This window comes from Hyla sarda, unplaced genomic scaffold (genome assembly GCF_029499605.1).
Source record: "Hyla sarda isolate aHylSar1 unplaced genomic scaffold, aHylSar1.hap1 scaffold_586, whole genome shotgun sequence".
Classification (NCBI taxonomy): domain Eukaryota; kingdom Metazoa; phylum Chordata; class Amphibia; order Anura; family Hylidae; genus Hyla; species Hyla sarda.
In genome coordinates, this window is record NW_026610599.1 from 72,146 (window position 1) to 144,234 (window position 72,089).

Below are 72,089 nucleotides of genomic sequence, written 5' to 3' on the forward strand. Positions count from 1 at the left end.
TCCTTTTTTGCAGCTGACGCGGGTATATGTCAAGTTCACCTTTTCACCGAGCATCAGTCACCTGTAAAAAGACACAGGAATGATAACATGTTCCTTATACATGCTACAGACGCTAATATATATAACACTCTAGGGCCAGAACTACTTATCTCAGGAATTATGAAACTGCATAAGAAAAAGGAACAAAAAAAAGATGGAACACATAGGAATCTAGATGATATTTTAACTTAAAATATAATGTATAGTTTTAATATTTTTTTTTATTAATTATTTTATCTAAATTTTATATATATATATATATATATATATATATATATATATATATATATATATATATATAACAGTTAATCATGTAATGGGAATGTATGCCTTTTAATTTTAAAAGGGTTGTTGAATTATTTTATGAAATGGTTTACCCCTCTGTCACCCCTCTTTTTCCCCCCTTGTTATTCTTGTCCACCCTCCTTTCACACCTGTTCACTTTCCTTGTCTCCCATGTACCCCCCCCCCCTGTCATCCACCTTGGCCACCTCTCTGTCTCCCGTCCTTCCCCCTGTCATCCATGTTCTCCATCTGATCACCCCCAGTTTATGCTTCTGTCACCTATGTACACCCCTCTACACCCATCAGTTACCCATGTACACTCCTCTACGCTCCACTATTACCCATGTACACTCTTCTACAACCTTCTGTCAACCATGTACACCCCTCTATACCCATCTCTCACCCCTACACCCCTATGTCACCCCCTATGACCCCCTGTCGCCTCTCTCCCCCATGTAAACCCCTCTATACCCCTCTGCCACCCATGTACTCTCTTCTACACCCCTCTTTCACCCATGAACATCCCTTTGTCACCAATGTACACTCATCTACCACTCATGTACACTCCTTTACACCCCTCTGCTACCTTCAGTTACCCATGTACACTCCTCTACTCTCCACTTTCAGCGATGCACACTCATCTACACCCATCTGTCACCCATGTACACCCCTCTACTCCCATCTCTTACCCCTACACCCCTCTGTCACCCATGAAAACCCCTCTACACCTCTCTGCCACCCATGTACTCTCTTCTACACCACTCTTTCACCCATGTACACCCCTCTGTCACCCACTACGCCCCCTGTCACCCATGTAAACTCTTCTACACTCCTCAGTTACCCATGTACACTCTTCTACGCTTCACTGTCACCCATGTACACTCCTCTACACCCCTCTGTCACCCATGTCACTCTTCTACACCCATCTGTCACCCCTCTACACCCATCTGTCACCCATGTACACCACTCTACTCCCATCTCTTACCCCTACACCCCTCTGTCACCCATGAAAACCCCTCTACACCTATCTGCCACCCATGTACTCTCTTCTACACCACTCTTTCACCCATGTAAACCCCTCTGTCACCCACTACGCCCCCTGTCACCCATGTAAACTCTTCTACACTCCTCAGTTACCCATGTACACTCTTCTACGCTCCACTGTCACCCATGTACATTCCTCTACACCCCTCTGTCACCCATGTACACTCTTCTACACCCATCTGTCTCCCCTCTACACCCCTCTGTCACCCATGTACACCTCTCTATGACCCCTTTCACCCCTCTGTCACCCATGTACACTCCTCTACACCCCTCTGTCACCCATGTACACTCTTCTACACCCATCTGTCACCCCTCTACACCCATCTGTCACCCATGTACACCACTCTACTCCCATCTCTTACCCCTACACCCCTCTGTCACCCATGAAAACCCCTCTACACCTATCTGCCACCCATGTACTCTCTTCTACACCACTCTTTCACCCATGTAAACCCCTCTGTCACCCACTACGCCCCCTGTCACCCATGTAAACTCTTCTACACTCCTCAGTTACCCATGTACACTCTTCTACGCTCCACTGTCACCCATGTACATTCCTCTACACCCCTCTGTCACCCATGTACACTCTTCTACACCCATCTGTCTCCCCTCTACACCCCTCTGTCACCCATGTACACCTCTCTATGACCCCTTTCACCCCTCTGTCACCCATGTACACTCTTCTACACCCCTACGTCACCCATGTACACTCATCTACCACTCATGTACACTTCTCCACACCCCTCTGCCACCCATGTACACTCCTATACACCCCTCTATCACCCATGTACACCCCTCTATAGCCCTCTGTTACTCATGTACACTCCTCTATGCTTCACTGTCACCCATGTACACTCCTCTACACCCCCTCTGTAACACATGAACATACCTCTACACCCCTCTGTTACCCGTGTGCACTCCTCTATGCTCCTGTCACCCATGTACACCCATTTACACCCCTCTGTTACCCAATTACACTCCTCTATGCTCCTCTGTTATCCATGTACACTCCTCTATGCAACTCTGTCACCCATGTACACCCCTCTGTGACCCATATACCCCCCTCTATCACTCCCTACACCGCCCTGTCACCCATGTACACTCTTCTACACCCCCTGCCACCCATGTACACTCCTCTACACATCCTGTGCCACCCATGTACACTCCTCTACATCCCTCTGTCACCCACGTACACTTCTGTACACCCCTCTGTCACCCATGAACACCACTCTACACCCCTCTTTTACCCATGTACACTCCTCTATGCTTCACTGTCACCCATGTACATTCCTCTACAACCCCTCTGTAACCCATGAACATCCCTCTACACCCCTGTTACCCATGCACAGTCCTCTACACTCCTCCGTCACCCATATACACTCCTTCACACACCTCTTTCACCCATGTACTCCCCTTTACAACCCTCTGTTACCCATGTACACTCCTCTGTGCTCCTCTGTTACCCATATACACTCCTCTACACCCCTCTGTCACCCATGTACACCACTCTAATACCCAGGTATACTCCACTACACCCCTCTGTTATCCATGTACACGCCTCTACGCTACTCTGTCACCCATGTACACTCCTCTACACCCCCAACACCCTCTGTGACCCATGTACCCCCCTCTATCACCCCCTATGCCCCCCTGTCACACATGCACACTCCTTTACACACCTTCTGCCCCCCATATACACTCCTCTACATCCCTCTGTCAGCCATGTACACTCCTGTACACCCCTGAGTCACCCATGAACACCTCTCTGTGACTCATGTACACCCCTCAAAACCCCTCTGTTACCCATGTAAACTCCTCTACGCTCTTCTGTCACCCATGTACACTTCTCTGCCCCCCTCTGTTTCCCATGTACACTCCTGTACACTCCTCTGTCACCCATAAACACCCCTCTGTTACCCATGTACACTCCTCTATGCTCCTCTGTCACCCATGTACACTCCTCTGCACCCCTCTGTCCCCATATACACTCCTCTACACCCCTCTGTTTTCCATGTACACTCTTCTACGCTCCTCTGTCACCCATGTACACTCCACTACACTCCCAACACCTCACTGTCACCCATGCACACCTCTCTGTTACCCCACGCCTTCCTGTCACCCATGTACACCCCTCTATCACCCATGTACAGTCCTCTCTCACCCATGCACTTTCTTGTACAGCCATCTGTCACCCCTCTACACCCCTCTGCCACCCATGTACACTCCTATACACCCCTCTATCACCCATGTACACCCCTCTATAGCCCTCTGTTACTCATGTACACTCCTCTATGCTTCACTGTCACCCATGTACACTCCTCTACACCCCCTCTGTAACACATGAACATACCTCTACACCCCTCTGTTACCCGTGTGCACTCCTCTATGCTCCTGTCACCCATGTACACCCATTTACACCCCTCTGTTACCCAATTACACTCCTCTATGCTCCTCTGTTATCCATGTACACTCCTCTATGCAACTCTGTCACCCATGTACACCCCTCTGTGACCCATATACCCCCCTCTATCACTCCCTACACCGCCCTGTCACCCATGTACACTCTTCTACACCCCCTGCCACCCATGTACACTCCTCTACACACCCTGTGCCACCCATGTACACTCCTCTACATCCCTCTGTCACCCACGTACACTTCTGTAAACCCCTCTGTCACCCATGAACACCACTCTACACCCCTCTTTTACCCATGTACACTCCTCTATGCTTCACTGTCACCCATGTACATTCCTCTACAACCCCTCTGTAACCCATGAACATCCCTTTACACCCCTGTTACCCATGCACAATCCTCTACGCTCCCCCGTCACCCATATACACTCCTTCACACACCTCTTTCACCCATGTACTCCCCTTTACAACCCTCTGTTACCCATGTACACTCCTCTGTGCTCCTCTGTTACCCATATACACTCCTCTACACCCCTCTGTCACCCATGTACACCCCTCTAATACCCAGGTATACTCCTCTACACCCCTCTGTTATCCATGTACACGCCTCTACGCTACTCTGTCACCCATGTACACTCCTCTACACCCCCAACACCCTCTGTGACCCATGTACCCCCCTCTATCACCCCCTATGCCCCCCTGTCACACATGCACACTCCTTTACACACCTTCTGCCACCCATATACACTCCTCTACATCCCTCTGTCAGCCATGTACACTCCTGTACACCCCTGAGTCACCCATGAACACCCCTCTGTGACTCATGTACACCCCTCAAAACCCCTCTGTTACCCATGTAAACTCCTCTACGCTCTTCTGTCACCCATGTACACTCCTCTGCACCCCTCTGATTCCCATGTACACTCCTGTACACTCCTCTGTCACCCATAAACACCCCTCTGTTACCCATGAACACTCCTCTATGCTCCTCTGTCACCCATGTACACTCCTCTGCACCCCTCTGCCCCCATATACACTCCTCTACACCACTGTTTTCCATGTACACTCTTCTACGCTCCTCTGTCACCCATGTACACTCCACTACACTCCCGACACCTCACTGTCACCCATGCACACCTCTCTGTTACCCCACGCCTTCCTGTCACCCATGTACACCCCTCTATCACCCATGTACACTCCTCTCTCACCCATGCACTTTCTTCTACAGCCATCTGTCACCCCTCTACACCCCTCTGTCACCCATGTACACCCCTATATTACCCCCCTACACCCCTCTGTCACCCCCTACATCCCCTGTCACCCATGTACACTTCTCTACACCCCTCTGTCACCCATGTACACTCTTCTACACACCTCTTTCACCCATCTACAACCCTCTGTGACCCATGTACACCTCTCTATCACCCCCTACACTCCTCTACACCCCTCTGCCACCCATATACACTTCTCTACACCCCTCTGCCACCCGTGTACACTCCTCTACACCCCATATTGTGAATTGCGGCTTTTTCCCTTTGTTTAATTTTTTTTGCTCGTCAACTTTGGTAGGGGTGCCAAGCAAAAAACATTTTTTCCAAGGGGTGTCTTGAGACGAAAAAGTTTGGGAAACACTGGTCTAAAGTAAACTTGTAAACTCTGCAGTCAGTTTAGTCTATTCTGTTAAATATTGAAAAAGGGTATTCCTACAAATAAAAAAACACAGAGAATAAGGATCAGAAATGTTCCTAATCACTGTACCTGAGATATCCGTTGTGTTATATAAGAAGCTGTCCATAGACGATATACTTATTAACAACACATATATCTTCTGTATAAGGGAGAGACTATAGCATCTCGGCAGGTCTAGATATTAAATCTAGCCTGATTGTTATCAGTAATTAATATAAATATTAATTACCTGTCTCATGGTTCCTTTTTTGCAGCTGACGCGGGTATATGTCAAGTTCACCTTTTCACCGAGCATCAGTCACCTGTAAAAAGACACAGGAATGATAACATGTTCCTTATACATGCTACAGACGCTAATATATATAACACTCTAGGGCCAGAACTACTTATCTCAGGAATTATGAAACTGCATAAGAAAAAGGAACAAAAAAAAGATGGAACACATAGGAATCTAGATGATATTTTAACTTAAAATATAATGTATAGTTTTAATATTTTTTTTTATTAATTATTTTATCTAAATTTTTTATAATATATATATATATATATATATATATATATATAACAGTTAATCATGTAATGGGAATGTATGCCTTTTAATTTTAAAAGGGTTGTTGAATTATTTTATGAAATGGTTTACCCCTCTGTCACCCCTCTTTTTCCCCCCTTGTTATTCTTGTCCACCCTCCTTTCACACCTGTTCACTTTCCTTGTCTCCCATGTACCCCCCCCCCTGTCATCCACCTTGGCCACCTCTCTGTCTCCCGTTCTTCCCCCTGTCATCCATGTTCTCCATCTGATCACCCCCAGTTTATGCTTCTGTCACCTATGTACACCCCTCTACACCCATCAGTTACCCATGTACACTCCTCTACGCTCCACTATTACCCATGTACACTCTTCTACAACCTTCTGTCAACCATGTACACCCCTCTATACCCATCTCTCACCCCTACACCCCTATGTCACCCCCTATGACCCCCTGTCGCCTCTCTCCCCCATGTAAACCCCTCTATACCCCTCTGCCACCCATGTACTCTCTTCTACACCCCTCTTTCACCCATGAACATCCCTTTGTCACCAATGTACACTCATCTACCACTCATGTACACTCCTTTACACCCCTCTGCTACCTTCAGTTACCCATGTACACTCCTCTACTCTCCACTTTCAGCGATGCACACTCATCTACACCCATCTGTCACCCATGTACACCCCTCTACTCCCATCTCTTACCCCTACACCCCTCTGTCACCCATGAAAACCCCTCTACACCTCTCTGCCACCCATGTACTCTCTTCTACACCACTCTTTCACCCATGTACACCCCTCTGTCACCCACTACGCCCCCTGTCACCCATGTAAACTCTTCTACACTCCTCAGTTACCCATGTACACTCTTCTACGCTTCACTGTCACCCATGTACACTCCTCTACACCCCTCTGTCACCCATGTACACTCTTCTACACCCATCTGTCACCCCTCTACACCCATCTGTCACCCATGTACACCACTCTACTCCCATCTCTTACCCCTACACCCCTCTGTCACCCATGAAAACCCCTCTACACCTATCTGCCACCCATGTACTCTCTTCTACACCACTCTTTCACCCATGTAAACCCCTCTGTCACCCACTACGCCCCCTGTCACCCATGTAAACTCTTCTACACTCCTCAGTTACCCATGTACACTCTTCTACGCTCCACTGTCACCCATGTACATTCCTCTACACCCCTCTGTCACCCATGTACACTCTTCTACACCCATCTGTCTCCCCTCTACACCCCTCTGTCACCCATGTACACCTCTCTATGACCCCTTTCACCCCTCTGTCACCCATGTACACTCTTCTACACCCCTACGTCACCCATGTACACTCATCTACCACTCATGTACACTTCTCCACACCCCTCTGCCACCCATGTACACTCCTATACACCCTTCTATCACCCATGTACACCCCTCTATAGCCCTCTGTTACTCATGTACACTCCTCTATGCTTCACTGTCACCCATGTACACTCCTCTACACCCCCTCTGTAACACATGAACATACCTCTACACCCCTCTGTTACCCGTGTGCACTCCTCTATGCTCCTGTCACCCATGTACACCCATTTACACCCCTCTGTTACCCAATTACACTCCTCTATGCTCCTCTGTTATCCATGTACACTCCTCTATGCAACTCTGTCACCCATGTACACCCCTCTGTGACCCATATACCCCCCTCTATCACTCCCTACACCGCCCTGTCACCCATGTACACTCTTCTACACCCCCTGCCACCCATGTACACTCCTCTACACATCCTGTGCCACCCATGTACACTCCTCTACATCCCTCTGTCACCCACGTACACTTCTGTACACCCCTCTGTCACCCATGAACACCACTCTACACCCCTCTTTTACCCATGTACACTCCTCTATGCTTCACTGTCACCCATGTACATTCCTCTACAACCCCTCTGTAACCCATGAACATCCTTCTACACCCCTGTTACCCATGCACAGTCCTCTACACTCCTCCGTCACCCATATACACTCCTTCACACACCTCTTTCACCCATGTACTCCCCTTTACAACCCTCTGTTACCCATGTACACTCCTCTGTGCTCCTCTGTTACCCATATACACTCCTCTACACCCCTCTGTCACCCATGTACACCACTCTAATACCCAGGTATACTCCTCTACACCCCTCTGTTATCCATGTACACGCCTCTACGCTACTCTGTCACCCATGTACACTCCTCTACACCCCCAACACCCTCTGTGACCCATGTACCCCCCTCTATCACCCCCTATGCCCCCCTGTCACACATGCACACTCCTTTACACACCTTCTGCCCCCCATATACACTCCTCTACATCCCTCTGTCAGCCATGTACACTCCTGTACACCCCTGAGTCACCCATGAACACCCCTCTGTGACTCATGTACACCCCTCAAAACCCCTCTGTTACCCATGTAAACTCCTCTACGCTCTTCTGTCACCCATGTACACTTCTCTGCCCCCCTCTGTTTCCCATGTACACTCCTGTACACTCCTCTGTCACCCATAAACACCCCTCTGTTACCCATGTACACTCCTCTATGCTCCTCTGTCACCCATGTACACTCCTCTGCACCCCTCTGTCCCCATATACACTCCTCTACACCCCTCTGTTTTCCATGTACACTCTTCTACGCTCCTCTGTCACCCATGTACACTCCACTACACTCCCAACACCTCACTGTCACCCATGCACACCTCTCTGTTACCCCACGCCTTCCTGTCACCCATGTACACCCCTCTATCACCCATGTACACTCCTCTCTCACCCATGCACTTTCTTCTACAGCCATCTGTCACCCCTCTACACCCCTCTGCCACCCATGTACACTCCTATACACCCCTCTATCACCCATGTACACCCCTCTATAGCCCTCTGTTACTCATGTACACTCCTCTATGCTTCACTGTCACCCATGTACACTCCTCTACACCCCCTCTGTAACACATGAACATACCTCTACACCCCTCTGTTACCCGTGTGCACTCCTCTATGCTCCTGTCACCCATGTACACCCATTTACACCCCTCTGTTACCCAATTACACTCCTCTATGCTCCTCTGTTATCCATGTACACTCCTCTATGCAACTCTGTCACCCATGTACACCCCTCTGTGACCCATATACCCCCCTCTATCACTCCCTACACCGCCCTGTCACCCATGTACACTCTTCTACACCCCCTGCCACCCATGTACACTCCTCTACACACCCTGTGCCACCCATGTACACTCCTCTACATCCCTCTGTCACCCACGTACACTTCTGTACACCCCTCTGTCACCCATGAACACCACTCTACACCCCTCTTTTACCCATGTACACTCCTCTATGCTTCACTGTCACCCATGTACATTCCTCTACAACCCCTCTGTAACCCATGAACATCCCTTTACACCCCTGTTACCCATGCACAATCCTCTACGCTCCCCCGTCACCCATATACACTCCTTCACACACCTCTTTCACCCATGTACTCCCCTTTACAACCCTCTGTTACCCATGTACACTCCTCTGTGCTCCTCTGTTACCCATATACACTCCTCTACACCCCTCTGTCACCCATGTACACCCCTCTAATACCCAGGTATACTCCTCTACACCCCTCTGTTATCCATGTACACGCCTCTACGCTACTCTGTCACCCATGTACACTCCTCTACACCCCCAACACCCTCTGTGACCCATGTACCCCCCTCTATCACCCCCTATGCCCCCCTGTCACACATGCACACTCCTTTACACACCTTCTGCCACCCATATACACTCCTCTACATCCCTCTGTCAGCCATGTACACTCCTGTACACCCCTGAGTCACCCATGAACACCCCTCTGTGACTCATGTACACCCCTCAAAACCCCTCTGTTACCCATGTAAACTCCTCTACGCTCTTCTGTCACCCATGTACACTCCTCTGCACCCCTCTGATTCCCATGTACACTCCTGTACACTCCTCTGTCACCCATAAACACCCCTCTGTTACCCATGAACACTCCTCTATGCTCCTCTGTCACCCATGTACACTCCTCTGCACCCCTCTGCCCCCATATACACTCCTCTACACCACTGTTTTCCATGTACACTCTTCTACGCTCCTCTGTCACCCATGTACACTCCACTACACTCCCGACACCTCACTGTCACCCATGCACACCTCTCTGTTACCCCACGCCTTCCAGTCACCCATGTACACCCCTCTATCACCCATGTACACTCCTCTCTCACCCATGCACTTTCTTCTACAGCCATCTGTCACCCCTCTACACCCCTCTGTCACCCATGTACACCCCTATATTACCCCCCTACACCCCTCTGTCACCCATGTACACTTCTCTACACCCCTCTGTCACCCATGTACACTCTTCTACACACCTCTATCACCCATCTACAACCCTCTGTGACCCATGTACACCTCTCTATCACCCCCTACACTCCTCTACACCCCTCTGCCACCCATATACACTTCTCTACACCCCTCTGCCACCCGTGTACACTCCTCTACACCCCATATTGTGAATTGCGGCTTTTTCCCTTTGTTTAATTTTTTTTGCTCGTCAACTTTGGTAGGGGTGCCAAGCAAAAAACATTTTTTCCAAGGGGTGCCTTGAGACGAAAAAGTTTGGGAAACACTGGTCTAAAGTAAACTTGTAAACTCTGCAGTCAGTTTAGTCTATTCTGTTAAATATTGAAAAAGGGTATTCCTACAAATAAAAAAACACAGAAAATAAGGATCAGAAATGTTCCTAATCACTGTACCTGAGATATCCGTTGTGTTATATAAGAAGCTGTCCATAGACGATATACTTATTAACAACACATATATCTTCTGTATAAGGGAGAGACTATAACATCTCGGCAGGTCTAGATATTACACCTAGCCTGATTGTTATCAGTAATTAATATAAATATTAATTACCTGTCTCATGGTTCCTTTTTTGCATCTGACGCGGGTATATGTCAAGTTCACCTTTTCACCGAGCATCAGTCACCTGTAAAAAGACACAGGAATGATAACATGTTCCTTATACATGCTACAGAGGCTAATATATATAACACTCTAGGGCCAGAACTACTTATCTCAGGAATTATGAAACTGCATAAGAAAATGGAACAAAAAAAGATGGAACACATAGGAATCTAGATGATATTTTAACTTAAAATATAATGTATAGTTTTAATATTATTTTTTATTAATTATTTTATCTAAATTTTTTATAATATAAATATATATATATATATATATATATAACAGTTAATCATGTAATGGGAATGTATTGCTTTTAATTTTAAAAGGGTTGTTGAATTATTTTATGAAATGGTTTACCCCTCTGTCACCCCTCTTTTTCCCCCCTTGTTATTCTTGTCCACCCTCCTTTCACACCTGTTCACTTTCCTTGTCTCCCATGTCCACCCCCCCCCCCCCTGTCATCCACCTTGGCCACCTCTCTGTCTCCCCTGTCCTTCCCCCTGTCATCCATGTTCTCCATCTGATCACCCCCAGTTTACGCTTCTGTCACCTATGTACACCCCTCTACACCCATCAGTTACCCATGTACACTCCTCTACGCTCCACTATTACCCATGTACACTCTTCTACAACCTTCTGTCAACCATGTACACCCCTCTACACCCATCTCTCACCCCTACACCCCTATGTCAACCCCTATGACCCTCTGTCGCCTCTCTCCCCCATGTAAACCCCTCTATACCCCTCTGCCACCCATGTACTCTCTTCTACACCCCTCTTTCACCCATGAACATCCCTTTGTCACCAATGTACACTCATCTACCACTCATGTACACTCCTTTACACCCCTCTGCTACCTTCAGTTACCCATGTACACTCCTCTACTCTCCACTTTCAGCCATGCACACTCATCTACACCTATCTGTCACCCATGTACACCCCTCTACTCCCATCTCTTACCCCTACACCCCTCTGTCACCCATGAAAACCCCTCTACACCTCTCTGCCACCCATGTACTCTCTTCTACACCACTCTTTCACCCATGTACACCACTCTGTCACCCACTACGCCCCCTGTCACCCATGTAAACTCTTCTACACTCCTCAGTTACCCATGTACACTCTTCTACGCTCCACTGTCACCCATGTACACTCCTCTACACCCCTCTGTCACCCATGTACACTCTTCTACACCCATCTGTCACCCCTCTACACCCCTCTGTCACCCATGTACACCTCTCTATGACCCCTTTCACCCCTCTGTCACCCATGTACACTCTTCTACAACCCTACGTCACCCATGTACACTCATCTACCACTCATGTACACTTCTCCACACCCCTCTGTCACCCATGTACACTCCTATACACCCCTCTATCACCCATGTACACCCCTCTATAGCCCTCTGTTACTCATGTACACTCCTCTATGCTTCACTGTCACCCATGTACACTCCTCTACACCCCCTCTGTAACACATGGACATACCTCTACACCCCTCTGTTACCCGTGTGCACTCCTCTATGCTCCTGTCACCCATGTACACCCATTTACACCCCTCTGTTACCCAATTACACTCCTCTATGCTCCTCTGTTATCCATGTACACTCCTCTATGCAACTCTGTCACCCATGTACACCCCTCTGTGACCCATATACCCCCCTCTATCACTCCCTACACCGCCCTGTCACCTATGTACACTCTTCTACACCCCCTGCCACCCATGTACACTCCTCTACACACCCTGTGCCACCCATGTACACTCCTCTACATCCCTCTGTCACCCACGTACACTTCTGTACACCCCTCTGTCACCCATGAACACCACTCTACACCCCTCTTTTACCCATGTACACTCCTCTATGCTTCACTGTCACCCATGTACATTCCTCTACAACCCCTCTGTAACCCATGAACATCCCTCTACACCCCTGTTACCCATGCACAGTATTCTACGCTCCTCCGTCACCCATATACACTCCTTCACACACCTCTTTCACCCATGTACTCCCCTTTACAACCCTCTGTTACCCATGTACACTCCTCTGTGCTCCTCTGTTACCCATATACACTCCTCTACACCCCTCTGTCACCCATGTACACCCCTCTAATACCCAGGTATACTCCTCTACACCCCTCTGTTATCCATGTACACGCCTCTACGCTACTCTGTCACCCATGTACACTCCTCTACACCCCCAACACCCTCTGTGACCCATGTACCCCCTCTATCACCCCCTATGTCCCCCTGTCACACATGCACACTCCTTTACACACCTTCTGCCACCCATATACACTCCTCTACATCCCTCTGTCAGCTATGTACACTCCTGTACACCCCTGAGTCACCCATGAACACCCCTCTGTGACTCATGTACACCCCTCAAAACCCCTCTGTTACCCATGTAAACTCCTCTACGCTCTTCTGTCACCCATGTACACTCCTCTGCACCCCTCTGTTTCCCATGTACACTCCTGTACACTCCTCTGTCACCCATAAACACCCCTCTGTTACCCATGAACACTCCTCTATGCTCCTCTGTCAGCCATGTACACTCCTCTGCACCCCTCTGCCCCCATATACACTCCTCTACACCACTCTGTTTTCCATGTACACTCTTCTACGCTCCTCTGTCACCCATGTACACTCCACTACACTCCCAACACCTCACTGTCACCCATGCACACCTCTCTGTTACCCCACGCCTTCCTGTCACCCATGTACACCCCTCTATCACCCATGTACACTCCTCTCTCACCCATGCACTTTCTTCTACAGCCATCTGTCACCCCTCTACACCCCTCTGTCACCCATGTACACCCCTATATTACCCCCCTACACCCCTCTGTCACCCCCTACATCCCCTGTCACCCATGTACACTTCTCTACACCCCTCTGTCACCCATGTACACTCTTCTACACACCTCTATCACCCATCTAAAACCCTGTGACCCATGTACACCTCTCTATCACCCCCTACACTCCTCTACACCCCTCTGCCACCCATATACACTTCTCTACACCCCTCTGCCACCCGTGTACACTCCTCTACACCCCATATTGTGAATTGCGGTTTTTTCCCTTTGTTTAATTTTTTTTGCTCGTCAACTTTGGTAGGGGTGCCAAGCAAAAAACATTTTTTCCAAGGAATGCCTTGAGACGAAAAAGTTTGGGAAACACTGGTCTAAAGTAAACTTGTAAACTCTGCAGTCAGTTTAGTCTATTCTGTTAAATATTGAAAAAGGGTATTCCTACAAATAAAAAAACACAGAGAATAAGGATCAGAAATGTTCCTAATCACTGTACCTGAGATATCCGTTGTGTTATATAAGAAGCTGTCCATAGACGATATACTTATTAACAACACATATATCTTCTGTATAAGGGAGAGACTATAACATCTCGGCAGGTCTAGATATTACATCTAGCCTGATTGTTATCAGTAATTAATATAAATATTAATTACCTGTCTCATGGTTCCTTTTTTGCAGCTGACGCGGGTATATGTCAAGTTCACCTTTTCACCGAGCATCAGTCACCTGTAAAAAGACACAGGAATGATAACATGTTCCTTATACATGCTACAGACGCTAATATATATAACACTCTAGTGCCAGAACTACTTATCTCAGGAATTATGAAACTGCATAAGAAAAAGGAACAAAAAAAGATGGAACACATAGGAATCTAGATGATATTTTAACTTAAAATATAATGTATAGTTTTAATATTTTTTTTGATTAATTATTTTATCTAAATTTTTTATAATATAATATATATATATATATATATATATATATATATAACAGTTAATCATGTAATGGGAATGTATTGCTTTTAATTTTAAAAGGGTTGTTGAATTATTTTATGAAATGGTTTACCCCTCTGTCACCCCTCTTTTTCCCCCCTTGTTATTCTTGTCCACCCTCCTTTCACACCTGTTCACTTTCCTTGTCTCCCATGTCCACCCCCCCCCCCTGTCATCCACCTTGGCCACCTCTCTGTCTCCCCTGTCCTTCCCCCTGTCATCCATGTTCTCCATCTGATCACCCCCAGTTTACGCTTCTGTCACCTATGTACACCCCTCTACACCCATCAGTTATTCATGTACACTCCTCTACGCTCCACTATTACCCATGTACACTCTTCTACAACCTTCTGTCAACCATGTACACCCCTCTACACCCATCTCTCACCCCTACACCCCTATGTCACCCCCTATGACCCCCTGTCGCCTCTCTCCCCCATGTAAACCCCTCTATACCCCTCTGCCACCCATGTACTCTCTTCTACACCCCTTTCACCCATGAACATCCCTTTGTCACCAATGTACACTCATCTACCACTCATGTACACTCCTTTACACCCCTCTGCTACCTTCAGTTACCCATGTACACTCCTCTACTCTCCACTTTCAGCCATGCACACTCATCTACACCTATCTGTCACCCATGTACACCCCTCTACTCCCATCTCTTACCCCTACACCCCTCTGTCACCCATGAAAACCCCTCTACACCTCTCTGCCACCCATGTACTCTCTCTACAACACTCTTTCACCCATGTACACCCCTCTGTCACCCACTACGCCCCCTGTCACCCATGTAAACTCTACTACACTCCTCAGTTACCCATGTACACTCTTCTACGCTCCACTGTCACCCATGTACACTCCTCTTCACCCCTCTGTCACCCATGTACACTCTTCTACACCCATCTGTCACCCCTCTACACCCCTTTGTCACCCATGTACACCTCTCTATGACCCCTTTCACCCCTCTGTCACCCATGTACACTCTTCTACAACCCTACGTCACCCATGTACACTCATCTACCACTCATGTACACTTCTCCACACCCCTCTGTCACCCATGTACACTCCTATACACCCCTCTATCACCCATGTACACCCCTCTATAGCCCTCTGTTACTCATGTACACTCCTCTATGCTTCACTGTCACCCATGTACACTCCTCTACACCCCCTCTGTAACACATGGACATACCTCTACACCCCTCTGTTACCAGTGTGCACTCCTCTATGCTCCTGTCACCCATGTACACCCATTTACACCCCTCTGTTACCCAATTACACTCCTCTATGCTCCTCTGTTATCCATGTACACTCCTCTATGCAACTCTGTCACCCATGTACACCCCTCTGTGACCCATATACCCCCCTCTATCACTCCCTACACCGCCCTGTCACCTATGTACACTCTTCTACACCCCCTGCCACCCATGTACACTCCTCTACACACCCTGTGCCACCCATGTAACCTCCTCTACATCCCTCTGTCACCCACGTACACTTCTGTACACCCCTCTGTCACCCATGAACACCACTCTACACCCCTCTTTTACCCATGTACACTCCTCTATGCTTCACTGTCACCCATGTACATTCCTCTACAACCCCTCTGTAATCCATGAACATCCCTCTACACCCCTGTTACCCATGCACAGTCCTCTACGCTCCTCCGTCACCCATATACACTCCTTCACACACCTCTTTCACCCATGTACTCCCCTTTACAACCCTCTGTTACCCATGTACACTCCTCTGTGCTCCTCTGTTACCCATATACACTCCTCTACACCCCTCTGTCACCCATGTACACCCCTCTAATACCCAGGTATACTCCTCTACACCCCTCTGTTATCCATGTACACGCCTCTACGCTACTCTGTCACCCATGTACACTCCTCTACACCCCCAACACCCTCTGTGACCCATGTACCCCCCTCTATCACCCCCTATGTCCCCCTGTCACACATGCACACTCCTTTACACACCTTCTGCCACCCATATACACTCCTCTACATCCCTCTGTCAGCCATGTACACTCCTGTACACCCCTGAGTCACCCATGAACACCCCTCTGTGACTCATGTACACCCCTCAAAACCCCTCTGTTACCCATGTAAACTCCTCTACGCTCTTCTGTCACCCATGTACACTCGTCTGCACCCCTCTGTTTCCCATGTACACTCCTGTACACTCCTCTGTCACCCATAAACACCCCTCTGTTACCCATGAACACTCCTCTATGCTCCTCTGTCACCCATGTACACTCCTCTGCACCCCTCTGCCCCCATATACACTCCTCTACACCACTCTGTTTTCCATGTACACTCTTCTACGCTCCTCTGTCACCCATGTACACTCCACTACACTCCCAACACCTCACTGTCACCCATGCACACCTCTCTGTTACCCCACGCCTTCCTGTCACCCATGTACACCCCTCTATCACCCATGTACACTCCTCTCTCACCCATGCACTTTCTTCTACAGCCATCTGTCACCCCTCTACACCCCTCTGTCACCCATGTACACCCCTATATTACCCCCCTACACCCCTCTGTCACCCCCTACATCCCCTGTCACCCATGTACACTTCTCTACACCCCTCTGTCACCCATGTACACTCTTCTACACACCTCTATCACCCATCTAAAACCCTGTGACCCATGTACACCTCTCTATCACCCCCTACACTCCTCTACACCCCTCTGCCACCCATATACACTTCTCTACACCCCTCTGCCACCCGTGTACACTCCTCTACACCCCATATTGTGAATTGCGGCTTTTTCCCTTTGTTTAATTTTTTTGCTCGGCAACTTTGGTAGGGGATCCAAGCAAAAAACATTTTTTCCAAGGGGTGCCTTGAGACGAAAAAGTTTGGGAAACACTGGTCTAAAGTAAACTTGTAAACTCTGCAGTCAGTTTAGTCTATTCTGTTAAATATTGAAAAAGGGTATTCCTACAAATAAAAAAACACAGAGAATAAGGATCAGAAATGTTCCTAATCACTGTACCTGAGATATCCGTTGTGTTATATAAGAAGCTGTCCATAGACGATATACTTATTAACAACACATATATCTTCTGTATAAGGGAGAGACTATAACATCTCGGCAGGTCTAGATATTACATCTAGCCTGATTGTTATCAGTAATTAATATAAATATTAATTACCTGTCTCATGGTTCCTTTTTTGCAGCTGACGCGGGTATATGTCAAGTTCACCTTTTCACCGAGCATCAGTCACCTGTAAAAAGACACAGGAATGATAACATGTTCCTTATACATGCTACAGACGCTAATATATATAACACTCTAGGGCCAGAACTACTTATCTCAGGAATTATGAAACTGCATAAGAAAAAGGAACAAAAAAAGATGGAACACATAGGAATTTAGATGATATTTTAACTTAAAATATAATGTATAGTTTTAATATTTTTTTTGATTAATTATTTTATCTAAATTTTTTATAATATAAATAAATATATATATATATATATATATATATATATATATAACAGTTAATCATGTAATGGGAATGTATTGCTTTTAATTTTAAAAGGGTTGTTGAATTATTTTATGAAATGGTTTACCCCTCTGTCACCCCTCTTTTTCCCCCCTTGTTATTCTTGTCCACCCTCCTTTCACACCTGTTCACTTTCCTTGTCTCCCATGTCCACCCCCCCCCTGTCATCCACCTTGGCCACCTCTCTGTCTCCCCTGTCCTTCCCCCTGTCATCCATGTTCTCCATCTGATCACCCCCAGTTTACGCTTCTGTCACCTATGTACACCCCTCTACACCCATCAGTTACCCATGTACACTCCTCTACGCTCCACTATTACCCATGTACACTCTTCTACAACCTTCTGTCAACCATGTACACCCCTCTACACCCATCTCTCACCCCTACACCCCTATGTCACCCCCTATGACCCCCTGTCGCCTCTCTCCCCCATGTAAACCCCTCTATACCCCTCTGCCACCCATGTACTCTCTTCTACACCCCTCTTTCACCCATGAACATCCCTTTGTCACCAATGTACACTCATCTACCACTCATGTACACTCCTTTACACCCCTCTGCTACCTTCAGTTACCCATGTACACTCCTCTACTCTCCACTTTCAGCCATGCACACTCATCTACACCTATCTGTCACCCATGTACACCCCTCTACTCCCATCTCTTACCCCTACACCCCTCTGTCACCCATGAAAACCCCTCTACACCTCTCTGCCACCCATGTACTCTCTTCTACACCACTCTTTCACCCATGTACACCCCTCTGTCACCCACTACGCCCCCTGTCACCCATGTAAACTCTTCTACACTCCTCAGTTACCCATGTACACTCTTCTACGCTCCACTGTCACCCATGTACACTCTTCTACACCCATCTGTCACCCCTCTACACCCCTCTGTCACCCATGTACACCTCTCTATGACCCCTTTCACCCCTCTGTCACCCATGTACACTCTTCTACAACCCTACGTCACCCATGTACACTCATCTACCACTCATGTACACTTCTCCACACCCCTCTGTCACCCATGTACACTCCTATACACCCCTCTATCACCCATGTACACCCCTCTATAGCCCTCTGTTACTCATGTACACTCCTCTATGCTTCACTGTCACCCATGTACACTCCTCTACACCCCCTCTGTAACACATGAACATACCTCTACACCCCTCTGTTACCCGTGTGCACTCCTCTATGCTCCTGTCACCCATGTACACCCATTTACACCCCTCTGTTACCCAATTACACTCCTCTATGCTCCTCTGTTATCCATGTACACTCCTCTATGCAACTCTGTCACCCGTGTACACCCCTCTGTGACCCATATACCCCCCTCTATCACTCCCTACACCGCCCTGTCACCTATGTACACTCTTCTACACCCCCTGCCACCCATGTACACTCCTCTACACACCCTGTGCCACCCATGTACACTCCTCTACATCCCTCTGTCATCCACGTACACTTCTGTACACCCCTCTGTCACCCATGAACACCACTCTACACCCCTCTTTTACCCATGTACACTCCTCTATGCTTCACTGTCACCCATGTACATTCCTCTACAAACCCTCTGTAACCCATGAACATCCCTCTACACCCCTGTTACCCATGCACAGTCCTCTACGCTCCTCCGTCACCCATATACACTCCTTCACACACCTCTTTCACCCATGTACTCCCCTTTACAACCCTCTGTTACCCATGTACACTCCTCTGTGCTCCTCTGTTACCCATATACACTCCTCTACACCCCTCTGTCACCCATGTACATCCCTCTAATACCCAGGTATACTCCTCTACACCCCTCTGTTATCCATGTACACGCCTCTACACTACTCTGTCACCCATGTACACTCCTCTACACCCCCAACACCCTCTGTGACCCATGTACCCCCCTCTATCACCCCCTATGTCCCCCTGTCACACATGCACACTCCTTTACACACCTTCTGCCACCCATATACACTCCTCTACATCCCTCTGTCAGCCATGTACACTCCTGTACACCCCTGAGTCACCCATGAACACCCCTCTGTGACTCATGTACACCCCTCAAAACCGCTCTGTTACCCATGTAAACTCCTCTACGCTCTTCTGTCACCCATGTACACTCCTCTGCACCCCTCTGTTTCCCATGTACACTCCTGTACACTCCTCTGTCACCCATAAACACCCCTCTGTTACCCATGAACACTCCTCTATGCTCCTCTGTCACCCATGTACACTCCTCTGCACCCCTCTGCCCCCATATACACTCCTCTACACCACTCTGTTTTCCATGTACACTCTTCTACGCTCCTCTGTCACCCATGTACACTCCACTACACTCCCAACACCTCACTGTCACCCATGCACACCTCTCTGTTACCCCACGCCTTCCTGTCACCCATGTACACCCCTCTATCACCCATGTACACTCCTCTCTCACCCATGCACTTTCTTCTACAGCCATCTGTCACCCCTCTACACCCCTCTGTCACCCATGTACACCCCTATATTACCCCCCTACACCCCTCTGTCACCCCCTACATCCCCTGTCACCCATGTACACTTCTCTACACCCCTCTGTCACCCATGTACACTCTTCTACACACCTCTATCACCCATCTAAAACCCTGTGACCCATGTACACCTCTCTATCACCCCCTACACTCCTCTACACCCCTCTGCCACCCATATACACTTCTCTACACCCCTCTGCCACCCGTGTACACTCCTCTACACCCCATATTGTGAATTGCGGCTTTTTCCCTTTGTTTAATTTTTTTTGCTCGTCAACTTTGGTAGGGGTGCCAAGCAAAAAACATTTTTTCCAAGGGGTGCCTTGAGACGAAAAAGTTTGGGAAACACTGGTCTAAAGTAAACTTGTAAACTCTGCAGTCAGTTTAGTCTATTCTGTTAAATATTGAAAAAGGGTATTCCTACAAATAAAAAAACACAGAGAATAAGGATCAGAAATGTTCCTAATCACTGTACCTGAGATATCGATTGTGTTATATAAGAAGCTGTCCATAGACGATATACTTATTAACAACACATATATCTTCTGTATAAGGGAGAGACTATAACATCTCGGCAGGTCTAGATATTACATCTAGCCTGATTGTTATCAGTAATTAATATAAATATTAATTACCTGTCTCATGGTTCCTTTTTTGCAGCTGACGCGGGTATATGTCAAGTTCACCTTTTCACCGAGCATCAGTCACCTGTAAAAAGACACAGGAATGATAACATGTTCCTTATACATGCTACAGACGCTAATATATATAACACTCTAGGGCCAGAACTACTTATCTCAGGAATTATGAAACTGCATAAGAAAAAGGAACAAAAAAAGATGGAACACATAGGAATCTAGATGATATTTTAACTTAAAATATAATGTATGGTTTTAATATTTTTTTTTATTAATTATTTTATCTAAATTTTTTATAATATAAATATATATATATATATATATATATATATATATATATAACAGTTAATCATGTAATGGGAATGTATTGCTTTTAATTTTAAAAGGGTTGTTGAATTATTTTATGAAATGGTTTACCCCTCTGTCACCCCTCTTTTTCCCCCCCCGTTATTCTTGTCCACCCTCCTTTCACACCTGTTCACTTTCCTTGTCTCCCATGTCCCCCCCCCCCCCTGTCATCCACCTTGGCCACCTCTCTGTCTCCCCTGTCCTTCCCCCTGTCATCCATGTTCTCCATCTGATCACCCCCAGTTTACGCTTCTGTCACCTATGTACACCCCTCTACACCCATCAGTTACCCATGTACACTCCTCTACGCTCCACTATTACCCATGTACACTCTTCGACAACCTTCTGTCAACCATGTACACCCCTCTACACCTATCTCTCACCCCTACACCCCTATGTCACCCCCTATGACCCCCTGTCGCCTCTCTCCCCCATGTAAACCCCTCTATACCCCTCTGCCACCCATGTACTCTCTTCTACACCCCTCTTTCACCCATGAACATCCCTTTGTCACCAATGTACACTCATCTACCACTCATGTACACTCCTTTACACCCCTCTGCTACCTTCAGTTACCCATGTACACTCCTCTACTCTCCACTTTCAGCCATGCACACTCATCTACACCTATCTGTCACCCATGTACACCCCTCTACTCCCATCTCTTACCCCTACACCCCTTTGTCACCCATGAAAACCCCTCTACACCTCTCTGCCACCCATGTACTCTCTTCTACACCACTCTTTCACCCATGTACACCCCTCTGTCACCCACTACGCCCCCTGTCACCCATGTAAACTCTTCTACACTCCTCAGTTACCCATGTACACTCTTCTACGCTCCACTGTCACCCATGTACACTCCTCTACACCCCTCTGTCACCCATGTACACTCTTCTACACCCATCTGTCACCCATGTACACTCTTCTACACCCCTACGTCACCCATGTACACTCATCTACCACTCATGTACACTTCTCCACACCCCTCTGCCACCCATGTACACTCCTATACACCCCTCTATCACCCATGTACACCCCTCTATAGCCCTCTGTTACTCATGTACACTCCTCTATGCTTCACTGTCATCCATGTACACTCCTCTACACCCCCTCTGTAACACATGAACATACCTCTACACCCCTCTGTTACCTGTGTGCACTCCTCTATGCTCCTGTCACCCATGTACACCCATTTACACCCCTCTGTTACCCAATTACACTCCTCTATGCTCCTCTGTTATCCATGTACACTCCTCTATGCAACTCTGTCACCCATGTACACCCCTCTGTGACCCATATACCCCCCTCTATCACTCCCTACACCGCCCTGTCACCTATGTACACTCTTCTACACCCCCTGCCACCCATGTACACTCCTCTACACACCCTGTGCCACCCATGTACACTCCTCTACATCCCTCTGTCACCCACGTACACTTCTGTACACCCCTCTGTCACCCATGAACACCACTCTACACCCCTCTTTTACCCATGTACACTCCTCTATGCTTCACTGTCACCCATGTACATTCCTCTACAACCCCTCTGTAACCCATGAACATCCCTCTACACCCCTGTTACCCATGCACAGTCCTCTACGCTCCTCCGTCACCCATATACACTCCTTCACACACCTCTTTCACCCATGTACTCCCCTTTACAACCCTCTGTTACCCATGTGCACTCCTCTGTGCTCCTCTGTTACCCATATACACTCCTATACACCCCTCTGTCACCCATGTACACCCCTCTAATACCCAGGTATACTCCTCTACACCCCTCTGTTATCCATGTATACGCCTCTACGCTACTCTGTCACCCATGTACACTCCTCTACACCCCCAACACCCTCTGTGACCCATGTACCCCCCTCTATTACCCCCTATGCCCCCCTGTCACACATGCACACTCCTTTACACACCATCTGCCACCCATATACACTCCTCTACATCCCTCTGTCAGCCATGTACACTCCTGTACACCCCTGAGTCACCCATGAACACCCCTCTGTGACTCATGTACACCCCTCAAAACCCCTCTGTTACCCATGTAAACTCCTCTACGCTCTTCTGTCACCCATGTACACTCCTCTGCACCCCTCTGTTTCCCATGTACACTCCTGTACACTCCTCTGTCACCCATAAACACCCCTCTGTTACCCATGAACACTCCTCTATGCTCCTCTGTCACCCATGTACACTCCTCTGCACCCCTCTGCCCCCATATACACTCATCTACACCACTCTGTTTTCCATGTACACTCTTCTACGCTCCTCTGTCACCCATGTACACTCCACTACACTCCCAACACCTCACTGTCACCCATGCACACCTCTCTGTTACCCCACGCCTTCCTGTCACCCATGTACACCCCTCTATCACCCATGTCCACTCCTCTCTCACCCATGCACTTTCTTCTACAGCCATCTGTCACCCCTCTACACCCCTCTGTCACCCATGTACACCCCTATATTACCCCCCTACACCCCTCTGTCACCCCCTACATCCCCTGTCACCCATGTACACTTCTCTACACCCCTCTGTCACCCATGTACACTCTTCTGCACACCTCTATCACCCATCTACAACCCTCTGTGACCCATGTACACCTCTCTATCACCCCCTTCACTCCTCTACACCCCTCTGCCACCCATATACACTTCTCTACACCCCTCTGCCACCCGTGTACACTCCTCTACACCCCATATTGTGAATTGCGGCTTTTTCCCTTTGTTTAATTTTTTTTGCTCGTCAACTTTGGTAGGGGTGCCAAGCAAAAAACATTTTTTCCAAGGGGTGCCTTGAGACGAAAAAGTTTGGGAAACACTGGTCTAAAGTAAACTTGTAAACTCTGCAGTCAGTTTAGTCTATTCTGTTAAATATTGAAAAAGGGTATTCCTACAAATAAAAAAACACAGAGAATAAGGATCAGAAATGTTCCTAATCACTGTACCTGAGATATCGGTTGTGTTATATAAGAAGCTGTCCATAGACGATATACTTATTAACAACACATATATCTTCTGTATAAGGGAGAGACTATAACATCTCGGCAGGTCTAGATATTACATCTAGCCTGATTGTTATCAGTAATTAATATAAATATTAATTACCTGTCTCATGGTTCCTTTTTTGCAGCTGACGCGGGTATATGTCAAGTTCACCTTTTCACCGAGCATCAGTCACCTGTAAAAAGACACAGGAATGATAACATGTTCCTTATACATGCTACAGACGCTAATATATATAACACTCTAGGGCCAGAACTACTTATCTCAGGAATTATGAAACTGCATAAGAAAAAGGAACAAAAAAAGATGGAACACATAGGAATCTAGATGATATTTTAACTTAAAATATAATGTATAGTTTTAATATTTTTTTTGATTAATTATTTTATCTAAATTTTTTATAATATATATATATATATATATATATATATATATATATATAACAGTTAATCATGTAATGGGAATGTATTGCTTTTAATTTTAAAAGGGTTGTTGAATTATTTTATGAAATGGTTTACCCCTCTGTCACCCCTCTTTTTCCCCCCTTGTTATTCTTGTCCACCCTCCTTTCACACCTGTTCACTTTCCTTGTCTCCCATGTCCACCCCCCCCCCTGTCATCCACCTTGGCCACCTCTCTGTCTCCCCTGTCCTTCCCCCTGTCATCCATGTTCTCCATCTGATCACCCCCAGTTTACGCTTCTGTCACCTATGTACACCCCTCTACACCCATCAGTTACCCATGTACACTCCTCTACGCTCCACTATTACCCATGTACACTCTTCTACAACCTTCTGTCAACCATGTATACCCCTCTACACCCATCTCTCACCCCTACACCCCTATGTCACCCCCTATGACCCCCTGTCGCCTCTCTCCCCCATGTAAACCCTTCTATACCCCTCTGCCACCCATGTACTCTCTTCTACACCCCTCTTTCACCCATGAACATCCCTTTGTCACCAATGTACACTCATCTACCACTCATGTACACTCCTTTACACCCCTCTGCTACCTTCAGTTACCCATGTACACTCCTCTACTCTCCACTTTCAGCCATGCACACTCATCTACACCTATCTGTCACCCATGTACACCCCTCTACTCCCATCTCTTACCCCTACACCCCTCTGTCACCCATGAAAACCCCTCTACACCTCTCTGCCACCCATGTACTCTCTTCTACACCACTCTTTCACCCATGTACACCCCCTCTGTCACCCACTACGCCCCCTGTCACCCATGTAAACTCTTCTACACTCCTCAGTTACCCATGTACACTCTTCTACGCTCCACTGTCACCCATGTACACTCTTCTACACCCCTCTGTCACCCATGTACACTCTTCTACACCCATCTGTCACTCCTCTACACCCCTCTGTCACCCATGTACACCTCTCTATCACCCCTTTCACCCCTCTGTCACCCATGTACACTCTTCTACACCCCTACGTCACCCATGTACACTCATCTACCACTCATATACACTCCTCCACACCCCTCTGCCACCCATGTACACTCCTATACACCCCTCTATCACCCATGTACACACCTCTATAGCCCTCTGTTACTCATGTACACTCCTCTATGCTTCACTGTCACCCATGTACACTCCTCTACACCCCCTCTGTAACACATGAACATACCTCTACACCCCTCTGTTACCCGTGTGCACTCCTCTATGCTCCTGTCACCCATGTACACCCATTTACACCCCTCTGTTGCCCAATTACACTCCTCTATGCTCCTCTGTTATCCATGTACACTCCTATATGCAACTCTGTCACCCATGTACACCCCTCTGTGACCCATATACCCCCCTCTATCACTCCCTACACCGCCCTGTCACCCATGTACACTCTTCTACACCCCCTGCCACCCATGTACACTCCTCTACACACCCTGTGCCACCCATGTACACTCCTCTACATCCCTCTGTCACCCACGTACACTTCTGTACACCCCTCTGTCACCCATGAACACCACTCTACACCCCTCTTTTACCCATGTACACTCCTCTATGCTTCACTGTCACCCATGTACATTCCTCTACAACCCCTCTGTAACCCATGAACATCCCTTTACACCCCTGTTACCAATGCACAATCCTCTACGCTCCTCCGTCACCCATATACACTCCTTCACACACCTCTTTCACCCATGTACTCCCCTTTACAACCCTCTGTTACCCATGTTCACTCCTCTGTGCTCCTCTGTTACCCATATACACTCCTCTACACCCCTCTGTCACCCATGTACACCCCTCTAATACCCAGGTATACTCCTCTACACCCCTCTGTTATCCATGTACACGCCTCTATGCTACTCTGTCACCCATGTACACTCCTCTACACCCCCAACACCCTCTGTGACCCATGTACCCCCCTCTATCACCCCCTATGCCCCCATGTCACACATGCACACTCCTTTACACACCTTCTGCCACCCATATACACTCCCCTACATCCCTCTGTCAGCCATGTACACTCCTGTACACCCCTGAGTCACCCATGAACACCCCTCTGTGACTCATGTACACCCCTCAAAACCCCTCTGTTACCCATGTAAACTCCTCTACGCTCTTCTGTCACCCATGTACACTCCTCTGCACCCCTCTGTTTCCCATGTACACTCCTGTACACTCCTCTGTCACCCATAAACACCCCTCTGTTACCCATGAACACTCCTCTATGCTCCTCTGTCACCCATGTACACTCCTCTGCACCCCTCTGCCCCCATATACACTCCTCTACACCACTCTGTTTTCCATGTACACTCTTCTACGCTCCTCTGTCACCCATGTACACTCCACTACACTCCCAACACCTCACTGTCACCCATGCACACCTCTCTGTTACCCCACGCCTTCCTGTCACCCATGTACACCCCTCTATCACCCATGTACACTCCTCTCTCACCCATGCACTTTCTTCTACAGCCATCTGTCACCCCTCTACACCCCTCTGTCACCCATGTACACCCCTATATTACCCCCCTACACCCCTCTGTCACCCCCTACATCCCCTGTCACCCATGTACACTTCTCTACACCCCTCTGTAACCCATGTACACTCTTCTACACACCTCTATCACCCATCTACAACCCTCTGTGACCCATGTACACCTCTCTATCACCCCCTTCACTCCTCTACACCCCTCTGCCACCCATATACACTTCTCTACACCCCTCTGCCACCCGTGTACACTCCTCTACACCCCATATTGTGAATTGCGGCTTTTTCCCTTTGTTTCATTTTTTTTGCTCGTCAACTTTGGTAGGGGTGCCAAGCAAAAAACATTTTTTCCAAGGGGTGCCTTGAGACGAAAAAGTTTGGGAAACACTGGTCTAAAGTAAACTTGTAAACTCTGCAGTCAGTTTAGTCTATTCTGTTAAACATTGAAAAAGGGTATTCCTACAAATAAAAAAACACAGAGAATAAGGATCAGAAATGTTCCTAATCACTGTACCTGAGATATCCGTTGTGTTATATAAGAAGCTGTCCATAGACGATATACTTATTAACAACACATATATCTTCTGTATAAGGGAGAGACTATAACATCTCGGCAGGTCTAGATATTACATCTAGCCTGATTGTTATCAGTAATTAATATAAATATTAATTACCTGTCTCATGGTTCCTTTTTGCAGCTGACGCGGGTATATGTCAAGTTCACCTTTTCACCGAGCATCAGTCACCTGTAAAAAGACACAGGAATGATAACATGTTCCTTATACATGCTACAGACGCTAATATATATAACACTCTAGGGCCAGAACTACTTATCTCAGGAATTATGAAACTGCATAAGAAAAAGGAACAAAAAAAGATGGAACACATAGGAATCTAGATGATATTTTAACTTAAAATATAATGTATAGTTTTAATATTTTTTTTTATTAATTATTTTATCTAAATTTTTTATAATATAAATATATATATATATATATATATATATATATAAATAACAGTTGATCATGTAATGGGAAAGTATGCCTTTTCATTTTAAAAGGGTTGTTGAATTATTTTATGAAATGGTTTACCCCTCTGTCAACCCTCTTTTTCCCCCCTCTTTATTCTTGTCCACCCTCCTTTCACACCTGTTCACTTTCCTTGTCTCCCATGTCCAACCCCCCCCCCCCTGTCATCCACCTTGGCCACCTCTCTGTCTCCCCTGTCCTTCCCCCTGTCATCCATGTTCTCCATCTGATCACCCCCAGTTTACGCTTCTGTCACCTATGTACACCCCTCTACACCCATCAGTTACCCATGTACACTCCTCTACGCTCCACTATTACCCATGTACACTCTTCTACAACCTTCTGTCAACCATGTACACCCCTCTACACCCATCTCTCACCCCTATGTCACCCCCTATGACCCCCTGTCGCCTCTCTCCCCCATGTAAACCCCTCTATACCCCTCTGCCACCCATGTACCCTCTTCTACACCCCTATTTCACCCATGAACATCCCTTTGTCACCAATGTTCACTCATCTACCACTCATGTACACTCCTTTACACCCCTCTGCTACCTTCAGTTACCCATGTACACACCTCTACTCTCCACTTTCAGCCATGCACACTCATCTACACCCATCTGTCACCCATGTACACCCCTCTACTCCCATCTCTTACCCCTACACCCCTCTGTCACCCATGAAAACCCCGCTACACCTCTCTGCCACCCATGTACTCTCTTCTACACCACTCTTTCACCCATGTACACCCCTCTGTCACCCACTACGCCCCCTGTCACCCATGTAAACTCTTCTACACTCCTCAGTTACCCATGTACACTCTTCTACGCTCCACTGTCACCCATGTACACTCCTCTACACCCCTCTGTCACCCATGTACACTCTTCTACATCCATCTGTCACCCCTCTACACCCCTCTGTCACCCATGTACACCTCTCTATCACCCCTTTCACCCCTCTGTCACCCATGTACACTCTTCTACACCCCTACGTCACCCATGTACACTCATCTACCACTCATGTACACTCCTCCACACCCCTCTGCCACCCATGTACACTCCTATACTCCCCTCTATCACCCATGTACACCCCTCTATAGCCCTCTGTTACTCATGTACATTCCTCTATGCTTCACTGTCACCCATGTACACTCCTCTACACCCCCTCTGTAACACATGAACATACCTCTACACCCCTCTGTTACCCGTGTGCACTCCTCTATGCTCCTGTCACCCATGTACACCCATTTACACCCCTCTGTTGCCCAATTACACTCCTCTATGCTTCTCTGTTATCCATGTACACTCCTCTATGCAACTCTGTCACCCATGTACACCCCTCTGTGACCCATATACCCCCCTCTATCACTCCCTACACCGCCCTGTCACCCATGTACACTCTTCTACACCCCCTGCCACCCATGTACACTCCTCTACACACCCTGTGCCACCCATGTACACTCCTCTACATCCCTCTGTCACCCACGTACACTTCTGTACACCCCTCTGTCACCCATGAACACCACTCTACACCCCTCTTTTACCCATGTACACTCCTCTATGCTTCACTGTCACCCATGTACATTCCTCTACAACCCCTCTGTAACCCATGAACATCCCTATACACCCCTGTTACCCATGCACAGTCCTCTACGCTCCTCCGTCACCCATATACACTCCTTCACACACCTCTTTCACCCATGTACTCCCCTTTACAACCTTTTTACCCATGTACACTCCTCTGTGCTCCCCTGTTACCCATATACACTCCTCTACACCCCTCTGTCACCCATGTACACCCCTCTAATACCCAGGTATACTCCTCTACACCCCTCTGTTATCCATGTACACGCCTCTACGCTACTCTGTCACCCATGTACACTCCTCTACACCCCCAACACCCTCTATGACCCATGTACCCCCCTCTATCACCCCCTATGCCCCCCTGTCACACATGCACACTCCTTTACACACCTTCTGCCACCCATATACACTCCTCTACATCCCTCTGTCAGCCATGTACACTCCTGTACACCCCTGAGTCACCCATGAACACCCCTCTGTGACTCATGTACACCCCTCAAAACCCCTCTGTTACCCATGTAAACTCCTCTACGCTCTTCTGTCACCCATGTACACTCCTCTGCACCCCTCTGTTTCCCATGTACACTCCTGTACACTCCTCTGTCACCCATAAACACCCCTCTGTTACCCATGAACACTCCTCTATGCTCCTCTGTCACCCATGTACACTCCTCTGCACCCCTCTGCCCCCATATACACTCCCCTACACTACTCTGTTTTCCATGTACACCCCTCTATCACCCATGTACACTCCTCTCTCACCCATGCACTTTCTTCTACAGCCATCTGTCACCCCTCTACACCCCTCTGTCACCCATGTACACCCCTACATTACCCCCCTACACCCCTCTGTCACCCCTACATCCCCTGTCACCCATGTACACTTCTCTACAACCCTCTGTCACCCATGTACACTCTTCTACACACCTCTATCACCCATCTACAACCCTCTGTGACCCATGTACACTTCTCTACACCCCTCTGCCACCCGTGTACACTCCTCTACACCCCATATTGTGAATTGCGGCTTTTTCCCTTTGTTTAATTTTTTTTGCTCGTCAACTTTGGTAGGGGTGCCAAGCAAAAAACATTTTTTCCAAGGGGTGCCTTGAGACGAAAAAGTTTGGGAAACACTGGTCTAAAGTAAACTTGTAAACTCTGCAGTCAGTTTAGTCTATTCTGTTAAATATTGAAAAGGGGTATTCCTACAAATAAAAAAACACAGAGAATAAGGATCAGAAATGTTCCTAATCACTGTACCTGAGATATCCGTTGTGTTATATAAGAAGCTGTCCATAGACGATATACTTATTAACAACACATATATCTTCTGTATAAGGGAGAGACTATAACATCTCGGCAGGTCTAGATATTACATCTAGCCTGATTGTTATCAGTAATTAATATAAATATTAATTACCTGTCTCATGGTTCCTTTTTTGCAGCTGACGCGGGTATATGTCAAGTTCACCTTTTCACCAAGCATCAGTCACCTGTAAAAAGACACAGGAATGATAACATGTTCCTTATACATGCTACAGACGCTAACATATATAACACTCTAGGGCCAGAACTACTTATCTCAGGAATTATGAAACTGCATAAGAAAAAGGAACAAAAAAAGATGGAACACATAGGAATCTAGATGATATTTTAACTTAAAATATAATGTATAGTTTTAATATTTTTTTTATTATTATTTTAACTAAATTCTTTATAATATAAATATATATATATATATATATATATATATATATATATATATATATATATAAATAACAGTTAATCATGTAATGGGAATGTATTGCTTTTAATTTTAAAAGGGTTGTTGAATTATTTTATGAAATGGTTTACCCCTCTGTCACCCCTCTTTTTCCCCCCTTGTTATTCTTGTCCACCCTCCTTTCACACCTGTTCACTTTCCTTGTCTCCCATGTCCACCCCCCCCCTGTCATCCACCTTGGCCACCTCTCTGTCTCCCCTGTCCTTCCCCCTGTCATCCATGTTCTCCATCTGATCACCCCCAGTTTACGCTTCTGTCACCTATGTACACCCCTCTACACCCATCAGTTACCACTATTACCCATGTACACTCTTCTACAACCTTCTGTCAACCTTGTACACCCCTCTACACCCATCTCTCACCCCTACACCCCTATGTCACCCCCTATGACCCCCTGTCGCTTCTCTCCCCCATGTAAACCCCTCTATACCCCTCTGCCACCCATGTACCCTCTTCTACACCCCTCTTTCACACATGAACATCCCTTTGTCACCAATGTTCACTCATCTACCACTCATGTACACTCCTTTACACCCCTCTGCTACCTTCAGTTACCCATGTACACTACTCTACTCTCCACTTTCAGCGATGCACACTCATCTACACCCATCTGTCACCCATGTACACCCATCTACTCCCATCTCTTACCCCTACACCCCTCTGTCACCCATGAAAACCCCTCTACACCTCTCTGCCACCCATGTACTCTCTTCTACACCACTCTTTCACCCATGTACACCCCTCTGTCACCCACTACGCCCCCTGTCAGCCATGTAAACTCTTCTACACTCCTCAGTTACCCATGTACACTCTTCTACGCTCCACTGTCACCCATGTACACTCCTCTACACCCCTCTGTCACCCATGTACACTCTTCTACACCCCTACGCCACCCATGTACACTCATCTACCACTCATGTACACTCCTCCACACCCCTCTGCCACCCATGTACACTCCTATACACCCCTCTATCACCCATGTACACCCCTCTATAGCCTTCTGTTACTCATGTACACTCCTCTATGCTTCACTGTCACCCATGTACACTCCTCTACACCCCCTCTGTAACACATGAACATACCTCTACACCCCTCTGTTACCCGTGTGCACTCCTCTATGCTCCTGTCACCCATGTACACCCATTTAAACCCCTCTGTTACCCAATTACACTCCTCTATGCTCCTCTGTTATCCATGTACACTCCTCTATGCAACTCTGTCACCCATGTACACCCCTCTGTGACCCATATACCCCCCTCTATCACTCCCTACACCGCCCTGTCACCCATGTACACTCTTCTACACCCCCTGCCACCCATGTACACTCCTCTACACACCCTGTGCCACCCATGTACACTCCTCTACATCCCTCTGTCACCCACGTACACTTCTGTACACCCCTCTGTCACCCATGAACACCACTCTACACCCCTCTTTTACCCATGTACACTCCTCTATGCTTCACTGTCACCCATGTACATTCCTCTACAACCCCTCTTTAACCCATGAACATCCCTCTACACCCCTGTTACCCATGCACAGTCCTCTACGCTCCTCCGTCACCCATATACACTCCTTCACACACCTCTTTCACCCATGTACTCCCCTTTACAACCCTCTGTTACCCATGTACACTCCTCTGTGCTCCTCTGTTACCCATATACACTCCTCTACACCCCTATGTCACCCATGTACACCCCTCTAATACCCAGGTATACTCCTCTACACCCCTCTGTTATCCATGTACACGCCTCTACGCTACTCTGTCACCCATGTACACTCCTCTGCACCCCTGTTTCCCATGTACACTCCTGTACACTCCTCTGTCACCCATAAACACCCCTCTGTTACCCATGTACACTCCTCTGCACCCCTCTGTCCCCATATACACTCCTCTACACCCCTCTGTTATCCATGTACACGCCTCTACGCTACTCTGTCACCCATGTACACTCCTCTGCACCCCTCTGTTTCCCATGTACACTCCTGTACACTCCTCTGTCTCCCATAAACACCCCTCTGTCACCCATGTACACTCCTCTGCACCCCTCTGTCCCCATATACACTCCTCTACACCCCTCTGTTTTCCCTGTACACTCTTCTTCGCTCCTCTGTCACCCATGTACACTCCACTACACTCCCAACACCTCACTGTCACACATGCACACCTCTCTGTTACCCCACGCCTTCGTATCACCCATGTCCACTCCTCTCTCACCCATGCACTTTCTTCTACAGCCATCTGTCACCCCTCTACACGCCTCTGTCACCCATGTACACCCCTATATTACCCCCCTACACCCCTCTGTCACCCCCTACATCCCCTGTCACCCATGTACACTTCTCTACACCCCTCTGTCACCCATGTACACTCTTCTACACACCTCTATCACCCATCTACAACCCTGTGACCCATGTACACCTCTCTATCACCCCCTACACTCCTCTACACCCCTCTGCCACCCATATACACTTCTCTACACCCCTCTGCCACCCGTGTACACTCCTCTACACCCCATATTGTGAATTGCGGCTTTTTCCCTTTGTTTAATTTTCTTTGCTCGTCAACTTTGGTAGGGGTGCCAAGCAAAAAACATTTTTTCCAAGGGGTGCCTTGAGACGAAAAAGTTTGGGAAACACTGGTCTAAAGTAAACTTGTAAACTCTGCAGTCAGTTAAGTCTATTCTGTTAAATATTGAAAAGGGGTATTCCTACAAATAAAAAAACACAGAGAATAAGGATCAGAAATGTTCCTAATCACTGTACCTGAGATATCCGTTGTGTTATATAAGAAGCTGTCCATAGACGATATACTTATTAACAACACATATATCTTCTGTATAAGGGAGAGACTATAACATCTCGGCAGGTCTAGATATTACATCTAGCCTGATTGTTATCAGTAATTAATATAAATATTAATTACCTGTCTCATGGTTCCTTTTTTGCAGCTGACGCGGGTATATGTCAAGTTCACCTTTTCAACGAGCATCAGTCACCTGTAAAAAGACACAGGAATGATAACATGTTCCTTATACATGCTACAGACGCTAATATATATAACACTCTAGGGCCAGAACTACTTATCTCAGGAATTATGAAACTGCATAAGAAAAAGGAACAAAAAAAGATGGAACACATGGGAATCTAGAAGATATTTTAACTTAAAATATAACGTATAGTTTTAATATTTTTTTTATTAATTATTTTATCTAAATTTTTTATAATATAAATATATATATATATATATATATATATATAACAGTTAATCATGTAATGGGAATGTATTGCTCTTAATTTTAAAAGGGTTGTTGAATTATTTTATGAAATGGTTTACCCCTCTGTCACCCCTCTTTTTCCCCCCTTGTTATTCTTGTCCACCCTCCTTTCACACACGTACACTTTCCTTGTCTCCCATGTCCACCCCCCCCCCCCTGTCATCCACCTTGGCCACCTCTCTGTCTCCCCTGTCCTTCCCCCTGTCATCCATGTTCTCCATCTGATCACCCCCAGTTTACGCTTCTGTCACCTATGTACACCCCTCTACACCCATCAGTTACCCATGTACACTCCTCTACGCTCCACTATTACCCATGTACACTCTTCTACAACCTTCTGTCAACCATGTACACCCCTCTACACCCATCTCTCACCCCTACACCCCTATGTCACCCCCTATGACCTCCTGTCGCCTCTCTCCCCCATGTAAACCCCTCTGCCACCCATGTACTCTCTTCTACACCCCTCTTTCACCCATGAACATCCCTTTGTCACCAATGTACACTCATCTACCACTCATGTAAACTCCTTTACAACCCTCTGCTACCTTCAGTTACCCATGTACACTCCTCTACTCTCCACTTTAAGCCATGCACACTCATCTACACCCATCTGTCACCCATGTACACCCCTCTACTCCCATCTCTTACCCCTACACCCCTCTGTCACCCATGAAAACCCCTCTACACCTCTCTGCCATCCATGTACTCTCTTCTACACCACTCTTTCACCCATGTACACCCTCTATCACCCACTACGCCCCCTGTCACCCATGTAAACTCTTCTACACTCCTCAGTTACCCATGTACACTCTTCTACGCTTCACTGTCACCCATGTACACTCCTCTACACCCCTCTGTCACCCATGTACACTCTTCTACCACCATCTGTCACCCCTCTACACCCCTCTGTCACCCATGTACACCTCTCTATGACCCCTTTAACCCCTCTGTCACCCATGTACACCCTTCTACACCCCTACGTCACCCATGTACACTCATCTACCACTCATGTACACTCCTCCACACCCCTCTGCCACCCATGTACACTCCTATACACCCCTCTATCACCCATGTACACCCCTCTATAGCCCTCTGTTACTCATGTACACTCCTCTATGCTTCACTGTCACCCATGTACACTCCTCTACACCCCCTCTGTAACACATGAACATACCTCTACACCCCTCTGTTACCCGTGTGCACTCCTCTATGCTCCTGTCACCCATGTACACCCATTTACACCCCTCTGTTACCCAATTACACTCCTCTATGCTCCTCTGTTATCCATGTACACTCCTCTATGCAACTCTGTCACCCATGTACACCCCTCTGTGACCCATATACCCCCCTCTATCACTCCCTACATTGCTCTGTCACCCATGTACACTCTTCTACACCCCCTGACACCCATGTACACTCCTCTACACACCCTGTGCCACCCATGTACACTCCTCTACATCCCTCTGTCACCCACGTACACTTCTGTACACCCCTCTGTCACCCATGAACACCACTCTACACCCCTCTTTTACCCATGTACACTCCTCTATGCTTCACTGTCACCCATGTACATTCCTCTACAACCCCTCTGTAACCAATGAACATCCCTCTACACCCCTGTTACCCATGCACAGTTCTCTACGCTCCTCCGTCACCCATATACACTCCTTCACACACCTCTTTCACCCATGTACTCCCCTTTACAACCCTCTGTTACCCATGTACACTCCTCTGTGCTCCTCTGTTACCCATATACACTCCTCTACACCCCTCTGTCACCCATGTACACCCCTCTAATACCCAGGTATACTCCTCTACACCCCTCTGTTATCCATGTACACGCCTCTACGCTACTCTGTCACCCATGTACACTCCTCTACACCCCCAACACCCTCTGTGACCCATGTACCCCCCTCTATCACCCCCTATGCCCCCCTGTCACACATGCACACTCCTTTACACACCTTCTGCCACCCATATACACTCCTCTACATCCCTCTGTCAGCCATGTACACTCCTGTACACCCCTGAGTCACCCATGAACACCCCTCTGTGACTCATGTACACCCCTCAAAACCCCTCTGTTACCCATGTAAACTCCTCTACGCTCTTCTGTCACCCATGTACACTCCTCTGCACCCCTCTGTTTCCCATGTACACTCCTGTACACTCCTCTGTCACCCATAAACACCCCTCTGTTACCCATGAACACTCCTCTATGCTCCTCTGTCACCCATGTACACTCCTCTGCACCCCTCTGCCCCCATATACACTCCTCTACACCACTCTGTTTTCCATGTACACTCTTCTACGCTCCTCTGTCACCCATGTACACTCAACTACACTCCCAACATCTCACTGTCACCCATGCACACCTCTCAGGTTACCCCACGCCTTCCTGTCACCCATGTACACCCCTCTATCACCCATGTACACTCCTCTCTCACCCATGCACTTTCTTCTACAGCCATCTGTCACCCCTCTACACCCCTCTGTCACCCATGTACACCCCTATATTACCCCCTACACCCCTCTGTCACCCCTACACCCCTCTGTCACCCATGTACACTCTTCTACACACCTCTATCACCCATCTACAACCCTCTGTGACCCATGTACACCTCTCTATCACCCCCCTACACTCCTCTACACCCCTCTGCCACCCATACACACCTCTCTACACCCCTCTGCCACCCGTGTACACTCCTCTACACCCCATATTGTGAATTGCAGGTTTTTCCCTTTGTTTCATTTTTTTTGCTCGTCAACTTTGGTAGGGGTGCCAAGCAAAAAACATTTTTTCCAACGGGTGCCTTGAGACGAAAAAGTTTGGGAAACACTGGTCTAAAGTAAACTTGTAAACTCTGCAGTCAGTTTAGTCTATTCTGTTAAATATTGAAAAGGGGTATTCCTACAAATAAAAAAACACAGAGAATAAGGATCAGAAATGTTCCTAATCACTGTACCTGAGATATCCGTTGTGTTATATAAGAAGCTGTCCATAGACGATATACTTATTAACAACACATATATCTTCTGTATAAGGGAGAGACTATAACATCTCGGCAGGTCTAGATATTACATCTAGCCTGATTGTTATCAGTAATTAATATAAATATTAATTACCTGTCTCATGGTTCCTTTTTTGCAGCTGACGCGGGTACATGTCAAGTTCACCTTTTCACCGAGCATCAGTCACCTGTAAAAAGACACAGGAATGATAACATGTTCCTTATACATGCTACAGACGCTAATATATATAACACTCTAGGGCCAGAACTACTTATCTCAGGAATTATGAAACTGCATAAGAAAAAGGAACAAAAAAAGATGGAACACATAGGAATCTAGATGATATTTTAACTTAAAATATAATGTATAGTTTTAATATTTTTTTTTTTTTATTATTTTAACTACATTTTTTATAATATAAATATATATATATATATATATATATATATATATATATATATATAAATAACAGTTAATCATGTAATGGGAATGTATGCCTTTTAATTTTAAAAGGGTTGTTGAATTATTTTATGAAATGGTTTACCCCTCTGTCACCCCTCTTTTTCCCCCCTTGTTATTCTTGTCCACCCTCCTTTCACACCTGTTCACTTTCCTTGTCTCCCATGTCCACCCCCCCCCCCCCTGTCATCCACCTTGGCCACCTCTCTGTCTCAACTGTCCTTCCCCCTGTCATCCATGTTCTCCATCTGATCACCCCCAGTTTACGCTTCTGTCACCTATGTACACCCCTCTACACCCATCAGTTACCACTATTACCCATGTACACTCTTCTAAAACCTTCTGTCAACCATGTACACCCCTCTACACCCATCTCTCACCCCTACACCCCTATGTCACCCCCTATGACCCCCTGTCGCCTCTCTCCCCCATGTAAACCCCTCTATACCCCTCTGCCACCCATGTACCCTCTTCTACACCCCTCTTTCACACATGAACATCCCTTTGTCACCAATGTTCACTCATCTACCACTCATGTACACTCCTTTACACCCCTCTGCTACCTTCAGTTACCCATGTACACTCCTCTACTCTCCACTTTCAGCGATGCACACTCATCTACACCCATCTGTCACCCATGTACACCCCTCTACTCCCATCTCTTACCCCTACACCCCTCTGTCACCCATGAAAACCCCTCTACACCTCTCTGCCACCCATGTACTCTCTTCTACACCACTCTTTCACCCATGTTCACCCCTCTGTCACCCACTACGCCCCCTGTCACCCATGTAAACTCTTCTACACTCCTCAGTTACCCATGTACACTCTTCTACGCTCCACTGTCACCCATGTACACTCCTCTACACCCCTCTGTCACCCATGTACACTCTTCTACACCCATCTGTCACCCCTCTACACCCCTCTGTCACCCATGTACACTCTTCTACACCCCTACGTCACCCATGTACACTCATCTACCACTCATGTACACTCCTCCACACCCCTCTGCCACCCATGTACACTCCTATACACCCCTCTATCACCCATGTACACCCCTCTATAGCCTTCTGTTACTCATGTACACTCCTCTATGCTTCACTGTCACCCATGTACACTCCTCTACACCCCCTCTGTAACACATGAACATACCTCTACACCCCTCTGTTACCCGTGTGCACTCCTCTATGCTCCTGTCACCCATGTATACCCATGTACACCCCTCTGTGACCCATATACCCCCCTCTATCACTCCCTACACCGCCCTGTCACCCATGTACACTCTTCTACACCCCCTGCCACCCATGTACACTCCTCTACACTCCCTGTGCCACCCATGTACACTCCTCTACATCCCTCTGTCACCCACGTACACTTCTGTACACCCCTCTGTCACCCATGAACACCACTCTACACCCCTCTTTTACCCATGTACACTCCTCTATGCTTCACTGTCACCCATGTACATTCCTCTACAACCCCTCTGTAACCCATGAACATCCCTCTACACCCCTGTTACCCATGCACAGTCCTCTACGCTCCTCCGTCACCCATATACACTCCTTCACACACCTCTTTCACCCATGTACTCCCCTTTACAACCCTCTGTTACCCATGTACACTCCTCTGTGCTCCTCTGTTACCCATATACACTCCTCTACACCCCTCTGTCACCCATGTACACCCCTCTAATACCCAGGTATACTCCTCTACACCCCTCTGTTATCCATGTACACGCCTCTACGCTACTCTGTCACCCATGTACACTCCTCTGCACCCCTCTGTTTCCCATGTACACTCCTGTACACTCCTCTGTCACCCATAAACACCCCTCTGTTACCCATGTACACTCCTCTATGCTCCTCTGTCACCCATGTACACTCCTCTGCACCCCTCTGTCCCCATATACACTCCTCTACACCCCTCTGTTTTCCCTGTACACTCTTCTTCGCTCCTCTGTCACCCATGTACACTCCACTACACTCCCAACACCTCACTGTCACACATGCACACCTCTCTGTTACCCCACGCCTTCGTATCACCCATGTCCACTCCTCTCTCACCCATGCACTTTCTTCTACAGCCATCTGTCACCACTCTACACCCCTCTGTCACCCATGTACACCCCTATATTACCCCCCTACACCCCTCTGTCACCCCCTACATCCCCTGTCACCCATGTACACTTCTCTACACCCCTCTGTCACCCATGTACACGCTTCTACACATATCTATCACCCATCTAAAACCCTGTGACCCATGTACACCTCTCTATCACCCCCTACACTCCTCTACACCCCTCTGCCACCCATATACACTTCTCTACACCCCTCTGCCACCCGTGTACACTCCTCTACACCCCATATTGTGAATTGCGGCTTTTTCCCTTTGTTTAATTTTCTTTGCTCGTCAACTTTGGTAGAGGTGCCAAGCAAAAAACATTTTTTCCAAGGGGTGCCTTGAGACGAAAAAGTTTGGGAAACACTGGTCTAAAGTAAACTTGTAAACTCTGCAGTCAGTTTAGTCTATTCTGTTAAATATTGAAAAGGGGTATTCCTACAAATAAAAAAACACAGAGAATAAGGATCAGAAATGTTCCTAATCACTGTACCTGAGATATCCGTTGTGTTATATAAGAAGCTGTCCATAGACGATATACTTATTAACAACACATATATCTTCTGTATAAGGGAGAGACTATAACATCTCGGCAGGTCTAGATATTACATCTAGCCTGATTGTTATCAGTAATTAATATAAATATTAATTACCTGTCTCATGGTTTCTTTTTTGCAGCTGACGCGGGTACATGTCAAGTTCACCTTTTCAACGAGCATCAGTCACCTGTAAAAAGACACAGGAATGATAACATGTTCCTTATACATGCTACAGACGCTAATATATATAACACTCTAGGGCCAGAACTACTTATCTCAGGAATTATGAAACTGCATGAGAAAAAGGAACAAAAAAAGATGGAACACATAGGAATCTAGAAGATATTTTAACTTAAAATATAATGTATAGTTTTAATATTTTTTTTATTAATTATTTTATCTAAATGTTTTATAATATATATATATATATATATATATATATATATATATATATATATATATAACAGTTAATCATGTAATGGGAATGTATTGCTTTTAATTTTAAAAGGGTTGTTGAATTATTTTATGAAATGGTTTACCCCTCTGTCACCCCTCTTTTTCCCCCCTTGTTATTCTTGTCCACCCTCCTTTCACACCTGTTCACTTTCCTTGTCTCCCATGTCCACCCCCCCCCCCCTGTCATCCACCTTGGCCACCTCTCTGTCTCCCCTGTCCTTCCCCCTGTCATCCATGTTCTCCATCTGATCACCCCCAGTTTACGCTTCTGTCACCTATGTACACCCCTCTACACCCATCAGTTACCCATGTACACTCCTCTACGCTCCACTATTACCCATGTACACTCTTCTACAACCTTCTGTCAACCATGTACACCCCTCTACACCCATCTCTCACCCCTACACCCCTATGTCACCCCCAATGACCCCCTGTCGCCTCTCTCCCCCATGTAAACCCCTCTATACCCCTCTGCCACCCATGTACTCTCTTCTACACCCCTCTTTCACCCATGAACATCCCTTTGTCACCAATGTACACTCATCTACCACTCATGTAAACTCCTTTACACCCCTCTGCTACCTTCAGTTACCCATGTACACTCCTCTACTCTCCACTTTCAGCCATGCACATTCATCTACACCCATCTGTCACCCATGTACACCCCTCTACTCCCATCTCTTACCCCTACACCCCTCTGTCACCCATGAAAACCCCTCTACACCTCTCTGCCACCCATGTACTCTCTTCTACACCACTCTTTCACCCATGTACACCCCTCTGTCACCCACTACGCCCCCTGTCACCCATGTAAACTCTTCTACACTCCTCAGTTACCCATGTACACTCTTCTACGCTCCACTGTCACCCATGTACACTCCTCTACACCCCTCTGTCACCCATGTAAACTCTTCTACACCCATCTGTCACCCCTCTACACCCCTCTGTCACCCATGTACACCTCTCTATGACCCCTTTCCCCCCTCTGTCACCCATGTACACTCTTCTACACCCCTACGTCACCCATGTACACTCATCTACCACTCATGTACACTCCTCCACACCCCTCTGCCACCCATGTACACTCCTATACACCCCTCTATCACCCATGTACACCCCTCTATAGCCCTCTGTTACTCATGTACACTCCTCTATGCTTCACTGTCACCCATGTACACTCCTCTACACCCCCTCTGTAACACATGAACATACCTCTACACCCCTCTGTTACCCGTGTGCACTCCTCTATGCACCTGTCACCCATGTACACCCATTTACACCCCTCTGTTACCCAATTACACTCCTCTATGCTCCTCTGTTATCCATGTACACTCCTCTATGCAACTCTGTCACCCATGTACACCCCTCTGTGACCCATATACCCCCCTCTATCACTCCCTACACCGCCCTGTCACCCATGTACACTCTTCTACACCCCCTGCCACCCATGTACACTCCTCTACACACCCTGTGCCACCCATGTACACTCCTCTACATCCCTCTGTCACCCACGTACACTTCTGTACACCCCTCTGTCACTCATGAACACCACTCTACACCCCTCTTTTACCCATGTACACTCCTCTATGCTTCACTGTCACCCATGTACATTCCTCTACAACCCCTCTGTAACCCATGAACATCCCTATACACCCCTGTTACCCATGCACAGTCCTCTACGCTCCTCCGTCACCCATATACACTCCTTCACACACCTCTTTCACCCATGTACTCCCCTTTACAACCCTCTGTTACCCATGTACACTCCTCTGTGCTCCTCTGTTACCCATATACACTCCTCTACACCCCTCTGTCACCCATGTACACCCCTCTAATACCCAGGTATACTCCTCTACACCCCTCTGTTATCCATGTACACGCCTCTACGCTACTCTGTCACCCATGTACACTCCTCTACACCCCCAACACCCTCTGTGACCCATGTACCCCCCTCTATCACCCCCTATGCCCCCCCGTCACACATGCACACTCCTTTACACACCTTCTGCCACCCATATACACTCCTCTACATCCCTCTGTCAGCCATGTACACTCCTGTACACCCCTGAGTCACCCATGAACACCCCTCTGTGACTCATGTACACCCCTCAAAACCCCTCTGTTACCCATGTAAACTCCTCTACGCTCTTCTGTCACCCATGTACACTCCTCTGCACCCCTCTGTTTCCCATGTACACTCCTGTACACTCCTCTGTCACCCATAAACACCCCTCTGTTACCCATGAACACTCCTCTATGCTCCTCTGTCACCCATGTACACTCCTCTGCACCCCTCTGCCCCCATATACACTCATCTACACCACTCTGTTTTCCATGTACACTCTTCTACGCTCCTCTGTCACCCATGTACACTCCACTACACTCCCAACACCTCACTGTCACCCATGCACACCTCTCTGTTACCACACGCCTTCCTGTCACCCATGTACACCCCTCTATCACCCATGTACACTCCTCTCTCACCCATGCACTTTCTTCTACAGCCATCTGTCACCCCTCTACACCCCTCTGTCACCCATGTACACCCCTATATTACCCCCCTACACCCCTCTGTCACCGCTACATCCCCTGTCACCCATGTATACTTCTCTAAACCCCTCTGTCACCCATGTACACTCTTCTACACACCTCTATCACCCATCAACAACCCTCTGTGACCCATGTACACCTCTCTATCACCCCCTACACTCCTCTACACCCCTCTGCCACCCATATACACTTCTCTACACCCCTCTGCCACCCGTGTACACTCCTCTACACCCCATATTGTGAATTGCGGCTTTTTCCCTTTGTTTAATTTTTTTTGCTCGTCAACTTTGGTAGGGGTGCCAAGCAAAAAACATTTTTTCCAAGGGGTGCCTTGAGACGAAAAAGTTTGGGAAACACTGGTCTAAAGTAAACTTGTAAACTCTGCAGTCAGTTTAGTCTATTCTGTTAAATATTGAAAAGGGGTATTCCTACAAATAAAAAAACACAGAGAATAAGGATCAGAAATGTTCCTAATCACTGTACCTGAGATATCCGTTGTGTTATATAAGAAGCTGTCCATAGACGATATACTTATTAACAACACATATATCTTCTGTATAAGGGAGAGACTATAACATCTCGGCAGGTCTAGATATTACATCTAGCCTGATTGTTATCAGTAATTAATATAAATATTAATTACCTGTCTCATGGTTCCTTTTTTGCAGCTGACGCGGGTATATGTCAAGTTCACCTTTTCACCGAGCATCAGTCACCTGTAAAAAGACACAGGAATGATAGCATGTTCCTTATACATGCTACAAACGCTAATATATATAACACTCTAGGGCCAGAACTACTTATCTCAGGAATTATGAAACTGCATAAGAAAAAGGAACAAAAAAAAGATGGAACACATAGGAATCTAGATGATATTTTAACTTAAAATATAATGTATAGTTTTAATATTTTGTTTTATTAATTATTTTATCTAAATTTTTTATAATATAAATATATATATATATATATATATATATAACAGTTAATCATGTAATGGGAATGTATTGCTTTTAATTTTAAAAGGGTTGTTGAATTATTTTATGAAATGGTTTACCCCTCTGTCACCCCTCTTTTTCCCCCCTTGTTATTCTTGTCCACCCTCCTTTCACACCTGTTCACTTTCCTTGTCTCCCATGTCCACCCCCCCCCCCCCCTGTCATCCACCTTGGCCACCTCTCTGTCTCCCCTGTCCTTCCCCCTGTCATCCATGTTCTCCATCTGATCACCCCCAGTTTACGCTTTTGTCACCTATGTACACCCCTCTACACCCATCAGTTACCCATGTACACTCCTCTACGCTCCACTATTACCCATGTACACTCTTCTACAACCTTCTGTCAACCATGTACACCCCTTTACACCCGTCTCTCACCCCTACACCCCTATGTCACCCCCTATGACCCCCTGTCGCCTCTCTCCCCCATGTAAACCCCTCTATACCCCTCTGCCACCCATGTACTCTCTTCTACACCCCTCTTTCACCCATGAACATCCCTTTGTCACCAATGTACACTCATCTACCACTCATGTACACTCCTTTACACCCCTCTGCTACCTTCAGTTACCCATGTACACTCCTCTACTCTCCACTTTCAGCCATGCACACTCATCTACACCCATCTGTCACCCATGTACACCCCTCTACTCCCATCTCTTACCCCTACACCCCTCTGTCACCCATGAAAACCCCTCTACACCTCTCTGCCACCCATGTACTCTCTTCTACACCACTCTTTCACCCATGTACACCCCTCGGTCACCCACTACGCCCCCTGTCACCCATGTAAACTCTTCTACACTCCTCAGATACCCATGTACACTCTTCTACGCTCCACTGTCACCCATGTACACTCCTCTACACCCCTCTGTCACCCATGTACACTCCTCTACACCCATCTGTCACCCCTCTACACCCCTCTGTCACCCATGTACACCTCTCTATGACCCCTTTCACCCCTCTGTCACCCATGTACACTCTTCTACACCCCTACGTCACCCATGTACACTCATCTACCACTCATGTACACTCCTCCACACCCCTCTGCCACCCATGTACACTCCTATACACCCCTCTATCACCCATGTACACCCCTCTATAGCCCTCTGTTACTCATGTACACTCCTCTATGCTTCACTGTCACCCATGTACACTCCTCTACACCCCCTCTGTAACACATGAACATACCTCTACACCCCTCTGTTACCCGTGTGCACTCCTCTATGCTCCTGTCACCCATGTACACCCATTTACACCCCTCTGTTACCCAATTACACTCCTCTATGCTCCTCTGTTATCCATGTACACTCCTCTATGCAACTCTGTCACCCATGTACACCCCTCTGTGACCCATATACCCCCCTCTATCACTCCCTACACCGCCCTGTCACCCATGTACACTCTTCTACACCCCCTGCCACCCATGTACACTCCTCTACACACCCTGTGCCACCCATGTACACTCCTCTACATCCCTCTGTCACCCACGTACATTTCTGTACACCCCTCTGTCACTCATGAACACTACTCTACACCCCTCTTTTACCCATGTACACTCCTCTATGCTTCACTGTCACCCATGTACATTCCTCTACAACCCCTCTGTAACCCATGAACATCCCTATACACCCCTGTTACCCATGCACAGTCCTCTACACTCCTCCGTCACCCATATACACTCCTTCACACACCTCTTTCACCCATGTACTCCCCTTTACAACCCTCTGTTACCCATGTACACTCCTCTGTGCTCCTCTGTTACCCATATACACTCCTCTACACCCCTCTGTCACCCATGTACACCCTTCTAATACCCAGGTATACTCCTCTACACCCCTCTGTTATCCATGTACACGCCTCTACGCTACTCTGTCACCCATGTACACTCCTCTACACCCCCAACACCCTCTGTGACCCATGTACCCCCCTCTATCACCCCCTATGCCCCCTGTCACACATGCACACTCCTTTACACACCTTCTGCCACCCATATTTACTACTCTACATCCCTCTGTCAGCCATGTACACTCCTGTACACCCCTGAGTCACCCATGAACACCCCTCTGTGACTCATGTACACCCCTCAAAACCCCTCTGTTACCCATGTAAACTCCTCTACGCTCTTCTGTCACCCATGTACACTCCTCTGCACCCCTCTGTTTCCCATGTACACTCCTGTACACTCCTCTGTCACCCATAAACACCCCTCTGTTACCCATGAACACTCCTCTATGCTCCTCTGTCACCCATGTACACTCCTCTGCACCCCTCTGCCCCCATATACACTCCTCTACACCACTCTGTTTTCCATGTACACTCTTCTATGCTCCTCTGTCACCCATGTACACTCCACTACACTCCCAACACCTCACTGTCACCCATGCACACCTCTCTGTTACCACACGCCTTCCTGTCACCCATGTACACCCCTCTATCACCCATGTACACTCCTCTCTCACCCATGCACTTTCTTCTACAGCCATCTGTCACCCCTCTACACCCCTCTGTCACCCATGTACACCCCTATATTACCCCCCTACACCCCTCTGTCACCCCTACATCCCCTGTCACCCATGTACACTTCTCTACACCCCTCTGTCACCCATGTACACTCTTATACACACCTCTATCACCCATCTACAACCCTCTGTGACCCATGTACACCTCTCTATCACCCCCTACACTCCTCTACACCCCTCTGCCACCCATATACACTTCTCTACACCCCTCTGCCACCCGTGTACACTCCTCTACACCCCATATTGTGAATTGCGGCTTTTTCCCTTTGTTTAATTTTTTTTGCTCGTCAACTTTGGTAGGGGTGCCAAGCAAAAAACATTTTTTCCAAGGGGTGCCTTGAGACGAAAAAGTTTGGGAAACACTGGTCTAAAGTAAACTTGTAAACTCTGCAGTCAGTTTAGTCTATTCTGTTAAATATTGAAAAGGGGTATTCCTACAAATAAAAAAACACAGAGAATAAGGATCAGAAATGTTCCTAATCACTGTACCTGAGATATCCGTTGTGTTATATAAGAAGCTGTCCATAGACGATATACTTATTAACAACACATATATCTTCTGTATAAGGGAGAGACTATAACATCTCGGCAGGTCTAGATATTACATCTAGCCTGATTGTTATCAGTAATTAATATAAATATTAATTACCTGTCTCATGGTTCCTTTTTTGCAGCTGACGCGGGTATATGTCAAGTTCACCTTTTCACCGAGCATCAGTCACCTGTAAAAAGACACAGGAATGATAACATGTTCCTTATACATGCTACAGACGCTAATATATATAACACTCTAGGGCCAGAACTACTTATCTCATTAATTATGAAACTGCATAAGAAAAAGGAACAAAAAAAAGATGGAACACATAGGAATCTAGATGATATTTTAACTTAAAATATAATGTATAGTTTTAATATTTTGTTTCATTAATTATTTTATCTAAATTTTTTATAATATAAATATATATATATATATATATATATATATATATATATATATATATATAACAGTTAATCATGTAATGGGAATGTATTGCTTTTCATTTTAAAAGGGTTGTTGAATTATTTTATGAAATGGTTTACCCCTCTGTCACCCCTCTTTTTCCCCCCTTGTTATTCTTGTCCACCCTCCTTTCACACCTGTTCACTTTCCTTGTCTCCCATGTCCACCCCCCCCCCCCTGTCATCCACCTTGGCCACCTCTCTGTCTCCCCTGTCCTTCCCCCTGTCATCCATGTTCTCCATCTGATCACCCCCAGTTTACGCTTTTGTCACCTATGTACACCCCTCTACACCCATCAGTTACCCATGTACACTCCTCTACGCTCCACTATTACCCATGTACACTCTTCTACAACCTTCTGTCAACCATGTACACCCCTCTACACCCGTCTCTCACCCCTACACCCCTATGTCACCCCCTATGACCCCCTGTCGCCTCTCTCCCCCATGTAAACCCCTCTATACCCCTCTGCCACCCATGTACTCTCTTCTACACCCCTCTTTCACCCATGAACATCCCTTTGTCACCAATGTACACTCATCTACCACTCATGTACACTCCTTTACACCCCTCTGCTACCTTCAGTTACCCATGTACACTCCTCTACTCTCCACTTTCAGCCATGCACACTCATCTACACCCATCTGTCACCCATGTACACCCCTCTACTCCCATCTCTTACCCCTACACCCCTCTGTCACCCATGAAAACCCCTCTACACCTCTCTGCCACCCATGTACTCTCTTCTACACCACTCTTTCACCCATGTACACCCCTCGGTCACCCACTACGCCCCCTGTCACCCATGTAAACTCTTCTACACTCCTCAGTTACCCATGTACACTCTTCTACGCTCCACTGTCACCCATGTACACTCTTCTACACCCATCTGTCACCCCTCTACACCCCTCTGTCACCCATGTACACCTCTCTATGACCCCTTTCACCCCTCTGTCACCCATGTACACTCTTCTACACCCCTACGTCACCCATGTACACTCATCTACCACTCATGTACACTCCTCCACACCCCTCTGCCACCCATGTACACTCCTATACACCCCTCTATCACCCATGTACACCCCTCTATAGCCCTCTGTTACTCATGTACACTCCTCTATGCTTCACTGTCACCCATGTACACTCCTCTACACCCCCTCTGTAACACATGAACATACCTCTACACCCCTCTGTTACCCGTGTGCACTCCTCTATGCTCCTGTCACCCATGTACACCCATTTACACCCCTCTGTTACCCAATTACACTCCTCTATGCTCCTCTGTTATCCATGTACACTCGTCTATGCAACTCTCTCACCCATGTACACCCCTCTGTGACCCATATACCCCCCTCTATCACTCCCTACACCGCCCTGTCACCCATGTACACTCTTCTACACCCCCTGCCACCCATGTACACTCCTCTACACACCCTGTGCCACCCATGTACACTCCTCTACATCCCTCTGTCACCCACGTACATTTATGTACACCCCTCTGTCACTCATGAACACCACTCTACACCGCTCTTTTACCCATGTACACTCCTCTATGCTTCACTGTCACCCATGTACATTCCTCTACAACCCCTCAGTAACCCATGAACATCCCTATACACCCCTGTTACCCATGCACAGTCCTCTACACTCCTCCGTCACCCATATACACTCCTTCACACACCTCTTTCACCCATGTACTCCCCTTTACAACCCTCTGTTACCCATGTACACTCCTCTGTGCTCCTCTGTTACCCATATACACTCCTCTACACCCCTCTGTCACCCATGTACACCCCTCTAATACCCAGGTATACTCCTCTACACCCCTCTGTTATCCATGTACACGCCTCTACGCTACTCTGTCACCCATGTACACTCCTCTACACCCCCAACACCCTCTGTGACCCATGTACCCCCCTCTATCACCCCCTATGCCCCCCTGTCACACATGCACACTCCTTTACACACCTTCTGCCACCCATATACACTCCTCTACATCCCTCTGTCAGCCATGTACACTCCTGTACACCCCTGAGTCACCCATGAACACCCCTCTGTGACTCATGTACACCCCTCAAAACCCCTCTGTTACCCATGTAAACTCCTCTACGCTCTTCTGTCACCCATGTACACTCCTCTGCACCCCTCTGTTTCCCATGTACACTCCTGTACACTCCTCTGTCACCCATAAACACCCCTCTGTTACCCATGTACACTCCTCTATGCTCCTCTGTCACCCATGTACACTCCTCTGCACCCCTCTGTCCCCATATACACTCCTCTACACCCCTCTGTTTTCCATGTACACTCTTCTACGCTCCTCTGTCACCCATGTACACTCCACTACACTCCCAACACCTCACTGTCACCCATGCACACCTCTCTGTTACCCCACGCCTTCCTGTCACCCATGTACACCCCTCTATCACCCATGTACACTCCTCTCTCACCCATGCACTTTCTTCTACAGCCATCTGTCACCCCTCTACACCCCTCTGTCACCCATGTACACCCCTATATTACCCCCCTACACCCCTCTGTCACCCCCTACATCCCCTGTCACCCATGTACACTTCTCTACACCCCTCTGTCACCCATGTACACTCTTCTACACACCTCTATCACCCATCTACAACCCTGTGACCCATGTACACCTCTCTATCACCCCCTATACTCCTCTACACCCCTCTGCCACCCATATACACTTCTCTACACCCCTCTGCCACCCGTGTACACTCCTCTACACCCCATATTGTGAATTGCGGCTTTTTCCCTTTGTTTAATTTTCTTTGCTCGTCAACTTTGGTAGGGGTGCCAAGCAAAAAACATTTTTTCCAAGGGGTGCCTTGAGACGAAAAAGTTTGGGAAACACTGGTCTAAAGTAAACTTGTAAACTCTGCAGTCAGTTTAGTCTATTCTGTTAAATATTGAATAGGGGTATTCCTACAAATAAAAAAACACATAGAATAAGGATCAGAAATGTTCCTAATCACTGTACCTGAGATATCCGTTGTGTTATATAAGAAGCTGTCCATAGACGATATACTTATTAACAACACATATATCTTCTGTATAAGGGAGAGACTATAACATCTCGGCAGGTCTAGATATTACATCTAGCCTGATTGTTATCAGTAATTAATATAAATATTAATTACCTGTCTCATGGTTCCTTTTTTGCAGCTGACGCGGGTATATGTCAAGTTCACCTTTTCACCAAGCATCAGTCACCTGTAAAAAGACACAGGAATGATAACATGTTCCTTATACATGCTACAGACGCTAATATATATAACACTCTAGGGCCAGAACTACTTATCTCAGGAATTATGAAACTGCATAAGAAAAAGGAACAAAAAAAGATGGAACACATAGGAATCTAGATGATATTTTAACTTAAAATATAATGTATAGTTTTAATATTTTGTTTTATTAATTATTTTATCTAAATTTTTTATAATATAAATATATATATATATATATATATATAACAGTTAATCATGTAATGGGAATGTATTGCTTTTAATTTTAAAAGGGTTGTTGAATTATTTTATGAAATGGTTTACCCCTCTGTCACCCCTCTTTTTCCCCCCTTGTTATTCTTGTCCACCCTCCTTTCACACCTGTTCACTTTCCTTGTCTCCCATGTCCACCCCCCCCCCCGTCATCCACCTTGGCCACCTCTCTGTCTCCCCTGTCCTTCCCCCTGTCATCCATGTTCTCCATCTGATCACCCCCAGTTTACGCTTTTGTCACCTATGTACACCCCTCTACACCCATCAGTTACCCATGTACACTCCTCTACGCTCCACTATTACCCATGTACACTCTTCTACAACCTTCTGTCAACCATGTACACCCCTCTACACCCGTCTCTCACCCCTACACCCCTATGTCACCCCCTATGACCCCCTGTCGCCTCTCTCCCCCATGTAAACCCCTCTATACCCCTCTGCCACCCATGTACTCTCTTCTACACCCCTCTTTCACCCATGAACATCCCTTTGTCACCAATGTACACTCATCTACGACTCATGTACACTCCTTTACACCCCTCTGCTACCTTCAGTTACCCATGTACACTCCTCTACTCTCCACTTTCAGCCATGCACACTCATCTACACCCATCTGTCACCCATGTACACCCCTCTACTCCCATCTCTTACCCCTACACCCCTCTGTCACCCATGAAAACCCCTCTACACCTCTCTGCCACCCATGTACTCTCTTCTACACCACTCTTTCACCCATGTACACCCCTCGGTCACCCACTACGCCCCCTGTCACCCATGTAAACTCTTCTACACTCCTCAGTTACCCATGTACACTCTTCTACGCTCCACTGTCACCCATGTACACTCTTCTACACCCATCTGTCACCCCTCTACACACCTCTGTCACCCATGTACACCTCTCTATGACCCCTTTCACCCCTCTGTCACCCATGTACACTCTTCTACACCCCTACGTCACCCATGTACACTCATCTACCACTCATGTACACTCCTCCACACCCCTCTGCCACCCATGTACACTCCTATACACCCCTCTATCACCCATGTACACCCCTCTATAGCCCTCTGTTACTCATGTACACTCCTCTATGCTTCACTGTCACCCATGTACACTCCTCTACACCCCCTCTGTAACACATGAACATACCTCTACACCCCTCTGTTACCCGTGTGCACTCCTCTATGCTCCTGTCACCCATGTACACCCATTTACACCCCTCTGTTACCCAATTACACTCCTCTATGCTCCTCTGTTATCCATGTACACTCGTCTATGCAACTCTCTCACCCATGTACACCCCTCTGTGACCCATATACCCCCCTCTATCACTCCCTACACCGCCCTGTCACCCATGTACACTCTTCTACACCCCCTGCCACCCATGTACACTCCTCTACACACCCTGTGCCACCCATGTACACTCCTCTACATCCCTCTGTCACCCACGTACATTTCTGTACACCCCTCTGTCACTCATGAACACCACTCTACACCGCTCTTTTACCCATGTACACTCCTCTATGCTTCACTGTCACCCATGTACATTCCTCTACAACCCCTCAGTAACCCATGAACATCCCTATACACCCCTGTTACCCATGCACAGTCCTCTACACTCCTCCGTCACCCATATACACTCCTTCACACACCTCTTTCACCCATGTACTCCCCTTTACAACCCTCTGTTACCCATGTACACTCCTCTGTGCTCCTCTGTTACCCATATACACTCCTCTACACCCCTCTGTCACCCATGTACACCCCTCTAATACCCAGGTATACTCCTCTACACCCCTCTGTTATCCATGTACACGCCTCTACGCTACTCTGTCACCCATGTACACTCCTCTACACCCCCAACACCCTCTGTGACCCATGTACCCCCCTCTATCACCCCCTATGCCCCCCTGTCACACATGCACACTCCTTTACACACCTTCTGCCACCCATATACACTCCTCTACATCCCTCTGTCAGCCATGTACACTCCTGTACACCCCTGAGTCACCCATGAACACCCCTCTGTGACTCATGTACACCCCTCAAAACCCCTCTGTTACCCATGTAAACTCCTCTACGCTCTTCTGTCACCCATGTACACTCCTCTGCACCCCTCTGTTTCCCATGTACACTCCTCTGTCACCCATAAACACCCCTCTGTTACCCATGTACACTCCTCTATGCTCCTCTGTCACCCATGTACACTCCTCTGCACCCCTCTGTCCCCATATACACTCCTCTACACCCCTCTGTTTTCCATGTACACTCTTCTACGCTCCTCTGTCACCCATGTACACTCCACTACACTCCCAACACCTCACTGTCACCCATGCACACCTCTCTGTTACCCCACGCCTTCCTGTCACCCATGTACACCCCTCTATCACCCATGTACACTCCTCTCTCACCCATGCACTTTCTTCTACAGCCATCTGTCACCCCTCTACACCCCTCTGTCACCCATGTACACCCCTATATTTCCCCCCTACACCCCTCTGTCACCCCCTACATCCCCTGTCACCCATGTACACTTCTCTACACCCCTCTGTCACCCATGTACACTCTTCTACACACCTCTATCACCCATCTACAACCCTGTGACCCATGTACACCTCTCTATCACCCCCTATACTCCTCTACACCCCTCTGCCACCCATATACACTTCTCTACACCCCTCTGCCACCCGTGTACACTCCTCTACACCCCATATTGTGAATTGCGGCTTTTTCCCTTTGTTTAATTTTCTTTGCTCGTCAACTTTGGTAGGGGTGCCAAGCAAAAAACATTTTTTCCAAGGGGTGCCTTGAGACGAAAAAGTTTGGGAAACACTGGTCTAAAGTAAACTTGTAAACTCTGCAGTCAGTTTAGTCTATTCTGTTAAATATTGAAAAGGGGTATTCCTACAAATAAAAAAACACAGAGAATAAGGATCAGAAATGTTCCTAATCACTGTACCTGAGATATCCGTTGTGTTATATAAGAAGCTGTCCATAGACGATATACTTATTAACAACACATATATCTTCTGTATAAGGGAGAGACTATAACATCTCGGCAGGTCTAGATATTACATCTAGCCTGATTGTTATCAGTAATTAATATAAATATTAATTACCTGTCTCATGGTTCCTTTTTTGCAGCTGACGCGGGTATATGTCAAGTTCACCTTTTCACCAAGCATCAGTCACCTGTAAAAAGACACAGGAATGATAACATGTTCCTTATACATGCTACAGACGCTAATATATATAACACTCTAGGGCCAGAACTACTTATCTCAGGAATCATGAAACTGCATAAGAAAAAGGAACAAAAAAAGATGGAACACATAGGAATCTAGATGATATTTTAACTTAAAATATAATGTATAGTTTTAATATTTTGTTTTATTAATTATTTTATCTAAATTTTTTATAATATAAATATATATATATATATATATATATATATATATATATATATATATAACAGTTAATCATGTAATGGGAATGTATTGCTTTTAATTTTAAAAGGGTTGTTGAATTATTTTATGAAATGGTTTACCCCTCTGTCACCCCTCTTTTTCCCCCCTTGTTATTCTTGTCCACCCTCCTTTCACACCTGTTCACTTTCCTTGTCTCCCATGTCCACCCCCCCCCCCCTGTCATCCACCTTGGCCACCTCTCTGTCTCCCCTGTTCTTCCCCCTGTCATCCATGTTCTCCATCTGATCACCCCCAGTTTATGCTTCTGTCACCTATGTACACCCCTCTACACCCATCAGTTACCCATGTGCACTCCTCTACGCTCCACTATTACCCATGTACACTCTTCTACAACCTTCTGTCAACCATGTACACCCCTCTACACCCATCTCTCACCCCTACACACCTATGTCACCCCCTATGACCCCCTGTTGCCTCTCTCCCCCATGTAAACCCCTCTATACCCCTCTGCCACCCATGTACTCTCTTCTACACCCCTCTTTCACCCATGAACATCCCTTTGTCACCAATGTACACTCATCTACCACTCATGTACACTCCTTTACACCCCTCTGCTACCTTCAGTTACCCATGTACACTCCTCTACGCTCCACTTTCAGCCATGCACACTCATCTACACCCATCTGTCACCCATGTACACCACTCTACTCCCATCTCTTACCCCTACACCCCTCTGTCACCCATGAAAACCCCTCTACACCTCTCTGCCACCCATGTAATCTCTTCTACACCACTCTTTCACCCATGTACACCCCTCTGTCACCCACTACGCCCCCTGTCACCCATGTAAACTCTTCTACACTCCTCAGTTACCCATGTACACTCTTCTACGCTCCACTGTCACCCATGTACACTCTTCTACACCCATCTGTCACCCCTCTACACCCCCCTGTCACCCATGTACACCTCTCTATGACCCCTTTCACCCCTCTGTCACCCATGTACCCTCTTCTACACCCCTACGTCACCCATGTACACTCATCTACCACTCATGTACACTCCTCCACACCCCTCTGCCACCCATGTACACTCTTCTACACCCATCTGTCACCCTTCTACACCCCTCTGTCACCCATGTACACCTCTCTATGACCCCTTTCACCCCTCTGTCACCCATGTACACTCTTCTACAACCCTACGTCACCCATGTACACTCATCTACCACTCATGTACACTCTTCCACACCCCTCTGCCACCCATGTACACTCCTATACACCCCTCTATCACCCATGTACACCCCTCTATAGCCCTCTGTTACTCATGTACACTCCTCTATGCTTCACTGTCACCCATGTACACTCCTCTACACCCCCTCTGTAACACATGAACATACCTCTACACCCCTCTGTTACCCGTGTGCACTCCTCTATGCTCCTGTCACCCATATACACCCATTTACACCCCTCTGTTACCCAATTACACTCCTCTATGCTCCTCTGTTATCCATGTACACTCCTCTATGCAACTCTGTCACCCATGTACACCCCTCTGTGACCCATATACCCCCCTCTATCACTCCCTACACCGCCCTGTCACCCATGTACACTCTTCTACACCCCCTGCCACCCATGTACACTCCTCTACACACCCTGTGCCACCCATGTACACTCCTCTACATCCCTCTGTCACCCACGTACACTTCTGTACACCCCTCTGTCACCCATGAACACCACTCTACACCCCTCTTTTACCCATGTACACTCCTCTATGCTTCACTGTCACCCATGTACATTCCTCTAGAACCCCTCTGTAACCCATGAACATCCCTATACACCCCTGTTACCCATGCACAGTCCTCTACGCTCCTCCGTCACCCATGGACACTCCTTCACACACCTCTTTCACCCATGTTCTCCCCTTTACAACCCTCTGTTACCCATGTACACTCCTCTGTGCTCCTCTGTTACCCATATACACTCCTCTACACCCCTCTGTCACCCATGTACACCCCTCTAATACCCAGGTATACTCCTCTACACCCCTGTTATCCATGTACACGCCTCTACGCTACTCTGTCACCCATGTACACTCCTCTACACCCCCAACACCCTCTGTGACCCATGTACCCCCCTCTATCACCCCCTATGTCCCCCTGTCACACATGCACACTCCTTTACACACCTTCTGCCACCCATATACACTCCTCTACACCCCTCTGTCACCCATGTACACCCTTCTAATACCCAGGTATACTCCTCTACACCCCTCTGTTATCCATGTACACGCCTCTACGCTACTCTGTCACCCATGTACACTCCTCTACACCCCCAACACCCTCTGTGACCCATGTACCCCCCTCTATCACCCCCTATGCCCCCTGTCACACATGCACACTCCTTTACACACCTTCTGCCACCCATATACACTACTCTACATCCCTCTGTCAGCCATGTACACTCCTGTACACCCCTGAGTCACCCATGAACACCCCTCTGTGACTCATGTACACCCCTCAAAACCCCTCTGTTACCCATGTAAACTCCTCTATGCTCTTCTGTCACCCATGTACACTCCTCTGCACCCCTCTGTTTCCCATGTACACTCCTGTACACTCCTCTGTCACCCATAAACACCCCTCTGTTACCCATGAACACTCCTCTATGCTCCTCTGTCACCCATGTACACTCCTCTGCACCCCTCTGCCCCCATATACACTCCTCTACACCACTCTGTTTTCCATGTACACTCTTCTATGCTCCTCTGTCACCCATGTACACTCCACTACACTCCCAACACCTCACTGTCACCCATGCACACCTCTCTGTTACCACACGCCTTCCTGTCACCCATGTACACCCCTCTATCACCCATGTACACTCCTCTCTCACCCATGCACTTTCTTCTACAGCCATCTGTCACCCCTCTACACCCCTCTGTCACCCATGTACACCCCTATATTACCCCCCTACACCCCTCTGTCACCCCTACATCCCCTGTCACCCATGTACACTTCTCTACACCCCTCTGTCACCCATGTACACTCTTATACACACCTCTATCACCCATCTACAACCCTCTGTGACCCATGTACACCTCTCTATCACCCCCTACACTCCTCTACACCCCTCTGCCACCCATATACACTTCTCTACACCCCTCTGCCACCCGTGTACACTCCTCTACACCCCATATTGTGAATTGCGGCTTTTTCCCTTTGTTTAATTTTTTTTGCTCGTCAACTTTGGTAGGGGTGCCAAGCAAAAAACATTTTTTCCAAGGGGTGCCTTGAGACGAAAAAGTTTGGGAAACACTGGTCTAAAGTAAACTTGTAAACTCTGCAGTCAGTTTAGTCTATTCTGTTAAATATTGAAAAGGGGTATTCCTACAAATAAAAAAACACAGAGAATAAGGATCAGAAATGTTCCTAATCACTGTACCTGAGATATCCGTTGTGTTATATAAGAAGCTGTCCATAGACGATATACTTATTAACAACACATATATCTTCTGTATAAGGGAGAGACTATAACATCTCGGCAGGTCTAGATATTACATCTAGCCTGATTGTTATCAGTAATTAATATAAATATTAATTACCTGTCTCATGGTTCCTTTTTTGCAGCTGACGCGGGTATATGTCAAGTTCACCTTTTCACCGAGCATCAGTCACCTGTAAAAAGACACAGGAATGATAACATGTTCCTTATACATGCTACAGACGCTAATATATATAACACTCTAGGGCCAGAACTACTTATCTCAGGAATTATGAAACTGCATAAGAAAAAGGAACAAAAAAAAGATGGAACACATAGGAATCTAGATGATATTTTAACTTAAAATATAATGTATAGTTTTAATATTTTGTTTCATTAATTATTTTATCTAAATTTTTTATAATATAAATATATATATATATATATATATATATATATATAACAGTTAATCATGTAATGGGAATGTATTGCTTTTAATTTTAAAAGGGTTGTTGAATTATTTTATGAAATGGTTTACCCCTCTGTCACCCCTCTTTTTCCCCCCTTGTTATTCTTGTCCACCCTCCTTTCACACCTGTTCACTTTCCTTGTCTCCCATGTCCACCCCCCCCCCCCCCCCTGTCATCCACCTTGGCCACCTCTCTGTCTCCCCTGTCCTTCCCCCTGTCATCCATGTTCTCCATCTGATCACCCCCAGTTTACGCTTTTGTCACCTATGTACACCCCTCTACACCCATCAGTTACCCATGTACACTCCTCTACGCTCCACTATTACCCATGTACACTCTTCTACAACCTTCTGTCAACCATGTACACCCCTCTACACCCGTCTCTCACCCCTACACCCCTATGTCACCCCCTATGACCCCCTGTCGCCTCTCTCCCCCATGTAAACCCCTCTATACCCCTCTGCCACCCATGTACTCTCTTCTACACCCCTCTTTCACCCATGAACATCCCTTTGTCACCAATGTACACTCATCTACCACTCATGTACACTCCTTTACACCCCTCTGCTACCTTCAGTTACCCATGTACACTCCTCTACTCTCCACTTTCAGCCATGCACACTCATCTACACCCATCTGTCACCCATGTACACCCCTCTACTCCCATCTCTTACCCCTACACCCCTCTGTCACCCATGAAAACCCCTCTACACCTCTCTGCCACCCATGTACTCTCTTCTACACCACTCTTTCACCCATGTACACCCCTCGGTCACCCACTACGCCCCCTGTCACCCATGTAAACTCTTCTACACTCCTCAGTTACCCATGTACACTCTTCTACGCTCCACTGTCACCCATGTACACTCTTCTACACCCATCTGTCACCCCTCTACACCCCTCTGTCACCCATGTACACCTCTCTATGACCCCTTTCACCCCTCTGTCACCCATGTACACTCTTCTACACCCCTACGTCACCCATGTACACTCATCTACCACTCATGTACACTCCTCCACACCCCTCTGCCACCCATGTACACTCCTATACACCCCTCTATCACCCATGTACACCCCTCTATAGCCCTCTGTTACTCATGTACACTCCTCTATGCTTCACTGTCACCCATGTACACTCCTCTACACCCCCTCTGTAACACATGAACATACCTCTACACCCCTCTGTTACCCGTGTGCACTCCTCTATGCTCCTGTCACCCATGTACACCCATTTACACCCCTCTGTTACCCAATTACACTCCTCTATGCTCCTCTGTTATCCATGTACACTCGTCTATGCAACTCTCTCACCCATGTACACCCCTCTGTGACCCATATACCCCCCTCTATCACTCCCTACACCGCCCTGTCACCCATGTACACTCTTCTACACCCCCTGCCACCCATGTACACTCCTCTACACACCCTGTGCCACCCATGTACACTCCTCTACATCCCTCTGTCACCCACGTACATTTATGTACACCCCTCTGTCACTCATGAACACCACTCTACACCGCTCTTTTACCCATGTACACTCCTCTATGCTTCACTGTCACCCATGTACATTCCTCTACAACCCCTCAGTAACCCATGAACATCCCTATACACCCCTGTTACCCATGCACAGTCCTCTACACTCCTCCGTCACCCATATACACTCCTTCACACACCTCTTTCACCCATGTACTCCCCTTTACAACCCTCTGTTACCCATGTACACTCCTCTGTGCTCCTCTGTTACCCATATACACTCCTCTACACCCCTCTGTCACCCATGTACACCCCTCTAATACCCAGGTATACTCCTCTACACCCCTCTGTTATCCATGTACACGCCTCTACGCTACTCTGTCACCCATGTACACTCCTCTACACCCCCAACACCCTCTGTGACCCATGTACCCCCCTCTATCACCCCCTATGCCCCCCTGTCACACATGCACACTCCTTTACACACCTTCTGCCACCCATATACACTCCTCTACATCCCTCTGTCAGCCATGTACACTCCTGTACACCCCTGAGTCACCCATGAACACCCCTCTGTGACTCATGTACACCCCTCAAAACCCCTCTGTTACCCATGTAAACTCCTCTACGCTCTTCTGTCACCCATGTACACTCCTCTGCACCCCTCTGTTTCCCATGTACACTCCTCTGTCACCCATAAACACCCCTCTGTTACCCATGTACACTCCTCTATGCTCCTCTGTCACCCATGTACACTCCTCTGCACCCCTCTGTCCCCATATACACTCCTCTACACCCCTCTGTTTTCCATGTACACTCTTCTACGCTCCTCTGTCACCCATGTACACTCCACTACACTCCCAACACCTCACTGTCACCCATGCACACCTCTCTGTTACCCCACGCCTTCCTGTCACCCATGTACACCCCTCTATCACCCATGTACACTCCTCTCTCACCCATGCACTTTCTTCTACAGCCATCTGTCACCCCTCTACACCCCTCTGTCACCCATGTACACCCCTATATTTCCCCCCTACACCCCTCTGTCACCCCCTACATCCCCTGTCACCCATGTACACTTCTCTACACCCCTCTGTCACCCATGTACACTCTTCTACACACCTCTATCACCCATCTACAACCCTGTGACCCATGTACACCTCTCTATCACCCCCTATACTCCTCTACACCCCTCTGCCACCCATATACACTTCTCTACACCCCTCTGCCACCCGTGTACACTCCTCTACACCCCATATTGTGAATTGCGGCTTTTTCCCTTTGTTTAATTTTCTTTGCTCGTCAACTTTGGTAGGGGTGCCAAGCAAAAAACATTTTTTCCAAGGGGTGCCTTGAGACGAAAAAGTTTGGGAAACACTGGTCTAAAGTAAACTTGTAAACTCTGCAGTCAGTTTAGTCTATTCTGTTAAATATTGAAAAGGGGTATTCCTACAAATAAAAAAACACAGAGAATAAGTAATCACTGTACCTGAGATATCCGTTGTGTTATATAAGAAGCTGTCCATAGACGATATACTTATTAACAACACATATATCTTCTGTATAAGGGAGAGACTATAACATCTCGGCAGGTCTAGATATTACATCTAGCCTGATTGTTATCAGTAATTAATATAAATATTAATTACCTGTCTCATGGTTCCTTTTTTGCAGCTGACGCGGGTATATGTCAAGTTCACCTTTTCACCAAGCATCAGTCACCTGTAAAAAGACACAGGAATGATAACATGTTCCTTATACATGCTACAGACGCTAATATATATAACACTCTAGGGCCAGAACTACTTATCTCAGGAATTATGAAACTGCATAAGAAAAAGGAACAAAAAAAGATGGAACACATAGGAATCTAGATGATATTTTAACTTAAAATATAATGTATAGTTTTAATATTTTGTTTTATTAATTATTTTATCTAAATTTTTTATAATATAAATATATATATATATATATATATATATATATATATATATATATATATATATATAACAGTTAATCATGTAATGGGAATGTATTGCTTTTAATTTTAAAAGGGTTGTTGAATTATTTTATGAAATGGTTTACCTCTCTGTCACCCCTCTTTTTCCCCCCTTGTTATTCTTGTCCACCCTCCTTTCACACCTGTTCACTTTCCTTGTCTCCCATGTCCACCCCCCCCCCCCCTGTCATCCACCTTGGCCACCTCTCTGTCTCCCCTGTTCTTCCCCCTGTCATCCATGTTCTCCATCTGATCACCCCCAGTTTATGCTTCTGTCACCTATGTACACCCCTCTACACCCATCAGTTACCCATGTGCACTCCTCTACGCTCCACTATTACCCATGTACACTCTTCTACAACCTTCTGTCAACCATGTACACCCCTCTACACCCATCTCTCACCCCTACACACCTATGTCACCCCCTATGACCCCCTGTTGCCTCTCTCCCCCATGTAAACCCCTCTATACCCCTCTGCCACCCATGTACTCTCTTCTACACCCCTCTTTCACCCATGAACATCCCTTTGTCACCAATGTACACTCATCTACCACTCATGTACACTCCTTTACACCCCTCTGCTACCTTCAGTTACCCATGTACACTCCTCTACGCTCCACTTTCAGCCATGCACACTCATCTACACCCATCTGTCACCCATGTACACCACTCTACTCCCATCTCTTACCCCTACACCCCTCTGTCACCCATGAAAACCCCTCTACACCTCTCTGCCACCCATGTAATCTCTTCTACACCACTCTTTCACCCATGTACACCCCTCTGTCACCCACTACGCCCCCTGTCACCCATGTAAACTCTTCTACACTCCTCAGTTACCCATGTACACTCTTCTACGCTCCACTGTCACCCATGTACACTCTTCTACACCCATCTGTCACCCCTCTACACCCCCCTGTCACCCATGTACACCTCTCTATGACCCCTTTCACCCCTCTGTCACCCATGTACCCTCTTCTACACCCCTACGTCACCCATGTACACTCATCTACCACTCATGTACACTCCTCCACACCCCTCTGCCACCCATGTACACTCTTCTACACCCATCTGTCACCCTTCTACACCCCTCTGTCACCCATGTACACCTCTCTATGACCCCTTTCACCCCTCTGTCACCCATGTACACTCTTCTACAACCCTACGTCACCCATGTACACTCATCTACCACTCATGTACACTCTTCCACACCCCTCTGCCACCCATGTACACTCCTATACACCCCTCTATCACCCATGTACACCCCTCTATAGCCCTCTGTTACTCATGTACACTCCTCTATGCTTCACTGTCACCCATGTACACTCCTCTACACCCCCTCTGTAACACATGAACATACCTCTACACCCCTCTGTTACCCGTGTGCACTCCTCTATGCTCCTGTCACCCATATACACCCATTTACACCCCTCTGTTACCCAATTACACTCCTCTATGCTCCTCTGTTATCCATGTACACTCCTCTATGCAACTCTGTCACCCATGTACACCCCTCTGTGACCCATATACCCCCCTCTATCACTCCCTACACCGCCCTGTCACCCATGTACACTCTTCTACACCCCCTGCCACCCATGTACACTCCTCTACACACCCTGTGCCACCCATGTACACTCCTCTACATCCCTCTGTCACCCACGTACACTTCTGTACACCCCTCTGTCACCCATGAACACCACTCTACACCCCTCTTTTACCCATGTACACTCCTCTATGCTTCACTGTCACCCATGTACATTCCTCTAGAACCCCTCTGTAACCCATGAACATCCCTATACACCCCTGTTACCCATGCACAGTCCTCTACGCTCCTCCGTCACCCATGTACACTCCTTCACACACCTCTTTCACCCATGTTCTCCCCTTTACAACCCTCTGTTACCCATGTACACTCCTCTGTGCTCCTCTGTTACCCATATACACTCCTCTACACCCCTCTGTCACCCATGTACACCCCTCTAATACCCAGGTATACTCCTCTACACCCCTGTTATCCATGTACACGCCTCTACGCTACTCTGTCACCCATGTACACTCCTCTACACCCCCAACACCCTCTGTGACCCATGTACCCCCCTCTATCACCCCCTATGTCCCCCTGTCACACATGCACACTCCTTTACACACCTTCTGCCACCCATATACACTCCTCTACACCCCTCTGTCACCCATGTACACCCTTCTAATACCCAGGTATACTCCTCTACACCCCTCTGTTATCCATGTACACGCCTCTACGCTACTCTGTCACCCATGTACACTCCTCTACACCCCCAACACCCTCTGTGACCCATGTACCCCCCTCTATCACCCCCTATGCCCCCTGTCACACATGCACACTCCTTTACACACCTTCTGCCACCCATATACACTACTCTACATCCCTCTGTCAGCCATGTACACTCCTGTACACCCCTGAGTCACCCATGAACACCCCTCTGTGACTCATGTACACCCCTCAAAACCCCTCTGTTACCCATGTAAACTCCTCTACGCTCTTCTGTCACCCATGTACACTCCTCTGCACCCCTCTGTTTCCCATGTACACTCCTGTACACTCCTCTGTCACCCATAAACACCCCTCTGTTACCCATGAACACTCCTCTATGCTCCTCTGTCACCCATGTACACTCCTCTGCACCCCTCTGCCCCCATATACACTCCTCTACACCACTCTGTTTTCCATGTACACTCTTCTATGCTCCTCTGTCACCCATGTACACTCCACTACACTCCCAACACCTCACTGTCACCCATGCACACCTCTCTGTTACCACACGCCTTCCTGTCACCCATGTACACCCCTCTATCACCCATGTACACTCCTCTCTCACCCATGCACTTTCTTCTACAGCCATCTGTCACCCCTCTACACCCCTCTGTCACCCATGTACACCCCTATATTACCCCCCTACACCCCTCTGTCACCCCTACATCCCCTGTCACCCATGTACACTTCTCTACACCCCTCTGTCACCCATGTACACTCTTATACACACCTCTATCACCCATCTACAACCCTCTGTGACCCATGTACACCTCTCTATCACCCCCTACACTCCTCTACACCCCTCTGCCACCCATATACACTTCTCTACACCCCTCTGCCACCCGTGTACACTCCTCTACACCCCATATTGTGAATTGCGGCTTTTTCCCTTTGTTTAATTTTTTTTGCTCGTCAACTTTGGTAGGGGTGCCAAGCAAAAAACATTTTTTCCAAGGGGTGCCTTGAGACGAAAAAGTTTGGGAAACACTGGTCTAAAGTAAACTTGTAAACTCTGCAGTCAGTTTAGTCTATTCTGTTAAATATTGAAAAGGGGTATTCCTACAAATAAAAAAACACAGAGAATAAGGATCAGAAATGTTCCTAATCACTGTACCTGAGATATCCGTTGTGTTATATAAGAAGCTGTCCATAGACGATATACTTATTAACAACACATATATCTTCTGTATAAGGGAGAGACTATAACATCTCGGCAGGTCTAGATATTACATCTAGCCTGATTGTTATCAGTAATTAATATAAATATTAATTACCTGTCTCATGGTTCCTTTTTTGCAGCTGACGCGGGTATATGTCAAGTTCACCTTTTCACCAAGCATCAGTCACCTGTAAAAAGACACAGGAATGATAACATGTTCCTTATACATGCTACAGACGCTAATATATATAACACTCTAGGGCCAGAACTACTTATCTCAGGAATTATGAAACTGCATAAGAAAAAGGAACAAAAAAAGATGGAACACATAGGAATCTAGATGATATTTTAACTTAAAATATAATGTATAGTTTTAATATTTTGTTTTATTAATTATTTTATCTAAATTTTTTATAATATAAATATATATATATATATATATATATATAACAGTTAATCATGTAATGGGAATGTATTGCTTTTAATTTTAAAAGGGTTGTTGAATTATTTTATGAAATGGTTTACCCCTCTGTCACCCCTCTTTTTCCCCCCTTGTTATTCTTGTCCACCCTCCTTTCACACCTGTTCACTTTCCTTGTCTCCCATGTCCACCCCCCCCCCCCCCCTGTCATCCACCTTGGCCACCTCTCTGTCTCCCCTGTCCTTCCCCCTGTCATCCATGTTCTCCATCTGATCACCCCCAGTTTACGCTTTTGTCACCTATGTACACCCCTCTACACCCATCAGTTACCCATGTACACTCCTCTACGCTCCACTATTACCCATGTACACTCTTCTACAACCTTCTGTCAACCATGTACACCCCTCTACACCCGTCTCTCACCCCTACACCCCTATGTCACCCCCTATGACCCCCTGTCGCCTCTCTCCCCCATGTAAACCCCTCTATACCCCTCTGCCACCCATGTACTCTCTTCTACACCCCTCTTTCACCCATGAACATCCCTTTGTCACCAATGTACACTCATCTACCACTCATGTACACTCCTTTACACCCCTCTGCTACCTTCAGTTACCCATGTACACTCCTCTACTCTCCACTTTCAGCCATGCACACTCATCTACACCCATCTGTCACCCATGTACACCCCTCTACTCCCATCTCTTACCCCTACACCCCTCTGTCACCCATGAAAACCCCTCTACACCTCTCTGCCACCCATGTACTCTCTTCTACACCACTCTTTCACCCATGTACACCCCTCGGTCACCCACTACGCCCCCTGTCACCCATGTAAACTCTTCTACACTCCTCAGTTACCCATGTACACTCTTCTACGCTCCACTGTCACCCATGTACACTCTTCTACACCCATCTGTCACCCCTCTACACACCTCTGTCACCCATGTACACCTCTCTATGACCCCTTTCACCCCTCTGTCACCCATGTACACTCTTCTACACCCCTACGTCACCCATGTACACTCATCTACCACTCATGTACACTCCTCCACACCCCTCTGCCACCCATGTACACTCCTATACACCCCTCTATCACCCATGTACACCCCTCTATAGCCCTCTGTTACTCATGTACTGTTACGCCGAGCGCTCCGGGTCCCCGCTCCTCCCCGGAGCGCTCGCTACACTTCCCTCACTGCAGCGCCCCGGTCGGTTCCACGGACCCGGGGCGCTGCGTTACCACCTCCGGCCGGGATGCGATTCGCGATGCGGGTAGCGCCCGCTCGCGATGCGCACCCCGGCTCCCGTACCTGACTCGCTCCCCGTCAGTTCTGTCCCGGCGCGCGCGGCCCCGCTCCCTAGGGCGCGCGCGCGCCGGGTCTTTGCGATTTAAAGGGCCACTGCACCGCTGATTGGTGCAGTGGTTCCAATTAGTGTTTACACCTGTGCACTTCCCTATATCACCTCACTTCCCCTTCACTCCCTCGCCGGATCTTGTTGCCCTAGTGCCAGTGAAAGCGTTCCTTGTGTGTTCCTTGCCTGTGATTCCAGACCTTCTGCCGTTGCCCCTGACTACGATCCTTGCTGCCTGCCCCGACCTTCTGCTACGTCCGACCTTGCTTCTGTCTACTCCCTTGTACCGCGCCTATCTTCAGCAGCCAGAGAGGTTGAGCCGTTGCTAGGGGATACGACCTGGTCACTACCGCCGCAGCAAGACCATCCCGCTTTGCGGCGGGCTCTGGTGAAAACCAGTAGTGACTTAGAACCGATCCTCTAGCACGGTCCACGCCAATCCCTCTCTGGCACAGAGGATCCACCACCTGCCAGCCGGCATCGTGACAGTAGATCCGGCCATGGATCCCGCTGAAGTTCCTCTGCCAGTTGTCGCTGACCTCACCACGGTGGTCGCCCAGCAGTCACAACAGATTGCGCAACAAGGCCAACAGCTGTCTCAACTGACTGTTATGCTACAACAGTTACTACCACAGCTCCAGCAATCATCTCCTCCGCCAGCTCCTGTACCTCCTCCGCAGCGAGTGGCCGCTTCTGGAATACGACTATCCTTGCCGGATAAATTTGATGGGGACTCTAAGTTTTGCCGTGGCTTTCTTTCCCAATGTTCATTACACTTGGAGATGATGTCGGACCAGTTCCCCACTGAAAGGTCTAAGGTGGCTTTCGTAGTCAGCCTGCTGTCTGGAAAAGCCCTGGCTTGGGCCACACCGCTCTGGGACCGCAATGACCCCGTCACTGCCTCTGTACACTCCTTCTTCTCGGAAATTCGAAGTGTCTTTGAGGAACCTGCCCGAGCCTCTTCTGCTGAGACTGCCCTGTTGAACCTGGTCCAGGGTAATTCTTCCGTTGGCGAGTATGCCGTACAGTTCCGTACCCTTGCTTCAGAATTATCCTGGAATAATGAGGCACTCTGCGCGACCTTTAAAAAAGGCCTATCCAGCAACATTAAAGATGTTCTGGCCGCACGAGAAATCCCTGCTAACCTACATGAACTCATCCATCTTGCCACTCGCATTGACATGCGTTTTTCCGAACGGCGTCAGGAGCTCCGCCAGGATATGGACTCTGTTCGCACGAGGCGTTTCTTCTCCCCGGCTCCTCTCTCCTCTGGTCCCCTGCAACCTGTTCCTGTGCCTCCCGCCGTGGAGGCTATGCAGGTCGACCGGTCTCGCCTGACACCCCAGGAGAGGACACGACGCCGCATGGAGAATCTCTGCCTGTACTGTGCTAGTACCGAACACTTCCTGAAGGATTGTCCTATCCGTCCTCCCCGCCTGGAAAGACGTCCGCTGACTCCGCACAAACGTGAGACAGTCCTTGATGTCTACTCTGCTTCTCCACGTCTTACTGTGCCTGTGCGGATGTCTGCCTCTGCCTTCTCCTTCTCTGCTGTGGCCTTCTTGGACTCTGGATCTGCAGGAAATTTTATCTTGGCCTCTCTCGTCAACAGGTTCAACATCCCGGTGACCAGTCTCGCCAGACCCCTCTACATCAATTGTGTAAACAATGAAAGATTGGACTGTACTATACGTTTCCGCACGGAGCCCCTTCTAATGTGCATCGGATCTCATCACGAGAGGATTGAACTGTTGGTCCTCCCCAATTGCACTTCTGAAATCCTTCTTGGACTTCCCTGGCTTCAACTCCATTCCCCAATCCTGGATTGGTCCACTGGGGAGATCAAGAGTTGGGGGCCCTCTTGTTCCAAGGACTGCTTAAAACCGGTTCCCAGTAAACCTTGCCGTGTCCCTGTGCTTCCTCATGTAACCGGTCTCCCTAAGGCCTATATGGACTTTGCGGACGTTTTTTGCAAAAAACAAGCTGAGACTCTACCTCCTCACAGGCCTTATGATTGTCCCATTGACCTCCTCCCGGGCACTACTCCACCCCGGGGCAGAATCTATCCTCTGTCCGTCCCAGAGACTCTTGCCATGTCTGAATACGTCCAAGAAAATTTAAAAAAGGGCTTTATCCGTAAATCCTCCTCTCCTGCCGGAGCCGGATTTTTCTTTGTGTCCAAAAAAGATGGCTCTCTACGTCCTTGCATTGACTACCGCGGTCTTAATAAAATCACGGTTAAGAACCGCTACCCCCTACCCCTCATCTCTGAACTCTTTGATCGTCTCCAAGGTGCCCATATTTTTACCAAACTGGACTTAAGAGGTGCTTATAATCTCATCCGCATCAGAGAGGGGGATGAATGGAAAACGGCATTTAACACCAGAGATGGACACTTTGAGTATCTGGTCATGCCCTTTGGTCTATGCAACGCCCCTGCCGTCTTCCAAGACTTTGTTAATGAAATTTTTCGTGATCTCCTATACTCCTGTGTTGTTGTATATCTGGACGATATCCTGATTTTTTCTGCCAATCTTGAAGAACACCGCCAGCATGTCCGTATGGTTCTTCAGAGACTTCGTGATAATCAACTCTATGCCAAAATAGAGAAATGTCTGTTTGAATGCCACTCTCTTCCTTTTCTAGGATACTTGGTCTCTGGCCAGGGACTACAAATGGACCCAGATAAACTCTCTGCCGTCTTAGATTGGCCACGCCCCTCCGGACTCCGTGCCATCCAACGTTTTTTGGGGTTCGCCAATTATTACAGGCAATTTATTCCACATTTTTCTACCATTGTGGCTCCTATTGTGGCTTTAACAAAAAAAAATGCCGATCCCAAGTCTTGGCCTCCTCAAGCGGAAGACGCCTTTAAACGACTCAAGTCTGCCTTTTCTTCGGCTCCCGTGCTCTCCAGACCTGACCCATCTAAACCCTTCCTATTGGAGGTTGATGCCTCCTCAGTGGGAGCTGGAGCTGTCCTTCTACAAAAAAACTCTTCCGGGCATGCTGTTACTTGTGGTTTTTTTTCCAGGACCTTCTCTCCGGCGGAGAGGAACTACTCCATCGGGGATCGAGAGCTTCTAGCCATTAAATTAGCACTTGAGGAATGGAGGCATCTGCTGGAGGGATCAAGATTTCCAGTTATTATTTACACCGATCACAAGAACCTCTCCTACCTCCAGTCTGCCCAACGGCTGAATCCTCGTCAGGCCAGGTGGTCTCTGTTCTTTGCCCGATTTAATTTTGAAATTCACTTTCGGCCTGCTGATAAGAACATTAGGGCCGATGCTCTCTCTCGTTCCTCAGATGCCTCTGAAATTGAACTCTCTCCTCAACACATCATTCCTCCTGACTGCCTGATTTCCACTT